Source organism: Mustela lutreola, chromosome 8 (assembly GCF_030435805.1).
Source record: "Mustela lutreola isolate mMusLut2 chromosome 8, mMusLut2.pri, whole genome shotgun sequence".
Taxonomy (NCBI): domain Eukaryota; kingdom Metazoa; phylum Chordata; class Mammalia; order Carnivora; family Mustelidae; genus Mustela; species Mustela lutreola.
This window is the reverse complement of record NC_081297.1, coordinates 60,814,990-60,877,143: the sequence shown is the minus strand read 5'-3', so window position 1 is coordinate 60,877,143 and position 62,154 is coordinate 60,814,990. Positions and strand designations below refer to the sequence as shown.

Sequence of the window (62,154 nt, the reverse complement as noted above, 5' to 3'; positions counted from 1 at the left end):
TGTTCTGGAAACTGTTTTAGGCACTGGGGATACATCAGTAAAAAGAACAGAAACTCCTGCCCCCCTGGTGCTCACATTCTAGTGAAGAAAACAGACAAGCAAATTCTATAGTGTACTAGATGGTGAGAGATGCTACAGGGTGAGGAGGTTCATGAGATCTGCATTGTAACATGATGCCTGTAGTTAGCAATATAGTGTCATGCACTTAAAGTCTTGTTAGGAGGGTAGAGGCCATGCTAAGATGCTAAGTGATCTTAACACACACGTGCACTCACACACACATACACACAGCAAGGAACACAAGAAATCTTTTGGAGGTGATAGTTTATTTTTTAAATTTTTAAAATAAAAAAAATTTTTAAAAAGATTTTATTTATTTATTTGACACACACACAGAGAAAGAGAGAGAGAGAGAGAGAGAGAGAGAGAGAACACAAGTAGGCAGAGCAGCAGGCAGAGGGAGAGAGGGAAGCAGGCTCCTTGCTGGGCAGAGAGCCCAATGCAGGGCTTGATCCCAGGACTCTGAGATCATGACCTGAGCCAAAGGCAGAGGCTTAACCCACTGAGCCACCCAGGCACCCTGATAGTTATGTTTATTACCTTGATTGTGGGGATGGTGTCGTGGGTATATGCATATGTCCAAACTTGCCAAAATGTATACACTGAGTATGTGTCATTTCTTTGAGTATTTCAAATATACCTCAAAAAAAAAAAAAAAAAAAAAAAAGCTTAAAAAAAAAAAAAGAAATGCTAAGGACAAAAATAAAGTAGGGAGTGTATGGGAGGAAAGTGGCAATTTTAGATGGGCTGGTCAGGAAAGGCCTCTCTGAAAAAGTGTTATTTGAATAAAGATCTGAAGTAAGTGAGGTAGTGAGTCATGTGGATTACATGACAGATGTTAATATATATCTTTTGCAACTATTTAAACTTTGAATAGAAAGTTCTAGATGCTGAACTCATTGTATGAGGTCAGCATTACCTTGATTCCAAAACCAGACAAAGGCCCCGCTAAAAAGGAGAATTAAAGACCAGTATCCCTGAAGAACATGGATGCAAAAATCCTCAACAAGATATTAGCTCATTGGATCCAACACTACATTAAAAGGATTATTCACCATGATCAAGTGGGGCTTATTCCTGGGCTGCAGGGGTAGTTCAACATCCACACATCAGTCAATATGATACATCACATTAATAAAAGAAAAGAATCATATGATTCTCTCAATAGATGCAGAAAAAGTATTTGACAACATACAGCATCCTTTCTTGATTAAAAACCTCAGGAAAGTAGGGATAGAAGAAACATACCTCAACATCATAAATGTCACATACAAAAACCCACAGCTATCATCATCTTCAATGGGGAAAACAGAACTTTTCCTTTAAGGTTAGGAACATAGCGGGGAGGTCTGCTCTCACCACTGTTGGTCAACAGAGTACTGGAAGCCTCAGCATCAGACAACAAGCAGAAAAAAGGCATCTAGCTGGGCAAGAAAGAAGTCAAACTTTTACTACTTGCAGATGACATGATACTCTATGTAGAAATCCCCAAATAGTCCACCAAAAAACTCTTAGAACTGATACATGAATTTAGCAAAGTTGCAGTATATAAAATCAATGTACAGAAATCTGTTGTATTCCTATATGCCAATAGTGAAGCAGCAGAAAGAGAAATCAAGAAATCAATCCCACTTACAATTGCACCAAACCTAGGAATAATCCTAACCAAAGAGGTAAAAGGTCTGTACGTTAAAAACTATAGAACACTTGGGGCGCCTGGGTGGCTCAGTGGGTTAGGCCTCTGCCTTCAGCTCAGGTCATGGTCCCAGGGTCCTGGGATCGAGCCCCACCTCGGGCTCTCTGCTCAGCGGGGAGCCTGCTTCCTCCTCTCTCTCTCTCTGCCTGCCTCTCTGCCTGCTTGTGATCTCTGTCTATCAAATAAGTGAATGAAATCTTTAAAACAAAACAAAACAAAACTATAGAACACTTAATGAGGGGTTCCTGGGTGGCTCAGTGGGTTAAGCCTCTGCCTTTGGCTCAGGTCATGATCTCAGAGTTCTGGGATTGAGGCCCGCATCGGGCTCTCTGCTCAGAAGGGAGCCTGCCTGCCTACCCCCTCTCTCTGCCTGCCTCTCTGCCTGCTTATGATCTCTGTCTGTCAAATAAATAAATAAAATCTTTTTAAAAAAACCTATAGAACACTTAATAAAAGAAATTGAAGAAGACACAAAGAAATGGAAAAACCCAAGCTCATGGACTGGGAGAACAAGTATTGTTAAAATGTCTATGCTACCCAAAGCAGTCTACACATTCAATGCAATCCCTATCAAAATAACATGAGCATTTATCACAGAGCTAGCACAAACATTCCTAAAATTTGTATGGGGCCAGAAAAGATCCCGGATAAACAAAGGAATGTTGAAAAAGAAAAGCAAAGCAGAAGGCATCACAATTTTGGATTTCAAGCTTTATTACAAAGCTGTAATTGTCAAGACAGTATGGTACTGTCACAAAAGTACAGTATGGTACTTTTGTGTACAGTACAGTATGGTACTGTCACAAAAACAGACATGTAGATCATTGGAACAGAATAGAGAACCCAGAGATGGACCCCCAACTCTAAGGTCAACTAATCTTCAACAAAGTAGGAAAGAATAGCCAATAGAAAAAAGACAATCTCTTCAGCAAATGGTTTTAGGAAAACTGGGAAAACTGGACAGCCACATGGATAAAGTGGAACTGGGTCATTTTCTTATACCATATACGAAAATAAATTCAAAATGGACGAAAGATCTAAATGTAAGAAAGGAAACCATCAAAACCCTAGAACCTCTCTGACCTCAATCTCAACAGCTTCTTTTTAGACACATTTCTGGAGACAAGGGAAACAAAACCAAAAATGAACTATTGGTACTTCATCAAGAAAAACAAAACAAAACAAAACAAAACAAAACAAAAAAACAAACTTCTACACAGGGAGGGAAAACAGTAATACTGAAAGACAACCTAAGGAATTAGAGAAGATATTTACAAATGACATTGGATAAAGGGCTAGTGTCCAAAATCTACAAAGAACTTATCACACTCAACACCCAAAGAACAAATAATCCAGTTAAGAAATGGACTGAAGACATGAATAGACCCTTTCCCAAAGAACACATCCAGATGGCCAACAGACACATGTAAAGGTGCTCAACCTCTCTCAACGTCAGGGAAATGCAAATCAAAACCACAATGACATACGACTTCACACCAGTCAAAATGGCTAAAATTAACAACTCAGGAAACAACAGGTGTTGGCCAGGACGTGGAGAAAAGGGACCCCTTTTGCACTGTTAGTGGAAATGTAAAATGATGCAACCACTCTGGAAAACAATATGGAGGTTCCTCAACAAGTTAAAAATTGAATTACCCTGTTACCCAGTAGTTACACTACGAGAGGTATTATCAAAAGGATACAAAAATGCGGATTTGAAGGGGCAGATGCACCACAATGTTTATAGCAATACTATCAACAATAGCCAAATTATGGAAAGAGCCCAAATGTCCATCAACTGATGAATGGACAAAGAAGATGTATATATACACAATGGAATATTACTCAGCTATCAAAACGAACGAAATCTTGCCATTAGCAATGATGTGGATGAAACTAGAGTGTATTATGCTAAGTGAAATAAGTCAGTCAGATAAAGACAATGATTTCACTCATGTGTGGGATTTAAGAAACAAAACAGATGAACTAGAGGAAAGGAAGGGAAAATAAAATAAGATAAAGACAGAGATGAGACTCTTAACTATAGGAAACAAACTGAGGGCTGCTGGAGGGAAGGTGGGTGGGGGGGATGGTCTAAATGGGTGATGGGCATCATTTGGAATGAGCACTGGCTATTTTATGTGGGTGATGAATCACTAGATTCTGATCCTGAAACCAGTGTTGCACTCTATGTTAAATAACTTGAAGTTAAATTAAAAAATTCTGTATCTTGGGGTGCCTGGCTGGCTCAGGGGTGGAGCTTGTCACTCTGATATTGTGGTTGTGAGTTTGAGCCCCATATTGGATGTAGAACCTACTTAAAAAATAAAATAAAATAAATTAAAATAAAAAATTCTAGATGCCAACTTTAAAATGTGTGAAGGAGCAATTGGTTTAAAAAAATTTTTTTAGAACTATCAGAAAGAGAAATTATGAAAACAGTTCCATTTACAATAGCATCATGAAGAATAAAGATACATAGGAATACATGTAACCAAGTCAGTAAAAGATATGTACAGTGAAAACTCTTGGACATACATATCAATGTAATGGAACATTATTCAGCCACAAGGAAAAAGGAAATCTTGCCGTTTGCCTCAGTGTGGATAGATCTTGAGGGCAAATAAGTCAAATAGAGAAAGACAAATACTGTATGAATTCATTTATGTAGGGTCTAGGAAAAACCCGAACTTGCAGAAACAGAGAGTAGATTGGAGATTGCCAGAGGCTGGGGAGTGGGGGACATGAGTGATGGGGGTTAAAGGGTGTGTACTTCTGGTTATAAGATGAAGCCTGTAGCCTGATGAGAGGGTGAGTTTGGGGATGGGAGTGTGTATTCATTTCCTAGGGCTTCCCCATAATAAAGTAAAATGGATGATTCTAAATCATGCCGTCTCTGAAACTGGTAGGGGAGAATCCTTACATGCTTCTTCAAGCTTCTGTGTTTGTAGGAATTCCTTAGCATTCCTTGTCTTAGAGGGTCGCTGGGTCCCTGACTCCATTGTCACCTGCCCATCTACCCTTGTGTATGACGCTTCAGGTGCGACTCTGTGTCCAAAGGTCTCTCTTCTTAGAAGAATGATATTCATACTGGATTAGGGGCTCACTGTTCAGTATGACTCACTAATTACATCAGCAATGATCTAATTTCCAAATAAGGTCACCTTCTGAGGTACCAGGGGTTAGGACTTCCACCAATCATTTTGGGGGACACAATTCAACACATGGAAAGGTGGCAGTTTACTTGAGTGTGATTATAATGGACACTTCAAGGGGGCTTGCTGCTGGAGGACCCCCTGTGCCTTTTGGCAGCATTCTCAGATATGGAGGATGTGTGGTCATGGAGAGAGGAGGGAGAAGGAATATGTGTTTCTTCGTTCATTTAGCACAGGGTCTGGGTCCAATGCTCTCACCCCCAGGATAGAGGGAGCAGGTGGCAGGTAAGTTGGAGGAAGGACCATCTAGAATCAAGGAATCAGGGAGTGTTAGAAGGCAGACTGGCCATCTGTCAGGTTCCAGAAGAGGGCTGACAGGAGAGTGATTGCCCTGTCTTACTCCATAGTCATGAGTTTTCTTCCCCTGTTCACCTGTGTGCAGAATGTGAAGTGTGGTCCCAGATTGTGGTGGAGGAAAGCAGGGGATACAGGATGATCACATGGAGCATTGTAATGGGTTCAGTTGGGCTTTTGAGTCAAGTGCCAGCTGTCACGGCAGTGGCTCATTATTTTACCGATCTGATCTAATTAGCCATTACCATTCACTTTGGTCCAGTGTAGAGAGTGAGAATGGAAGGCCAGAGCGATGTATTTTTAATAAGGGCATCAGAAAATGGCTTTCATAGAATGACTCAGGCTTTGACTCTTTTCAGCATGACAAATCTGGGTTCTTTGGAGGTTGATTTAATTTTTGGAAATGCTAAAATGTCACTAGGCACAATACGTGAAGGATTAGACCAGAACGGGAGTGGCATTTGCGGTAGAAGGAGGCCCAGCACGAGGGGTGGTAGCTCAGTGTGAATACAAGCGCTTGTTAGAGGCTGTGTCCTCCAAGCAGGCTGGGACTGGCCACAGGCCTGGGTCAGGACACCCAGGGCCTCTTGGCTTTCTAGCTAGGGCTTTGCTCTCTGTCTCCTCCATGCCTCTCCCCCGCTGTCCCCCCCCATTTCCCCCACAGAGCACAGACACACAGCAAGTTGGATGCTTCAGTTTAATCATGCTGGGCTGCAAGCATGGTTAAGGCTTTGACCCCATTCTTTTCAACTTCTCAGACCCCAACTACATTCAGTTTTGCACTCCAGTTTCTCAGATTTCGTTTCCATTCAGCTCCACCTAGAAGAAAGCAGAGGTGAGAATGAGGCTCATGGGGCCCAGGCACCAGCTCCACTCTGGCCGTCCCAGTCAACTTCTGCTTTCCAACTTCACCCATCCCTTGGAGGGCCTGGCACAGAAGCTGGACGGATGGAGAGAGGTTGGATTCACCAAGGGCCGAGGGACCTGCCCCTTCCCCACCTGGACGGGCTCTGTAGTGGGAAGGCTGGGGCTTAGACGCCAGGGGCAATCTGGTATCAGGCAACCATGTGGTTTCAGCATGGTTATGAGAAATCGGAGACATTTAAAGGCACAAATGGAGACATTTGAAGAAGGGGTGTTTCAAAGGGAGGGGAGGGGCTGGGGTGGTTCCAGGTCTCCCGTGTGGGGTGGAGTTGGGTGTTCCTGCCCACCTCCTGCCTCTGGATGATGGAGAGTGAGTATTCCTGTTCCCACAAGGCTTTGCCTTGGGATGCACTCACCCTCATAAAAAGGTCTTCCAAGCTCAACTCCTTTATGCAGTGCTTTTTTTGCTTCTTCTAAGCCATGTCCTGATACCAAGAGATCTTTGTTTGTTAGGAATTCTAATTTTGGAGCAGAAGAATCACACTAGCAGAAAAGTCACATCATTTTTGAGAAAACTCCCACCTTCCCCTCCCACCCCTCACCAGACATTGTCCCTATACAAATTCCTAAACTAAAGAAGTTTTGCTGAGGGGCCCAGCTTTTTTCTTATAGGAAGGTGGGGAGGCAAGGGAGGGAACCATGCAGGTAGCAAAATCTACCATTGCGGAAGCTCCATGTGTGGGCACGGTGTGTGCACCCCCGTTTGTGCTTTTGCGCTCAGGTGAAGCAATATGTCTGTTTCTCCCCGGGCTCGTCTCCCGGGTGGCTGTGTCATGGGGGCCTGCCACCAGAGACTTCTCTAGCTTGTTATCTGGCATTGAGACCAAGACTTACTCAATGAGTTTAGTTCTTCTTTACTTGGGGCGGCACTTTGTGGTTCCTGGGCGGGCTCTTGGGGTGAAGCAGGTTTTGCTGCAGATGTAGTCCCTTCTGGTTCAGCTACAAACATACCCATTGGTTGATTTGAGCAAAGTCAAAGTGTTTTTTATTTTTGGAATGAGAAGCAGGGCCCCGGGCTTCCTAATATGTGCTGGGGGCTGGGATACGGAAGTGCTAAGACTTCTACTCATAGGGATTGAATGTTCTCCCCCTCCAAATTCATATATTGAAATCCTAACCCTCCATTTGACGGTCCTCAGGGGTGGGGCCTAGGAGGTAAATAGGTTTTGAGGGTGGAGTTCTCATGAATGGGGTTAGTGCCCTTACAAATAGAGATTCCATGGCTCTTTTGGCCATGTGAGGATATAATGGGAACTTAGCAGTCTGTCACCTGGAAGAGGGTTCTTACTAAAAAAACTCAAGTGTAGTGGCACCTTGACCTTGGACTTCCAGCTTCCAGAACTGTGAGAAATAAACTTCTGTTGCTTAAGCCATCCAGTCTGTGGTGATTTGTTGTACATCCCAGATTGACTAAGACTAAGACTAAGCCTCTTGGAAGGTGAGCAGGGTTGGGCAATTCTAATGGGTAGGATTGGGGAGGGATTTGGGGTAAGATATGGGGATGTCAGAGAGAAGCTGGGTCTTGAAGGCAGGATTTTGGCAGGGGGGATATTCTAAAGGGGCTTCCTTGGGGGCAGGAGATCAGTCAGCCAGAACTCAGGGCAAAGAATGTATGGGACAGGTGTGGGAATGCAAACCAGTTCAGTTTAGCTGATGTGGGGGGTACATGAAGGAGAAGCATGGAAAACAGGGTCGGAAATGATGTCTGAGGCTGGATAGTGGGGACCTTGTTAAGGAGTTGGGAGCATCGGGTGAAGGTATTCATACCACATGGGACATTCTCCTTATCATTTAACCTCATCTTTCTCTCCCTTTTATTCCCAACTTCCCCATTCTTCCTACTGATTTTGCCTGCCTGGGTTGTCCCACCTCATCCTTAGGCTTGTCCCACCCCATTTCATGTTCCTCCCATTATCACAAGAGCAGGACACAAACCCCACCTCCCATTCCTCTCCTGGCCTCCACCCACATCCCCAGCTGTTAGCCTCTCCCCTTGAAGGCAGAGACAGGGGGGAGAGAAGGACTTACCGGCTGCAGCAGCCTCTGGGGTGGGATCAGAGGAGGCACCTTCTGCCGCAGAAGAAAGAGGTGACAGTGAGGATTGAACTTGACCCACATGAGCCCTCCCACCCCCCACTCTTTATCCTCAGCTCTCAGGGGCATTAGTAGACCCAGGGAGACACATTTCCCTATTGGTTAAATGTCCCTTCTGCCTCATTGGTAGATCCACTAGGGCGGTCTGTCTGATATGTAACCCCTCCTACAGTTGTCTGAAGTAGGTTCTCCTGGGAGTAGTGTAATATTCTCGGAGAACTGCCCTTGTTTCCTTTGCCTCCAGCCTGTGAGCGTGCTCTGAGATCCCTGCTGGGGACCCAACTGCGGTTGGAGGCACTCAGGCTCCTCTGTGGCAGAAGGGGACAGTGCACGGGCCATGGGCCGTGCCTGAGTGATTTCTGGGATGGGACCCCAGTTTTCATGCTCTTGATTCTTTCAACACGATGTTTAGATCTCTGCCTAGTGGAGGGGGTTCCGTGCTGAGGAAGTGGAAAGACCCCACCCTGAACCAGGTTACGTTCCAGTACATAATTCTCGAATCACCGTGTGATGGTGCCGAAAGGGCAAGTCCAGGGTCTAATTTTTCCTCCATGTTCATGGGAGGCTTTTTTGAGGCGTTGATATCTAAACTGAGATTTGATAGATGGGAAAGCATTGGATGGGTGACATTCAGGGCTGGCTGAGGGAAGGGGCCAGAGAGAGGAAGTGAATCCCAGGCAGAGGGAAGAGCAAGAAAGAAGGTCATGGTGTTTGTGGTGCAGCAGGGGTGTCCTGGCCTGAATCGTGCCTTTTAGCTCTTCTCAGGGAGAGGCATACTGAGACACAAGGCCACTGGCAGGGCACACTGCTTGGCAAGTGGAGTGTGGGCTAGATTTTAACCTCCACTACTCCCTGCCTGGCACCCTTGTGCTAGGGAAAACCTGTCCAGCTATAATCGGTGGCCCAGAAGTCCTGCAAGAGGGTCAATGTGGTCTGAGCATAGTGGGTAAAGGATGGTGTGTGAGGGGATGAGCTGGGAGACCAGGCACAGTTAGGGGGTTCCTGGCTCCCCAGCCAGTGGGGAAACGGGGCTATGTGTGGAGAACTGGGGGCAGGAGTCACTTGCAGAGGCAGGAGGAGCCAGGACAGCACTGGGAGAGGAAGAGAGGAATAAAGATTGGAGATAAGCCCAGGATGGTCTGGGCTCTGGTGGGGTGCAGAGGGAGAGCCATACTCACCGGCATAGACCAGGACTCCAGCTAGAGCTGCCAGGAAGAGGAGAGCTGAGAATCTCATGCTGGGAGATGAGAAGTGACTATAACCGCAGAATCCTCAGGGGGTCTGGGAATACCAGTGCTGATACTGCTGGGCCCTTTTAAGGATACCAAGAGCCAATGGGAATCAAGTTTGGAGGGGTGTGACTTCCGTGTCCTCCTCCTCTTCGTCCCCAAACTGTCACTTGCTAAGTCAACAAGGGCTACCTGGGGCTGGCTGATGCCTGGGAGGTCTTTTTGTGACTGATTCCCAACCATCCCTTTCCTCCTTCCTTCTTCACTCCACTTAACCTGTGGTTTCAATCTCTGCGATCCCAGGGACCACATGCAGAGCAACTTTTGTTTGAGGAGATTCTGGAATGTGTCTGTTGAGGGTATTGGTAGGACTAGCATCTCCCCAGGAGGAGGTTGGGGTTTTGGAAGGTCATGTTGTCTACCCCCTGCCTCTGTCTGCACAGGATTTAGTGCAGAGGCTTGAAGGTTTCCCCACAATAAGTGAATTTCCTTCCCCTGGAGGCCACACTCAGAACATCTGGGGACTGAGTTCATGGCTTTTTTCTTCTCTTGAGGGGATAGTTTTGGAGGCATGAATGACTTCTCTACAGTTGCATCCTGCTCCTGAAATTGTTATCTGTCCCCTAGGAGGAACTCCCCAAACTCCACATGGGCCCCTGTCAACCTCTATCTTCAGGTTCAAGTGATGGGAGTCCACATTTCTGAGAGTATCTTCTGATTACAGGACAATGGTGGTTCACTAAAGTTGGAACTTGGTTCTCCCTTCAAGTGGGGAGCTGATCCATGGCGTGAACAATCTGGAAAAGCCGATAATTCTCTTTGACTTGGGATTTCTTCCTTCCTTGAGCTTGGATTTAAGAGGCCTGGATCTTGAGTTCTGTCTTTCATATACATAGGGCAGGACATTGTTATATACTGAAAGACTTCAGGATTTTCCTTTGTCATCTAGGAGTTACAGCTCCTATATAGAGGACAGTTGATGGAAATTGAGTAAGATAATACCCAGCAAAGCATTTTTTGGACAATAAATTTCTATGCAGACGTGTGGGATACTTGTAGTTTACAGAGGGTTCATTTTCCTGGCTAGGTTTGGCTCAGGCTGGTGCTAAATGCTCAATAGAATGGGATCAAGGAGAAGCAGGAGCCAGTTGAGGGGCTGGTGAGTGAAGAATAGGGTCCTGGATACCAGTTTGTGATTCTTCATTTGCTTGGTGTTAGCTTTCACCAGGCCCCAGGTGGTTCTGCAGGCTTTTCGGCCTCAAGGATTCTCTGGAGATTGGTGTGTGGAAAGGGCATGTCAGGAAGTTTATAACATGAGGGTATGTGGATGCCTGGGTTCAGAGCATTAGTTACCTCATGAGATAAAGGAAGAGAAAACTGATAGGGTGGGACATTACAGGAATGAGGAGTGGGTCCTTTTGGGATATCCTTTTTTTTGGGGGGGGGCTATCCTTAACCCACATTTCACCCATCCTTAACTTCCAGGAAAGATGAAGATCACATTCAGGCAGCCGATCTGCTCCAGATGTAGTGAGTGGGAACTAGGTTAAAGTAACTGCTTGCCCACTACCTCTCTGTGTGATTTGATATTTAAGATTAAAAAAAAAATATTTCATTTATTTATTTGACACAGAAAAAGAGACAGGGAGAGAGGGAACACAAACAGGGGGCGTGGGAAAGGGAGAAGCAGGCCTTCCTCTGAGTGGGGAGCCCAATGCGGGAGTTGATCCCAGGACCCTGGGATCATGACCTGAGCTGAAGGCAGAGGCTTAATGACTGAGCCACCCAGGCGCCCTGATAGTTAAGATTTATGTGGCATCTAATGAGGGCTAGTTGTTGAAGAAGAGGGACACATTGTTTTAATGTAGTGATGGCACTTGGCATTGACTGCCTGCCTAGGGGTCCAGGCCTGGGACACTTGAAGAGGGTGGTGGCCTTAACTTGAGGGTCAGGAGAGAGTTTTGACTACATCAGTGTCCTGGGATATGTGTGCATATGTGTGTGCATGTGTGTGTGTGTCTGTGTATACACTGTAGTAAGAGAGGCTCTGACTCTAGATCCCGAATAATCTCCGTGAGCACATCAAAAAATTCAACAGGAGCGAACCATGATATTTACACAAGTTTTTCTAAGAGGAAATTAGAACTTTGGCATGAACACTAGAGCTGTCACAGAGTGGGGTCTTTCCAAATGTCACTGCTCAGCCCTTTTCCTCTCCTAATCCTCTCCTTGGCCTCACGAATTAAAGAGGCAGGTATTAACATAAATGGGGGTGAGATGGAAGGTAGGAATATTTGTTCTATAGAAAATTTTTGCTATTTTATAACAGGGTCCAGGTGAAATATTACCCCAAGTTATAGGGGCTGAAAAAGAATTGGATATGGGTAATAAAGAAAAGAGATACACGTCCTGTATCTGGGTGAAGAGCTGTCTTCTGTGATGTCCCGTCTTCTAGGGTATCTGACTGCCATGATAATCCTGTCAGTTGTCAATGTGTTTTTTCTCATGTCCTGGTTATTCTCTATTCATTGTTCTTTGCTCCACTCCCTGCCACAGATTTATGCTCTGCACTGGTCTGGAAGGTAACCTTTGTGGGATGCATTATCTGGGCTCCCTTGGCCTCTACTGTCTAGTTGAGTTTGGCTAATGAGAGACACTAGTGGGAAGTCAGAATGGGAAGAGAGAAAGCTTGAGGCCATTTGTTCCTCCTGTTCTCTCCCTGCTTTCACAAGTGTGGCAGGTAGGTACCTTGGTAGGTAGACTTCTAAGATGGTTCCCAAAGATCCCCACGTCTTGGTATTCATGCCCTTGTGTAATACTCTCTTTCCAAGCATGAGCTGGATCTAGCAGTTCGCTTCTGACACATAGAAAATGGCAAAAGTTATAGGATGTTATTTCTGAGATTAGGTTATAAAAGACCATGACTTGTGTCTTGCTTATACACACACACATGCACATACACACACACTATCTCTCTGGGTCTTCTCAGCATGCTCGTCCTGATGAAGTGAGCTGCCATGGCATGAACTGCTCTGTGGCAAGGCCCATGTGGCAAGGAACTGGAGGGCCACCATAGCCTGCACAGGAGAAACAGAAGCCCTCAGTCTAACAGCCTATGAGAAACTAAATCCCACCAACAATCATGTGATTGAGTTTGGAAGTGGATCTCTCTGTAGTCGAGCCTTGAGGTGCCCAGTATCAATGATACCTTCATCATGCCTTGTCAGAGACCCTGAGCAGAGGGCTCAGCTAAGTAAGCTACAGCTGGACTTCTGGTCCACAGTAGTTGGGAGGTAAGAAGTGATGTTATATGAAGTTGCTAGGTTTTCGAATAATATATTAGGAAGCCACAGATAATTAATACAACATGGAATAGCAATGGCTGTTTTCCTCTATGACAATAGCTTCTGACTGGTGACACTGGTTCCACGGCTCCATCTCCTAACTGTGTCAGGGAATGCCATTTTCTTTCCCTGCTGCAATAGTGGCAAGAATAGTAATGGCTTTTTGCTGTCGTGAGTACTTATTTGCATGTCAGTAAATAATTTTTTTTAAATTAAAAAGTCTCTTAAAAATGCTTTTCTGAGTGTATTGTATGTTTTCTGCTGGGACCCTGAGTGATATGTCCCACCCTGTCTGGCCCAGGCTGAATGTCTTTTCCTTGTTCCCCTCTTCCAGTGCGTTAAACCTTGTAGATGGCTCACATATTCAAGGCATAGATGTAAGCTGTATTTATGAGGGGTATATTACCCTGACTGCTGTGGTTCACGTGGCTGGTCTTATCTGCCAAGTTATTACGTGCTTGCCCAAACTGCCATACTCCCCTGATGCCCTTGATTATTTATCTTACCAATGCGGGAGGTAAGAAGACAAAGCAATAAAGTGGAATTTTTAAAAAAAGACTCTTATTCTACTTATTTAACAAACACATAGCTTGTAATGTGTGCCAAGCAAGCATTATTCTCAGAGCTTTGTAAGTTTTAATCTCATTTAATCCTCAGAACAATCCAATGAGATAGGTACTATTGATACTCTCACTTTATAGATAATGAAGCTAAGACAAAGGCAGGGTAAGGTACTGGCCCATGATCACATAGCTGGTATGAGGCATGGGTGATTTCAAACATGGGCTTTCTAGCTACAGAGTCTGTGCTATCAACCACAAGTCCCTGTCTGAATATTAAATTCCATTTCATATTAAACATTAGGCATCTGAAACATTTTCTCTAGTCTTAACTAACCAGTACCTGTATTAATCAGGGTTCTCTAGGGAAAATAGAGCTGATTGTGTATGTATATGCATTTATTTATTATTTTAAGGAATTGGCTCATATGATTATGGAGGATGGCAGGTCCAAAATCTGTAGTTCAAATCTGAAGGTTGTCTGCTGGCAGAATACCCTCTTGCTCAGGGATGGCCAGGCTTTTGTTTTAGTCAGGGTTTCTACTGATTACATGAGGCCCACCTATATTCTGAAGGGCAATCTGCTTCACTCAAAGTCCCCAGATTTTTTTCCCCAGACCAATAGTTTTTATTTTATTTATTTTAATTTTTATTAACATATAATGTATTCTTTGTTTCAGGCATACAGGTCTGTGATTCATCAGTCTTACCCAACTCACAGCATTCACCATGGCATATACCACCCCCCCGCAATGTCCATCACCTAGCCACCCCAATCCTCCCAACCCCCACCCTTCAGTTTGTTTCCTGAAATTTGAGTCTCTCATGGTTTGTCTCCCTCTTTGGTCTCATCTTGTTTCATTTTTCCCTCCCTTTCCCTATGATCCTCTGTCTTGTTTCTCAAATTCCTCTTATCAGTGAGATCATATGACAATTGTCTTTCTCTGATTGTCAAAGTCCTCAGATTTAAATGTTAATCATATCCAAACCCTGCTCACAGAAACATCCGGAATAATATAGGCACTGTGGCCCATTCAAATTGACACATAAAATGAACCTATAATATCCTTCAACATTTTGATTTTGGAAGGTTTAGTGGACACCAGGTAGGATCTAGAGGGAAAAAATACATGTTAAGTGCCATTTTAGGAAGCTTTTTCCAGACCTTAATGTGAAAGACTCTTTTCCCCCCCCCGGTTCCTGGTGAGCTCCAGAGAGCCACAGAATAAGTCCGTGAAGAACAAGGAGCCAGTCCCGCTGCCCATGATCTAAGCAAAAAGAAGTCTCATGGTTCCCATGTGATCCAGTTACTTCACTTGGCAATGACCAGATAGGAACTTGGAGTGAAAGATCAGGGTTAAGGGTCACAAATTTCAATGCCTACAGGTATCAGGTAGGTAACATAAATGAACCAGGCAGGCCAGATGTAAGGCAGACAACAGTGCAATGATAAATCATGTGTTCTTCTACCTCAGGGTTAAGGAGTTAAGACGAAATGGTAGAGCTGGAGCAAGCTGGGGTATGCCTGTGCCTTCTAAAGTGGTCAGCTGCCCTTCCCTCGATCTGATTGTTGACATTCAACCTCTTCAAGGGAAATTGGAGATCTGGATTTTCATGTGAAATCTCCTGATTTTACTTATTTATTTTTCTTCTTCTTCTTTACATTTTATGTAATATTTTTACTTTTTAATTTTGAAATAATTTCAGACTTACAGGGAATTTACAAAAATAGTATAGAGTCTTCACATATTCTTTCTAGGTCCACTGGGGATTGGAGTCCCCAAATGTTAACATTTAATCATGCTTGCTTTATTAATCTCCATGTCTCTTTCTCTGTGGCTTCCTGAACTTTTTGAAAATTGGAGCTGAATTTTTAGTAGACATGAAAGAAGACTCCTTCAGAACTAAGAGTTCAATTCATGACTATTTCCAGGATGGCAGATTCTGGTCCTTGTAGGCTAATTTTATCTTTGGAAATGACAATTGACCAGCCAGGATTTGGTGGAGTTTCTTTTTCTGCAAACAGTGCTTCCAAATATGTCAAATTTCCCTTTCCCATATTTTTAGGGACAAAATGAGCAGATTCCACATTTTTAGTGTCTTTTGGTTATTAAGAGTCCTTTCAGTTTAAAATTTTACCTCCTTTTCTTTCCCAGCAGACACTTAATTGGAGAGACATGAAAGGGGAGGGGATCCAGTTCTGAATCTCAGGGAGGTGGGACAGGGCAGGCAGAGATCTTCTGATGTAACTGGTCACTGTTAATGGAGGATGAAGTCCTCATTTCTGTCTTGGTCTCCATTCATCTGCTCCTCTGGGTACTTCCACTGATACAAGGTATGATGGTTTCCAGGTGAAAGGTGTTCAGCTTCACCTCAGCTCTTTCTATTTTTGTGGAACCCCTCAATAACTGGCAGTTCCCTTGGGCCGTGCTAGTGGCCTCCAACTCAAAGTTCTCACCAGGTGCTGCCTCCTTTCTTCTAGCCTAGAACATTTCAGGCAGACTCTTGGCCTTAATCACTCTTCTAAACGCATTCATGAGAGCAAAAGGAAATTTCGAGTTCTCTTCTTTGCCCTCCAGAGGCTTCAGGAGACTGAGGTAGGGGTGTCTTCTTGCATCTCTTCTATGGCCTACATGGAAAACTTTTTTCCTCTAGAAGTTTCAGATGACAAGCAGGCACATTTTGTTTTTCACTCTGCCCTGTGGCAGTTGCCACAGGAATACCAACATTCATTCTGATTATCTTCCTGCTGACATTTCCCAACCCTTGCTGTTAAGTGTGGCTGTGAGACTGAGTTCTTGCCAACAATGTGTATCACTTGCTAGTACAGCCCAGACAAACCTCCAAGCAATCTGTTGCATGCTCTTTCCACTCTTCTGCAGTTGCAATGGTGATGAAGATAACAGGTATTGAAGATGTCAGATATTGAAGATGGCAGAACAGTTGTCAGCCTGAATCCCTAAATGATTACATGGAGAAGACTGATGACTGCCCCCTTCCCTCAAATCTAATACATGAACAAGATACAAATTTCTACTGTGTTTGAGCCATTATACTTTGGATTGTTGTTTATAGTAGTGTAGCTTTCTGTAATTAATATATTGCTACCTGGGAACAAAGGCTCTCCCTATAGCTGTCCTACTGTGTTCCAGTCTGGACAGTTCCAGGTCAGTCTAGAATGAACATCTGTCCATAAAGGGTGATACCAGTCTTCTCTTAGGCTAGAACCTTCAGTTTATGAGTGAGTCCCACAGCCCCTTACCTGACTTGGAGGATGGCAGCAACATCTCCCTCCCTTCTTTCATGGGGGCATTCAAGAAAAATCTCTTTGATAGGACCACTACATTCCTCACAGAGCCAGTAATCCTGATGATTCCATTTTTCTCCTACTCCACAGGGCAAGAAATGATAGTCCTGGGGCTTATTGGGGTTGGATGGCTTTCCTAACTATTGATATGTCTCAGGGTGGTGTAATGCTCCAGGTGTCAGAAGTTTTCTATGGAATGTAGGGTACTAGTGGGCTGTGGTTCTAGCTGTGGACCCTAGTGCTGACTCCAGAGCTGTGGAAAAAGTCTGGCTGAACATTCTGATGCATAGTAAAATGTTATTGGGCAGGGAAAGCAAGGAATAAGAGGGCAACCAGTTTAAGAATTGAAGTTCAGCTCTTGCAGACATGGGCAAGGGAGTGCATATGAGTCAAAGAATTTTCTGGGGCTTGAGCTCTCTGGGGAGGCTCAGTCTGGAAGCTGTGGTTGAGGGTGAAGGACCAGGGTGCTCAATGATGCCTCATGGGAGGTTTCCTCTATACAGTGGGTGCCTGACTATGCTTTGCACCTCATCTCTCTTTAAGGAAAATGCTCACATACTCTAAGTTTGACGCATGAGAAAAGGAGGTGGAAAGACAGAGGGAGAGAGAGTTGAGAATGGAGTGGGAAGAGTGGGAGGGAAGAGAATATGAATGCTGCCCAGGCACCAGCTCCACCTTGTTCATCCTCCTCAACTCCATCTTCCGCTTTTCAACTTCACCCAACTGGCCTTGCACAGAAGTTGGAGGGATGGAGATCAGACCAGAGGCTGAAGGACCTGTTCCTTTCCCACCTGGGCAGGCTCTGCTGTGGGAAGGCTTAGACCCAAGGGGCAATTTGGTATCAGGCAACCATGGTAGTTTGAATGTGGGTGAGAAATTGGAGACATTTGAAGGCACAGCAGGAGGGAAGTTTCAGTGGGGAGGGGCTGTGGTGGTTCCAGTCTCCTGTGTGGGGTGGAGTTAGGGACGTGGCCTTGCGGAAGGTTGTGGGGATGCTTCTATTGGGGTCCATTTCTCTTCTTTCTTCTACTCACATCTCAGCATTAACCCTCCTAACACAGAGTTGGGGTGGGGAGGAGAGGAAGGACTCATGGTTCACAGATCCCGGGGCCAAGGCAGCCTCTGGGTCATTGGCAAAGGAGGGAAGATGGCTGTGTCAAGTCAGGTGAACCAGATCAAATGGGGGATGCCTGAAGTTCCCAGACCTTTATTCATAGGAGCGTGGGTGTGGACAGATGGGAGAGAAATGGCTGCCACACAGGATCCACCAGAAAAGCTCTGTAATATCTAAACCCAAACCCTCTCTCTGTTATCCTCTCCACAGATTTAGGCAACTTCTATCATCCCTATGAGAGTAAAATCTGTTTCTGACTTTCTTCCATGCCTTGTTAGATGTCTGAGGTTTATAATTAAGATGGAAGGGGCATGACCTGTTTGTTATGATGGGATAGGACGGGTTCTGATTATTGGGTGATGTGAAACCCCCAGTCCTCCATTCTTTCCAGAACATGAATGGGGCACATATCAAACACCAGACATTGTATTAGAAGTTGAGGATATAGCTTTGAGTACGCTAGTCTTTGCTTGGGAAGCTGACAGTTTGTGGGGAGGTTTGGAGGAATTAACGTAATTACGTGAACAATGATTCCATTAAATGGTGACCCATTGCCTGAATGCAAATACCCACCAGTTGATAGGCAGTTCCAGGAGTTAGAGAAACCTACCAAGCAGAGGGTCAGGTGCTCTTACAGGCTCTTTGTACTTTCCCCTCTCCCTGCATCAGTCAGCCTGTACCCAGGTTGTCTGTGAAGGGCAAAGTCTCCTAGCCAGACTTTGAGCTGTGTGGTGTGGAAGCCATGTGTAATTTGTCTATGCACCACCCCCAGCCCGAATCAAGATGGCTAACACAGTAAGAAAGCAGTATTTTTTTTTTTTTTTTGGAAGTAAGAATAAATGTGTGAAGATACATGCCTTCAGAATTTGGGCTGAAGACACATGGAGCTGGTAAATTATGCTTAGATTAATCTTTTGGAAACTAGGAATTTGACTTATCTACCCAGTCACTTGATGCACACTTTGCTAGAGCATTGGTGGAGTCTATTAAGTGAACCTAACCTGATAGCTCCCTCTGTCTTGCAAGGTGGGCTTGTGCCTATAGTGTAGAAATCTGGTGATTTAAGCCATAGAAGCTTTCTTGAGTCTGGAAAGAGATCTGCCATGTTCTCAAAGGTATGAAAGAGTCTCTTTGGGGCTCCATGGTGAAGAGGGCTGGCATTGGGTTCCGAATTCCTAAGCGATGTTTGGTGGGACTCCCCAAGAAGGGCCTGGGGACAGGTTAAGATAGGCGGACTATTTTGCTTGAGAGAGAATGGTGCTACTGTGTTTAACAGGTGGCTTCCAGAAGGGTCTTCAGAAGGAAGGGTGAGGTAGTTCCTGTGCTTCAGGATGGGAATAAAGTTGGGAGTCAGGGAGTGAATCAAGTCTCATATCAAAGGTCGGGGAGAGGGGAGGCCATTGTGGGGAGGAGCAGGGAGAATTCAGAGGAACGTAGAGGTGGGAGGGCTCCAGTCCTGCAGATACGGGGCACTGGCATTAGAGAGGTAACTGTGACAGGGTTTCTACATGTTGGAGCTCACCATCTAGGCTTGGTAATAAAGTTAAACTAAAGAATTTGATATTAATGTGGCCTATAGTGAGGAGTACCAAGAAGAGGAAAGAAAATGAAGATTTAACATAATGTAGGGCTGCTGGTGGGGGGAGAAAAGTAGAAGTGTTAGATGAAATACTCAGAGGCATTATGGTCGAGAGAATGAGGTATCAGCGGTACTATTTTCCTAGAGATCTGAAAGGAGAGGGTCAGGGCATAGGTTGCAGGAGAGCATGGGTGTGTGTGTGCGTGTGTGTGGGGGTGTGTGTGTGTGTGTGGTGTGTATGATGTGTGTATGTGGTGTGTGTATGTAGTTGTGTTTGTGTGGTTTGTGGTGTGTGTATATAGCTGTGTTTGTGTGGTGTGTGTGGTGTATGTGGTGTTGGTGTGTGTGTGGTGTTTGTGTGGTATGTGGTGTGTGTATGTAGTTGTGTTTGTGTGTGTGTGTGGTGTATGTGGTATTGGTGTGTGTGTGGTGTTTGTGTGGTATGTGGTGTGTGTATGTAGTTGTGTTTGTGTGGTGTGTGTTATGTGTGGTGTTTGGTGTGTGTATGTGGTGTGTATAGTGTGTGTGTGTGTGGTATATGTGTGCCTGTGGTGTACAACTGTGCATGTGCATGGGTGTGTATGCATGTGTGCATATGTGTGGTGGTGTCTGTGTGGGCGTTTAGTGTGTGTTTGAGTGGAAGGTATGTGTAAGCAGAGGGGGATACTTCCTAATTCAAAAGTCATTGTGACAGATCATTACACAGCCAACAGGAACAGTTAGTTCTTGGCTATTTTAGTCTTTTCCAGGAGGAAATGAGCCCCGGGGATGCTGGAATCAGTGCCGGCCGGCAGCAGCCTCCCACCACCGCCCTGCCCCCTTGACTCCCTCCACTAACTGGGCTTCAGAAACTAAAGGGGCGGGTACTCCCAGGAGTGGTGGTGAGGGGTCAGAGGTCTGTGTCGTAAAGACTTCTATTTCATTAATTTAAAACAAGATTTTTTCGTGAATTTAAAATAGCTCTGTGATGACCATGGCCATGCTGAGGCTGTTACCCAAATTGGAGAGAGGGGGGAATGGGGAGAGAGCAGGCACAGGGGTCATGCCCTAAAGACTGCCAGTCCTCTCTCCCTGGATGTGGTTCAAGAAAAGTACACCCCAGGCCTCTGGGTTATTTGAGTGGGCGATTATTCCTTAGATGCCTGATTAAACATCCTGGTGATTGTTGGGGTGCTGATCTGACCGTCATCCTGTCCTGCGGGTCCCTTCCCATTCTTCTCTACCTGGGTGCATAGTCTGATCCTCAGCAGTGGGCTGGGGGGACGTGGAATACAGAGTGAGAGGTGACCCTTCTTTTAAGATGTTGGGAATGATGTTCCCTGCATCTAAGACATGGACAGAAGGTGCCTTCACCCAGTCATCGCACACTGACCACTCTGAGTGACTTCATGGTCTTTCTGGCAAGCACCTGTGGCCACTGCCGTCACAAGTTTTCCCCTTAGCTGGTAGAAGCCACCAGTCACCTTGGTCAAGTGCACCAGGTAGGAGTAGGAAACTGGCTGAATTTTACCCAGGCTTGCCAACAAAATGTTCTGAGTCAGTGTCCCAGGCTTTGAATATATCAAAGTGACACATCATGCACTTCTGAAAGGTGAGCTAATATGGATGGTCAACTACCACTTGGACCCAAAGGTGAGAAAGAAGGTGGACAGAGGTTTGGGCTTAAACTTGATTTTGTTGCTTCATCACAAGACTCCCTTGTCTGCCTTCCAGATGCCTTCCGAAAGTCGTTTCAAAAGGGGAGATCATTTTGGAGCAATGGAAGTCCACTGGCATGACTATGGCTTTTTTTTTTTTTTTTTTAAAGATTTTATTTATTTATTTGACAGAGAGAGACACAGGGAGAGAGGGAACACAAGCAGGATGAGTAGGAGAGGGAGAAGCAGGCTTCCTGCCAAGCAGGGAGCCCGATGCAGGGTTGGATCCCAGGACCCTGGGATCATGTCCTGAATTGAAGGCAGACTTAACAACGGAGACACCCAGGTGCCCCATGAGTATGGCTTTTAAATGGAGAGTTTGAAGAATGTGGAGAAGTACTGGTTTATTGGAGACAAATAGATTCTCCCCTCTTTATTACCGTCCAGTCAGCACTTGGCCTTTGCCAGGTCTTTGGAACACTTAGTACATTCTCAATCCCTTTATCCTGCCAGAATGGAGAGTTGAGGACTATCAGAACCTTGCAGGAGAGTTGCAGGAGAGGGACTAATCTGGGGAGACTTTGTGGCCCCAGAGGCCTCAGGAAAGGGGCTGGAATGCAGGTCTTTGGGCCGGGGGCTTGTTCTTGCAAGGTGTGGACGCAGAATTGAGAAGTATGATTGAAAGGAAGTGACATTGGGCACCTGCAGAACAAGGAAATAACAGAGGTAAGGCAGAGCGGGGTAGTTGGTAGAAAGCTGAGGTAAATTGTGACAATGGCATTTGAAACAGGAAGAGATGGAGGTCATCGTGGTTGCCTGCTGTTCTGTGTCTTTGGATCATCAGAGGCAGTTCTAAAGTGTGGCCAGAACCTGAGGCAGGTCTACATCCTCCTCCATTTCCAGTCCTGGCCACACACTTCCTAACCCCCAGAGATGCTGGGCGTCACGCCTGGCTGCATGGAGAGCCAATTTCCTCATGGAGGTTGATTGGACAAATAGGATTTTTATATTCTTGTTAATTCAAGGGGCCTCAGGTGGCTGGAGGTTGAGGAAAGTTGCTGTCTGTGAGGTTTGCAGGAGGCAACTAGTTTTCTTTTCTGCTGAGATTCTAGGAACTCTGGAGGTCACTGCCCTGAAATGCACCCAGTTGGCCACAAATCCTGGCTCCCCACCAGTCCTCTGGCTCTCTCCTGGGTAGAATTCCAACCTCTTCCTCACTTCCTTTTCTGAGCTAATGACAAGGAAGAAGCCAGCCCACTTGCCAAATGGGAGCACTGAACCTGGTCAGAGACTTAGAGACATTTGGCTCAGGAGGGTGTCAGGGAAAAGTCATTGCATCCATAGCCATCAGAATGGCAGAGAGAAGGGAGGCCAGTGGGTTAGGCTGAGGGTTTAAAGACAAGGTGGAAAGAGGAAGCCTTCCTGTCTTATATTCTGTGTTATGCCTTAGCTGTCCACCTTTCTCAATGTAGGTGCAGGGAGGATGGCTCTGCCTTTATCTGATTTCTCTGATACTTGTTTTTAAGACCTAATCCATAGACTTGATCTCACTTCCCACTGGGAGAAATCCAACTTCCTTGTCAGTATCTGCATGGATTCTCAGAAGCTTCTGCTCTTTTGAGCCTTTTCTCTATGGTTTTCTTCCTGCTCAGCTGTCAGTATCATCGGAGTTTTGATTCTTGGGACTATTCTCTGTGCCCTCAGTACTCCCAAATTTGGGACACATCCCCTCTCTCTGAATTTTTCTGAGCAACACCAGCATACGTTTTTTGTCTTTGCTGAAAATTTGGGGCTTAATTCCAGCACGAATCCACTTTAATAGTGAGTATAAATTATCAGTGTTCCAAATTTCATTGGCCCTGACTGCCACAGGAAACCTCACACCATCTCTCAGCTCCCTAGATCTTCACTCTCTCCAGGTTATTATCTTTCCCCGTGCTCTTATTCATTCACCCATTTGTCATTTCCTCACTCCATCAGTGTTTATGGATACCTACCATGTGCACTGTGCTGGTGACACATTAAAGAGTTGAGCTCTCTTTGTCTCCTACCACGCAGGGAACCTTACCTTTCTCCATGGAGAATGCAAAACCTACTCCAGGCATGCCGCCATTTTTACCATTTTTACCCACCACATTCCTTAGTGGGAGAGAAAACTTCATATTCTGAGATACATCACAACAAACTACAACTCTGTGAAGCACTATTCCTCTATTCTGACCCTTTATCCTGTGAGTTGTTAACTCTGTAGTGAATAGAAGCTTAATTCTGACTTTACAGTGCCAATGGCTGCAGAAGATAGAATGACCCTTGCAGATGTGATAAACAGGGGAGGAACTGGTTTCCTTCTCTCAGTGAAATAAGGAACAGACCAACTGTTACTTGGTTGCTTTCCTTTACCTTCTGTGTGTTCTATCCAAGAGCCCAGTTCTTCCAAAGGAATTCCTTGTAAGCACTGCAAATAAAGATACTTTGTTTTAAATGTTCTCCTTTGGCTCTGAGTTCTCTAGTTTTCTTTTGACATGGTTTCTTTTGGCATTACCCAAAGCCTACTGAAATTATTCTCTTCTGCATAAAAAATGTGCAGCTTGATAAATTATGCCATTATATTGCAGGGCGTGAGGTCTATAGCCACTTATTTTTGTTACAAATTATTCTATAATAAGAATAATGTAGGGGGCATCTGGGTGGCTCCGTGGGATAAGCGTCTGACTCTTGATTTGGGCTCAGGTCGTGATCTTGGGATTGTGAGATCGAGCCCCATGTCAGTCCACCCTGGTGGGCATGGAGCTTGCTTGGGATTCTCTCTCTCCCTCTGCCAACCCCCTCCCTCCCCCTCCCCCCCACTGCTCACATGCACACGTGTTCTCTCTCTTTCTCAAAAAAAAGAAAAAAAGAAAAAAAGAAAGAAAAAAGAATGACATAATTAATTTGGTTTGTGTGTATGAGGAGGCCCTGGGGAGAAGGAGGAGGGTCCCACTTGAAGGCTGAGCTGATTCCCTGGGCAACAGCAGACCCTTTGGTCCCTGATGGTGGTGACACACTGAGTCCAAGTGTCAGACATGCATGCACCCCTCTTCCTCCCACCACCCTACCCAAGCTTTCTGGTGAACTGCCACACCGAAACCAGGCCTGGCTAGCTGATCTGCCATCATGAGTTTAAGGGAGGCAGCATTTGGCTATATCATTGATTGATGTTTCTGGTGGTGGAAGGGAGGAGAGTTCTTTAGAATGACCATAGGCCAGAGACGAGGGAGGTTGAAAACCCAGGTGGGGCCCCTGTGGTTTGGGACAGTTGTTTCAGGAGCCCCGGCAGCAGGTTCAGGAGGTAGGAGGTGGCCTGGACAGCCTGTGGGTCATGCCAATGAGCGCTCCCCAGGAGGGTCAGGATTCTGTCAGCTGGCCTGTTCGAATCCTGGGTTTTCGTTTTTTAATTCCTCATTTATTTTCCTTAAATGAAATCATGCTGAACATTCTGGACAACTTCTGCCGGGCTAAATGAACTAAACAAAAAGTATTTTTCCATGCATGAGCCAGGGGGGATTTCATGGGCCCGAATGAGGTGAGACGGTGGTGACAGTCTCTAGAACAATCCATGAGAACAGTTTCTGGTCTGGCTGCTTCCCTTCTCTCTTCCAGCATAAAACTTGTACTTAATGTTTCTGAATTTAGAGTTAAGAAAAGAGGACAATTTTTATATCCAGGGATAATTTACAGGCCGAGTCTCCAAAGAGGGTCAGGAGTGTGGGGAATGGTGAGAAAACTAGCCCTCTTCAGGTAGAGCGTCTGGATGAGAACTAGGAGTGGTAGAAAGGGACCCACAGGGTAGGATGGTTTCTGTCAGAACTGTGGACACATTCTGGGTCTGGATGGGTCTTCGCTAGGGCCCCAACCTTGTTTTCCATATCTATTAAGCAGAGTCACTGGTACTACCTCCTGTCCCTTTGTCTTAGGATGTTTTTCACTCCTGCCATTGCTGATGCTTACAAGCAATGAGTTTCTGGCCCCTGGTTGGATCGCTTCTCTGGACAGCATCTTGTCACATGTCTAGTTCACCTTTGGTCTGTGAGTGTCATTCCTTGTGGTCCTTTTTGCTGAGTGGCTGGGAGAGCCTGGATTCTTCTCGCAGCTTTGCCAGTGGCACTGTGGATCTCCTTAGAAAGCCACCATCCCTCCTTTGGCTTCTGCCCCCTCCTGCATTAAACAAGGTGTTACCATTAGATCTCCTCTAGACCCTACCAGTGCCCAGCATCCCGGTGAGTGGGTTGGCCCCTCCCCAGGTCTCCCAGGTCTCTCTGGCTGATGCTAGACTGCCTGCCACGGGGCTAGAACCCTGCTCGAGTGAAAGTTCCCTTTTCAGGGAGGATTCTGAGTCCATGCTTTGGACCGACAGTGTTCACACCTCTTGTCCCCCTGCCCCTCTTCCGCAGGCCCAGGACAATTTTGCCTGAGAGAAACACTGGGTTAAGGACAGTTTTCTATCAAATTTGTGTGTTTTCTGCTTCTCCCAGGTCCAAGAGTCCATTCTGATGATGGGGAGGCTGCCTTCTGAGAGAATGAGGAATGGGTCGTTTTGAGGGAGGCAGTCCCAGCAGGGTCAGGAGTTGCCGGAGCAGCCATAGCAAATCCTGGACAGCAGGGGGCGCTGTGGGAGCAGTCCCCACCGCCCTCCTTTCCCTCCAGAAGTGTCTCAGCCATCCTTGCCTAATTCAGACCCTTTTTCATCCACCCTGTCCAGCCCCTTGCCTGTTTCATTTTTGTAATTCCCCAGCGCCCTTACATGGAAGGTACTTGGTGTGTGTTTGTCAAATGAATGTGTAATGGTAAGAAACATAAATCTCTCCCGGGTTCTTACCTTCTCTGGGTAAAGAGAGATGCCCTGACCCCAGCGGGTCAGCTGTGCTTCCCTTTCCTTGACAGGGGACCGAGGTCTCACTCTAAGGCCTGCTGCTTCCAAGTGGCCAGAAGCCATGAAGTGAGTGGTGTTGAGTCCTGAGCGGCACTCTTAAATCTCTGCTCTGTGTGCAGGTTTTGTTCTTTATCTGACCAAATCCCAGGGAACTCCACTCAACTCCGGGATATCCTTGAGAGGGAGGCTCACAGACAGGGGTTGGCAAGCCGCAAACCAGGACTAGGCACTGGAAGGAAGGTGGGAATGTCCTCCTATGGCCTCTGATGGGATAACCAAGAAACTGAGGTTCTGGAAGACCTGGTGACCTGGGCCAGCATATCATTCCCTTCTCTAGGTGGTTTTGGGGCTCCATGTTGGGGATGGGGCCTGATGTGAAGGAGAGTGGGGTTAGGGCCTGAGCTCTGTAGCCTGGTTCCTTGGTGAAAGAAGCCAGACTGCTGAAAAGAAAAGGGTATATATTCCTGAGTAAGGAATGTGTGTAGGCAGCATGCATGTCCCTTGCTCAGGGCAGTGAGTTCCATCCCCTCCTATCTATCATCGCTGTCACCTCCCAAGTCCAGAATGCTCAAACTCTCCTTTGTACTATGACAATAACCTCCTGGTTGGTCTCCTGCCTCCATTCTTTCTGCCTATGGTTTTGCCAGAAATAGCTTTTGAAAAAGCATATTAAGTCATGTTAGCTTTTACTTTCAACATCTTTGTCAATCCATTACCTGCAAGATGAAGTTTAATCTTCTTAGCCATAAGCCCACTCTCCTTCAGATTTTCATCAGGCTTTTTGATGGCAATGCTTTGCTCAAGAGAAAAATGGGGGCACCTGGCTGGCTCAGTCCATGGAACATGTGACTCTTAGTCTCAGGGTCGTGGGTTTGAGCCCCACGTTGGATGTAGAGATTACGTAAATAGAATAAAATCTGAAAAAAAAAATGGGAGTAACATATTTAAGACTCCAAGGAAAGAAAATGCAAGCCAAAGATTTTATATCACTATTATCAATGTGCCTGTCCTGAGGAATCTGCTAGAGAGTGAGCTTCAGACAATCAGAATGACTAGAGAGATCTCACCAGAAGGAATGGTGGCAAGCATTAAAAATACAGTTACGTGTAGAATTAAAAGTAAATGAGAGTCTAAAAGGCAAGGACAGCATGAGCTGTTATGTATTCAGTCAACTGGGATATGGGGCTGTGAGAATAAGAAGAGAATGCAGGCAATTTAAAAACACATTCTGAGTATTGGAGGTGGTGGTATTAATAGTTATTTTCAGGCTATTATTATATAATGTCAGATAATGTAAATCATGGACCTGTTCAACCATCCTTTTTTTTAAGAATTAGAAATAATTTTTTCTCCCTCAGGACAGCAACTTGCTGGGATTTTTATTGGGATAACATTGAATCTATAGATCGATTTGGAGATAATAGACAGCTTTTTAATATTGAGTCTCTCCACTCACAAACATGATCCGTCCCTTCATTTATTAATATTTTTGAACTAGTAATAAAATATTAATAATATTTTGGAGCTTCTGTGTAGAGCATTTTCCTGAGGCTCATTCCTACAATCCTAACTTTTTGATGCTATTGTAAATGCTATTTGTAGATTTCATTTTCTAATTGTTCCCTTCTTGTATGTATGTATAGTATATATATATATATATATATATATATACATACATATATATATATACACACACACATATATATATACACACAATAGATTTTTCTTTTATATATATTTATATATATATACATATACACAATTTATATATATAATTGATTTATATATTTATATGTATTATAATTGATATATATATATATATACACACACACAATTGATTTTTCTAAGTTGAATTTATATCCAATGACCTTGCTCAAATTACTTAATGATCTGATGGCAAGTTCTTTGGGATTTTTCTACATCTACAATTGTGTTGTGATCATGTTGTGTGGGGGTGATGACAGTTTCATTCCTTCCTTTCCAATTCTTACGTTTTTTTCTTGCCTTTTTGTAGTGGCTAGGGCATCTAGTGCCATATGGACAGACATGGCAAAATCAGGTATTTTTGATCTCAGGTGGAAAACTTTCATTAATTCACCCCATCAGTGTCATCTTTAAAGTAGGTCTTTTAAAAAAGATACTCTAGATTCACAAAGCCCTTTTCTATTAGTAGTTTGCTGAAGTTTTTATCATGAGTGAATATGAAATTCAATCAGATGCTTTTCTGCATCTATTAAGATAGTCATATAATTTAACTTATTTATTATATTATGTGTTAATTCTGTTAATAGATAATAATTTATTCTGTTAATATAATCAATTATATCCACCAATTGATTTGAAAATTTTTCTAGCTTTACTGGGGTATAACTGACAAATAGAAATTATATATATACTTAAGGTATATAATATGATGTTTTGATACACGTATGCCTTCTCAACTGAGCACCACAATCATGTTAATTATCATTACCTCATGTAGTTACAAATTTGTTTTCATGGTGAGAAACATTTAAGATTTTTCCTCCTAGTACATTTCAAGTATACCATCCAGTATTGGTAACTACAGTCACTAAACTGGATTAGATCTCTGGAACTTACTCAGCTTCATTAATGGAAACTTTAAAAACTTTGACCAGCATCTCCTGGCAACCACCATTCTACTCTGGGCTTCTATGAATTTGGCTATTTTAGATTTCATGTACAAGTAAGATCATGGGTCTGTTGTATTTCTGTGTCATCTGGCTTATGGTTCACGTTTGGAGGATGAAAGGAAATTAATCCATTATCTCTAACTGGTAAATAAAAGGAAATAATTGAGCACTTATTCTGCCTATAGGGCTATTGTATTATGTATTCAGTTAACTGAGGTATGGGGCTGTGAGAATAAGAAGAATAAGAATAAGAAGAGAGTGCAGGCAATTTAAAAACATATTCTGAGTATTGGAGGTGGTAGGTACCACTGGGCAACCACATGGTAGGTGAAGGTAGTGTCTCTCTCTCTCTCTTTTTTTTTTTTTTAAAGAGCTTTATTTTTTTAAAATTTTTTAAAAGATTTTATTTATTTATTTGACAGACAGAAATTACAAGTAGGCAGAGAGGCAGGTAGAGAGAGAGGAAGGGAAGCAGGCTCTCTGCTGAGCAGAGAGCCCAACGAGGGGCTCGATCCCAGGACCCTGGGATCATGACCTGGGCTGAAGGCAGAGGCTTAACCCACTGAGCCACCCAGGTGCCCCAGGGAAGTGTCTCTTAATAAATGCATTCCAACTAATAAATGAAAAAAATGTTAGAATATCACCACTTTGCAAGACTCCTGGGTGGCTCAGTCCATTAAGCTGGACCTTTGGTCATGATCCCAGTGTCCTGGAATTGAGTCCCACATAGGGCTTCTTGCTCAATAGGGAGCCTGCCTCTCCGTCTGCCACTCCCCCTTCTTGTGCTCTCTCTCTGACAAATAAATAAATAGAATCTTTAAAAAAAAAAGAATATCACTCCTTTGCAACTCTCAGTTAATTAATGGATTTAGACATTGGACATCAGTAACTGTTAACATCATGTACTAAAAAGAGAATCAGATATTATCTGCCTTTAAGTGAAAGGATACAACATTGCCTAGACAGTTTTTTAAAAAAAGATTTTATTTATTTATTTGAGAGAGAGAGAGAATAAGAAAGAGAGAGCATGAAAAGGGGGAGGGTCAAAGGGAGAAGCAGACTCCCTGCCAAGCAGGGAGCTGGATACAGGACTCGATCCTGGGACTTCAGAATCATGACCTGAGCCACAGGCAGTCACTTAACCAACTGAACCACCCAGGTACCCCGTCCCTAGTCTTATCAAAAGGATCAAACATCCATCCAACCCAGGCTCTGGATTCAGCTGTCAGTTTGCTGAAAATACAGAATCAACAAAAATCTGGGCTGTCAGAAACTATGTAGGTCAGCTGTCTATCTACAGGTCTTTGACAGGTTATCTTCAACAGATAGACTGAAAGAAAAAGAATGGGATGGAGGGGGGGAAACTTTAGGTTAAAAGGGACTTTTAAGGTTAAAAGACTATTTATTACCACTTCTTTGGTGATAAGCCTTCTGGGCTTGCCTGGTGAGGAGGACTAAGGGTCTTTCATTCATGCTTAATTCTTGGAGGCCCCCATCTTCTTTTAGGGGCCCTGGCTTTGGAACTTAGAACTGTGTCCCTTCTACTGATTTCCTTAGGAGATTATGGTTTTGGGCACTTTCCTCCTTCCTCTAGGCAACCTGGGAAATTCCAATCTTCTTAGTTTTAACTCTAGGCAAGGATACACCATATGCAATTCGGCTTCCTTTTCAGTGTTTTACCCACTCACATTGCCGGTGGGAAGGCTGATGAATCCAAGAGAAGGGGTGTATTTTGCTTTAAGTTCTTGCATTAGCGAGGCAGTCAGTATAGTGAAAGATGAGCCAGCACCAGGCTCAGGTGTAAGGTCATGTTTCCCTCTGTTGACCTCATGCCCTGGCCAGAGTTTTTGTGTTAAAGGGCTCTTTTGGCTCACAGCCACATGTTGGGCTGGTACCAGTGCCCCCAACCTTCCACCCTGGGCCTTGTGTAGTCAATTTACTTTTGGAGACCTCTGGTACCCTTTGTTGTCAATAGACACCACCCACAGAAGTAACTTCAGTCGATGATGGGGAGTGTGTTACAGTTTAATCCCAAGAGGGACAAGGTCAGTGTCTTGATCCCTCTCATTTTGGCAGCCTTGTTGGACTCTGTGAATATTATCCACTTTCACCCCAGGGATCTGCTTTAGCTAGTGGGAATCTTAAATAAACTAGCTTTGTCCAGCCACATAGAAAAGGTCTGATGGTACTGTTTTCCATCTTGCAACTACACAATTAAAATAACTATTTAGTGATTCCTAACATAATAATGAAAATCTGCTTAGAGATGACCCTCTTCCATTTAGCCATAGAAGAGGCTGGTGAAATCTTTTTTTTTTTTTTTTTAAGGGAGGGAGAGAGCACACTCATGCATGGGGAAGCCGTGGGGAGGGACAGCGGGAGAGGGAAAGAGAGAATCTTCAGCAGGCTTCATGCCCAGTGTGGAGCCAAACTTGGGGCTTGATCTCATGACTCCAAGATCATGACCTGAGCTGAAATAAACAGCTGGATGCTTAACTGACTGAAACACCCAGGCGCCCCAAGGGTGGTGAAAAATTTTTTTCCTTTTAATGTATTTATTTTTATTTAAATTCAATTAACATATAATGCCTTATTGGTTCAGAGGTAGAGGTCAGTGACTCGTCAGTCTTATATAATATCCAGTGCTCATTACATCACGTGCCCTCCTTAATGTCCATTACCCAGTTACCTTATCCCTCCACCCTCTCCCCTCCAGCAACACTCAGTTTGTTTCCTATGCTGAAGAGTTTCTTACGGTTTGTCTCCCTCTCTGATTTTGCCTTGTTTTATTTTTTCCTTTCTTCTCCTATGACCCTCTGTTTTGTTTCTTAAATTCTACTCATCAGTGAGATCATTTGATAATTATCTTTCTTTTTATCTCATTTATCCCAATTATCATATGATAATTATCTTTCTTGATTTATTTCGCTTAATATAACACCCTCTAGTTCTGTCCACCTTGCTGCAAATGGCAAGATTTCATTTTTTTCTTGATGGCTGAGTAGTATTCCATTGTATGTATATACCATATCTTCTTTATCCATTCATCTGTCGATGGACATCTGGGCTCTTTCCATAGTTTGGCTATTGTGGACATTGCTGCTATAAACATTGGGGTGCAGGGGCCCTTTTGGATCACCACATTTGTATTTTGGGGGTAAATACCCAGTAGTGGGTCATAGGGTAGCTCTATTTTCAACATTTTGAGGAAACTCCGTACTGTTTCCAGAGTGGTTGCACCAGCTTTCATTTCCACTGGCTGGTAAAGTTTTAAGTTCTATGTTACTAAGCATCCAAGTACATAAGTAATAATCAGTTCCCAATATTTGAATTAAATAAGACACATAACTTGATTGGCATAGACTATTTAGAGTTGCAACATTGATTTTCTATAATTTAAAATCAAAGGAGAGATAATTTTATATTTTGTTTTCTATGTATCCTTATTAGTTATGTGTAATTATTATTAAAGTTGGTAAAAGACTGCAAATAGTTAGAGGCCCTATCTTACCACACTTGTGAACCATTAGGGATCTAGGTCATCCCAGTAGGAAATCTTTTTTTTTTTTTTTTCAAGATTTTATTTATTTGGCACAGAGAGAGAGAGATCACAAGTAGGCAGAGAGGCGGGCAGAGAGTGAGGGGGAAGAAGGCTCCCTGCTGAGCAGAGAGCCCGATGCGGGACTTGATCCCAGGACCCTGAGATCATGACCTGAGCTGAAGGCAGAGGCTTTAACCCACTGAGCCACCCAGGCGCCCCAAGGAATCTTTGTTTTATATGAAAAGACCTAGAATATACTTCATCTTAGGTCTTCATAAAAGGATGGCCCACTGGGCCTGAATGGATGCCTGTCTTGCTCTGCATGGTTCTCAACTCTCATGGGGCTGTGCTGGGGTTTTCGTATTAGATACACGTACTTGTGTGTGTGTGTGTGTGTGTGTGTGTGTGTGTGTAGTATTCTGGCATGAACATCTATGTTTGTGTTGCAGGACGCTCATGGGAAAAATAATAACTGATATTTCTTTTTTTTTTTAAATTTTTATTTTTTATAAACATATATTTTTATCCCCAGGGGTACAGGTCTGTGAATCACCAGGTTTACACACTTCACAGCACTCACCAAAGCACATACCCTCCCCAATGTCCATAATCCCACCCCCTTCTCCCAAACCCCTTCCCCCCAGCAACCCTCAGTTTGTTTTGTGAGATTAAGAGTCACTTATGGTTTGTCTCCCTCCCAATCCCATCTTGTTTCATTTATTCTTCTCCTACCCACTTAAGCCCCCATGTTGCATCACCACTTCCTCATATCAGGGAGATCATATGATAGTTATAACTGATATTTCTAAAGTAATTTTGAATTTCAAAGTCAAATTGCAAACATTGCATTATTAAAAATGGCTTAATCAGGCGCTCCTCACATTACTGGGAGAGACTGATGAGGGCAAAAGTACCACTTACAACCTGCAGTCCACAGCCAGAGCTCAAGGAGCACGCTGCTAACTCACACTGTTTCCCGTTTTCTCATTCTCCTCATTCTCTTCTGGGTCAACTTTCTTTTCCCTGTGTCTCGCCCAGCCTCCCTTTCCTTCAGAGCCTTTACTTTAGAAAACTCTAAAGAAATTGTAAATTCTTTATCTCCCTCTTTGAGATGTAAATCTTTAAAAGAGCTTCTTCCATGGGGCACCTGGGTCGCTCAGTGGGTTTAGCCTCTGCCTTTAGTTTAGGTCATGATATCAGGGTCCCGAGATTGAGCCCCGTAATGGGCTCTCTGCTCAGCAGGGAGCCTGCTTCTCTGCCTACTTGTGTTCTCTTCCATCAAATAAATAAATAAAATCTTAAAAAAAAAAAAAAAAGAGCTTCTTGCAGGCCTTATAATTGAAGGGATATCTTTCTCAGGGCCTGGGACCCATCTCTTTGAAATGTAATCCGTAGGGACCCTAGGGCTTGCTCTCCCAGTCCCCAGGGAGGGTAGGATTCTAACGAAGGTGCCTGGTTCAAGCAGCAAAAACCTCCTCAAGATATAAGAAGTGCATTTTTCCTTTGGATAAAGGCAATTAGGCCATGCACCCGGCCACCCCAATTACTAGGTGAGTTCAGGATGGCCTGTGCGTGACAAATGGAACTGCCGAGTCCTCCTGCTTGGGGACAAGTCATCATTAGCTGGAGAACAGATATGTAATGTGACACATGTACTTGGCTGTAGAAGAGGTGAGCTTTTTTTCTGTCTTCTCAATCTCTTTAGTGATTTGTCTGTGAGGCACGTCACATTCTGGTTGAATGCTGAATAGGAAAACTATTTCTTTGTTTTCTGCTTTTGTGGTAAGATTTTCAGGGTAGGCGGGAGATTTTGTTTTTGGTAGTATTCTCCAGCTGTTCCTTGCACAGTCTTCTCTCGAGTCTCCTCCTTTGCCCCCTCCTGAAACCACATTATGTTACCAAGAAATACCTAATAAACCTTAAAGGATTTATCCTCTTCATCATCTCTCCATTTACTCCTACATTCATTTGTCTGGATTTTGTCCTTTGGAAAAAAAAAGTCCTTTAAGCCTGACTGGATATTTCTTTTATGAATTTAATTTTGCTGAGTAGTTTTCTTTTTACAAATAAAAGTATTCACTACTTTTCATTATATATGTTTATTTTAAATATTTGAAATGTGGATAAACAAAATGAAGAGAACAAATCCACCATTAAGAATATTTAATGCTGGGGCGCCTGGGTGGCTCAGTGGGTTAAAGCCTCTGCCTTCGGCTCAGGTCATGATCCCAGGGTCCTAGGATCGAGCCCCACATCGGGCTCTCTGCTCCGCGGGGAGCCTGCTTCCTCCTCTCTCTCACTCTCTGCCTGCCTCTCTGCCTACTTTAAAAAAAAAAAACAAAAAAAACAAAAAGAATATTCAATGCTCAGTAGACCATTTGGCCTCCCTAGGTTCTTCTGCACCTATGAGTGCAGTAGTCAGTGTGGGAAGGACTCTCTTCAGACCTTTGAGGTTTGGCCAAGAAGGGAAAAGTAGAACCTCGTATTCTTCTGGTGAGGTGATAAAGGGTTTGATAGGAAATTAAGTGAGGACAGAGAGCAAGGACTCTTTCAAGAAGTTTGGCCTGTGTGATGACAGATCTGTGTGTTCAGGAACATGGTGTTGAGGGAAGGTTTTTACCAAGACTACAGAGACTTGACTCTATTTAAATGCTGATACACACCTCCATCTTGCAACCTGCAGGCTCTTAACATTCCAGTTCCTAGCATATCTGCACTGTGCTGAGGATGTTCTCCTAGGACACTGGGCTTGTCTTATTGAAGCCAGAGGTTTCAATATATATTTCTACACAGACACACTTTATGGTAATTTTAAGAACAATTAAAAAATAAAATGTTGAGGGACGCCTGGGTGGCTCAGTTGGTTAAGCAGCTGCCTTCCCATGATCCCAGGGTCCTGGGATCGAGTCCCACATTGGGCTCTTTGCTCGGCAGGAAGCCTGCTTCTCCCTCTGCCTCTGCCTGCCTCTCTGTCTGCCTGTGCTCGCTTGCTCTCTCTCCCTCTATACCTGACAAATAAATAAATAAAATCTTAAAAAAAAAACAAAATGTTAAAAGAAAAAAAAAAAAAGGAGAGTGGAAAAAAGTCACTTGGAACGTTACCATCCAGAGACAGCTGTTGTTAACCCTTTTCAATCTATCTGGTATCTACACCCAGACAGGTGACAGATCTTCATCTCCTCTTGTTCTCTTACCAGTCCTTCAAGGACTCTTTCTGTTTCTTTCTTTCTCCTGGTCTACACTGGAACAAGTTCAAAGATTTAAGTCTCAGTTTAAGTTCAAGACAGAAAGATACAGTTGCATGTTTGCAAGGCTAGGCTATCCTCCCCCAGAGATCTGACAGGAGAGGGATGGAGGTGAGAAGGACCAGAGTGGAGCTGGGGATGAGGAGGGGTTGCGTCCTGGACGTCCTGTTCAGGAGCTGGGAGTAGCCTGTCAGAACCCAGTGCAGAGTCAGTCCTGAATTTGGACCCTCCCACTCCACTGGTCTCTGTCTACAATTGTCCTACAGCAGTCCTAGTCTCTTTTTTTTTTTTTATTTTTTATTTTATTTATTTATTTGACAGAGAGAAATCACAAGTAGATGGAGAGGCAGGCAGAGAGAGAGAGAGGGAAGCAGGCTCCCTGCCGAGCAGAGAGCCCGATGCGGGACTCGATCCCAGGACCTTGAGATCATGACCTGAGCCGAAGGCAGCGGCTTAACCCACTGAGCCACCCAGGCGCCCCATAGTCTCTTAAAAACCTGCCTGAGCAGATGGTATAGTGTACTTACATATCTTTAATGAGGCTGAGCCTGAAAAGAAGTCCTCTGCTCTGGACCAGAGGTAACTATGCAGAACTGTAAGCATTTTCCTATGAGCCAGTATGGCAGTGAAGTCACAACCACTGTTTACATATGTGAAGGGTTTCCTGAATGAGCAGAATTTGGTAGAAGGAAAGAAGAGAAACTTAATATTTTTTCTCACTACCGTCTTTGGACACCCGTTCTGTGGAATCATTCTTCCTGTGCCTGGATGAAATTGTAAACAGTTTTTATATCTTTTCAAACACTGTCAGTCAATAAAAAGTCTAGTGAAGCATAATAACCATGAACTTTCAACCATTTGAAACCTTCCCTTCCCTTAGAGACTATTTTAACTTAAAAGCCCATAGTGGGGGAAGGGAGACATGGGCAGTTTTAATCTCTCCTTTACCACTTGTTCCTTTACTCCTTCCCCATCCATGGTGTTGCATCTGACTTTTCTAGGATTGGGCTAGAGGAAAGGAGAGATATGGGCAACTGGCATGGGTAGTCTGGTGTTGGCACTCATAGATGTAGTGGATCCCATAGGTGATTTCTTCTTGCTGTCTGCTTTTGTGGGTTATCCAGTGCCTCCTCCCGTCACTAAGAATCTCTCATCTGCATGACTTTTGGCTTGGCTGCTGGTGCTCCCCTCTGTGTCTCTGACCTCCCTCTCCTGTGTCAGGTTACAGGGTGCCCTCCTGATGGTGTTGATCCTAAGGTGAACCAGGGGGGGCTTCCTCTCAAGGGACCCTATCTCCACCCCGTGGGAAACCCATGCAACATTTGTCTTCCAGCTTCTGGACATGTGTGACAGGCACAGCTTCTTTTTTGGAATTTTCTGGAGAAAGGGTAATATCAATCCTCATTCCTTCAAATCCAGAGGACACACATCATGCTCTCTAAATACTTCTGTCGACAGCTCTCCATTTAGCTTAATGTGAAGAGGGGAAGCACACTCTTTTTCTCTGGTGCGTTGATGTTCCTCTCCAAAGGAATTCCCAACGATGGGACTTTAAGCTCCAATAATTCTCCAGTTTCTTTCATAGATTCTGGAGATTGGTGATGGGGAACGGCAGAACGCTTTGAACTATCTCTGGCCTGCAAAGGTGGTGTAGCATCTTGCCTTGGAAGTAAGGTTACTTGGTACCCTTCCCCCCTCCCCCTTCTTGCAGTCTTTTGCCAAAAGAAAGACAAAAAGGTCTCATTCAGAAGAATTTGTCATCCCATTTATACTGCTTTTCTCAATGGATGCTCTATGGTAATATTTTTCTTTTTCTTCTTCTTTTTTTAAATTAATTTATTTATTTTCAGAAAAACAGTATTGGTAATATTTTTCAATGCTAACAACTACACATCTGCATGCTTATCTTAACAGATTATGTTTCTTCATTTTGTTTATTTTTTTCTTCATTTTAATTATTAAAAAATTCAAAGGCAATGTATGCTTTTGTAAAAATTTGGTAAATATGGAAAGGTGAACATCCCCCCCCTCTTTTTTTTTAAAGATTTTTATTTATTTATTTGACAGACAGAGATCACAATAGGCAGAGAGGCAGGCAGAGAGAGAGGAGAAAGCAGGCTCCCTGCTGAGCAGAGAGTCCGATCCCAGGACCCTGGGATCATGACCAGAGCCAAAGGCAGAGGCTTTAACCCACTGAGCCACCAGGCACCCCTGAACATTCTCTTTTACTCAATGACTGAAATTCTTTTCTCTTCCCTGTAAGAAGCCATCTCAATTTTCTATGTGTCTTTTCAAATCTTTTATCACCCACTTACAAAGATGTATATGGATTTAGACATTAAGAACAGGACTATATTATGTCTACAGCTTAATGTCTTCATGATTTGACTTCTTTATGAGTACATGGAGCCTTATCTCATTCTTTTAAACTACAGCCAAATATTTCAAAGAATAAATGTACTGTTCTTTTATTTTTTAAGCACTTCCTTACTGATGGATTTTTTTGGGGGGCGTGTTTCTAATTTTTCCCTACTATTAGTAACGCTAAAGTGGAATTCTTTCTGTACATGCGTGAATATTTTTAAAGGACGGACTCTTAGAAGTTCAATTGTTGGTCCATTTCAAATCTTGATAGATATTTTCTTCCTAGAAGTTATTCTGGTTATATCTTCATCAATAGTGTATGAAAGTCCCTGTTTCCCCTGCCCTTACTGGTCATCAGTAGATACTATCAGTAATGAAAATTTTGGCCAATTTGATGGACCAAAAAAATAACATTTTGTTGTTATTTTACTCTGGATGTCCCTGCTTACCAGTAGGTTTGAATATCCTTCGATAGGACTATTAGACTTTTGTGTTTTCTTTCCTGTGAATCATTTGTTTAGGTCCATTGGCTTCTTCTTCTTTTTCTTCTTCTTCTTTTTTAAGTTTTATACCTCTCTGATAGTATCTCCTTAAATACTTTCATTACTAACCTTTTGTTTTGCATATATTTCTAGGCAAGGCTGACCAGTTTTCTTTCATTCAGAATGTTTCTTTCCATGTTGAGAAAACTCCATGCATAACACCCATGGTCTCAATGCACTCCTAAGTAAGAATGACTTAAGGGGTGCCTGAGTGGCTCAGTCAGTTGAACATCCAGCTTTTGATTTTGACTTAGCTCATGATCTCAGGGTCATGAGATCTAGTCCCACCTCGGGTTCTGTGCTGGGTGTGGAACTCACTTAAGATTCTCCCCCTCCCTCTGTTACCCACCCCTGTCATGCATGCACACATTCTCTCTCTCTCAAAAAAAAAAAAAAAAAAATAACTTAAAAAGTTTGGAAAAAGAGCCTGGGGATGGGGTGTGTGGCTGGGTGTCTTGTTGTCCTCCTTCCCTTGGGGCCCAACCTGCTCATAGAGAGCAATGTGTTCTGCTGTTCTTCCCCATGCTGGGAGCTTCCTTCGTGGGATGGCCTGTGGTGGCCCAGCCCTCTCTGTGAATAGATGGACAACTGTGATTCTTTTTCGGATCAAGTAGTAGAAAGTGTCTTTAATAGAGACACGAACTGTATCCTCTGTTACCAGAATTATTAGTAGGAAAGATGATATCTTGATTATTCTCTGCCATATTCTTTAAGAAAAGGTAATTTTTTATTTTGAAATACTTTTAAACTTCAAAAAAACTTACACGAATAAACAAAGAACTTCTGTATACCCTTCTTCCCAATTGCTCATTTGATAATAATTTACCACATTCACTTTATAATTTTCTCACTTTCTATTATTTTCAGCAATATGAGAGATTTTAGGAAATCTCTCATACACATTTGTGTATTTCCTAAAAAAAAAAAAAAAGGGGGTATTCTTCTAAATACCCGTGGGTTTATTCATTAAAATCAGAAGATTAACTGATACAGTATTAGTATTTAATCCATGTTTAAATGATGTCAACTGTCCCAGTCATATTCTTGTAGCAAAACAAATACGTGACAAGACAACAGCAGCAAAACCAATTCTTCCCTATTATGCCTTGACTTTTTTTTTTTTTTTCCAGAACTGAATCTTGGATGATGCATATTTGGTTTTCATATCTCTTTTAGCCTCTTTCAATCTGGGAAATTTCATTGCTGTATCTCCTGGGTCCAGAAAAGGAATTCACAAGTATTTGTTGAATGGATTAATACCAAGTAGCTTTCCAATTAAAAGCTACAAGGAAAAGAAAACATTGAGAACCAGGTGATAGAGAAACACAAGCAGAAATTAAAGTTGGAGGGGGTTACTGCAGAAGTGAGACCTGTTCCTCCCCCAGGAGCTCTTCCCAGGAGAGACTTGAAGCCAGGAATCAATAAGCCCAAGGAGAAACTGACCAAGGGGATGTTCGTAAAGGTAAGTAAGCAAATTGTGATTCTTGGAAGAGCCAGGCTCATCATTCCTTCTGCCCTCCTCCTGTTTCCAGAGTGACTGGCTGAAGGCTTTGCCCTAGAGGGAGCCTACAGACCTGCACTAACTCTAGGCCCTCAGGTGGTCACAGATATGAAAAAGCAAGCAGGACTGTCCCTTAGCAGGAGACGCAGGCTTGTCTGTTGGTTCAACTTCTATACAACCACAGACCTTAATGGGAAACCCTTCGGTCAGCGTCCTCATCCTATGTAGCTCTTTAGGCCTTCCAGGAGAGAGATCTATCATGGAAACTGACATAAAGAAAGTTGTAGAAACCTTTGCTAGATATTTAAAGCATTACTAAGTGCCAGGAGAGGGAGGCCTAAAGGTACCTCACTTAAAACAAAGATTTACCAAATATTTGAGAAAAACAGTCTAAAAAAGAACTAAGACACATGTACAGAATAACTGATTCACAGCAAAACAACCTTTTTTTCATTTCATATACAATAGCAATTACTTAGAAAACAATGACTGGCTATGAAATCCACAAAACTAGGGTAAATTTCCACGAGGAGCCATTAAACAAGAAAGACTTAATATTTTATTTAATTTTTTTACTTAAAAGATTTTAAAAATTTATTTGAGAGAGAGAGATAGAGAGTGAGAGCACACGCATGAGCACCGGGGAGCAGCAGGCAGAGGGAGAGGGAGAAGCAGGCTCCCCACTAAGCAGGGAGCCCCAAGTGGGGCTCGATCCCAGAACCCCAGGAATCATGACCTGAGCCAAAATCAGACATTTAACTGACTGAGCCAGCCAGGCACCCCCCAAAAGTCTTAAGATTTTAAAGATAATGTGAAAAGAAAGTAATTACTAGGAGGGCTGAGTAACTGAAAGTACTTCACTAAAGATTTGGAAATTAATTTTTTTTTAAAGATTTTATTTATTTGACAGAGAGAAACAGTGAGAGAGGGAATGCAAGTAGGGGGAGTGGGAGAAGGAGAAGCAGGCTTCCCACTGAGAAAGGACCTGAGGTGGGATTGGATCCCTGGACCCTGGGATCATGACCTGAGCCGAAGGCAGATGTTTAACCGATTAAGTCATGCAGGCACCCTGTTTTTTTTTTTTTTTTAAATGTAAAACAAAAAGGCAATAGAAATTTTGATTAAAAAGTTAAGAGATATAGATAAGCTCAGAAGAACAAATGTTCATTTAAGAGAAGCTAAGGAGAAGAAAACAGAAGGGAGACAAAAAAAGCCAAAGGAAATAGCAGAAGGAAATTTCTCCGAGGGCACCTTACACTTAAGACTTCAGATCCACATAGGGGCATGAGAGGACAAAATAAAACAAGATGAAACAAGAGAGCGAGACAAACCATAAGAGGCTCTTAATCATAGGAAAGGAATTGAGGGCTGCTGTAAGGGAGGGAGGTGGAGGAATGGGTAATTGGGTGGTGGGCATTAAGGAAGGCATATGATGTAATGAGCACTGGGCATTATAGGAGAGTGATGAATCATGGGTCTATATCTCTGAAACCAATAATATATTATGTGTTAATTAATTGAATTTAAATAAAAAATTTTTAAAAAATAAGTTAAAACTAAAGTATGAACACACACAGACACACAGACACACACACACACAGAGACTTTAGATCCAGAGTGCCCCTTAAGGGTAGGTAGGAATACTGAAAGACCTGCCCATCTAAATTTTTGAATTTTATGGGTAAGGAAAAGTCTTTTAATTTACAGAGAAATAAGCCACTCAAAGAGGAAAGCAAATCAGATTAGCAGTGTATTATCTTCAACACAGGAAGCTAAAAGGACAATGGAGCAGAGTCTGCCAAAGTTTAAAGCTGCATTATCTGTAGCCAGTTACCCATTCTGAGGCCAAATTAAAGAACTATCAGAGCATATCACTCAGCCTCCTTTTTTGGAATAATTGGTCCACAAACAATACAATTGCAAGAAAGGAGAACATGATATAGAAGAAAGGAAGATAAGCAGACAAGTCCATAGAATTTATAACTAAATGTAAAAAGTTCTTGTTATAATCACTGTGTTTAATATAATTAAAAGAAGTGATTCCTAAAATAGAAATACAGTTTCCATTATATTGAATTGTTGATTACTACTTTATGTATTTTAATAAAATACATATAAAATTATATATTACTATCTTATATGTTATGTATTATATGTTCATGAAAACTAACAATATCTGAAATAAAATGTTATTTCATTAAAATCTTGGAAGACTGAGGGGCGCCTGGGTGGCTCAGTGGGTTAAGCCGCTGCCTTCGGCTCAGGTCATGATCTCAGGGTCCTGGGATCGAGTCCCGCATCGGGCTCTCTGCTCAGCAGGGAGCCTGCTTCCTTCTCTCTCTCTCTCTGCCTGCCTCTCAGTGTACTTGTAATTTCTCTCTGTCAAATAAATAAATAAAATCTTTAAAAAAAAAAAAAAAAAACAAAAAAAAAACAAAAAAAAAAACAAAAAAAATCTTGGAAGACTGAATGGAACAGAGGGGTAAGCATACATACTACAGATTTAATTTTGGCGGGAGAAAGTGATGGATATTAATTGTTGGTACTGATACAAAAATAGCTTTAAATAGGTTTGCTAGAATTTACATATATTTACTAATGGAATGAGTCCAGTATGTCCATGTTGGCAGTGTGTTACTTGCTTACTTAGTATCAGTTCTTGCTTTCTTCCTTAGTTACAGAGTTCTGATTTCACTTAGGGAGGTAAAGTGTGTGTTTAAAGGACAGCATTCTGCAGTGATGTGGTGGCTACTAAATGGCAATGGAAGTGTTGTGTGAAATGTCAGGAAAGGCTTCTCAAAAGGAGCTGACCCAGCTGACCTGAGCGCTTCGTGGCCTTTGCCCTTCTTTCTTCCTCCTGCTTGGAAGTTGGACACAGAGGCCAAAGAACTCACAGACAGCTATGATCTTAAGAAATCAGAGTTCTGTTCTAAGGATTGGGGAGCAGGAAGAGAAGAGCTGGATGGATTTCTGAGGCCAGTGGAGCCTCTATACCAGTCCTGGGCTGACTTCCCTCTAGATTTTTATTGCTTGGGAAAGAGAAAAAAAAAGCATGCCTTTAAGTTGTTCATTTTGGAGTTTCTATTCCATGTGGTCAAACTGAATCCTAACTGATTCACAGATCTTCCAAACGGATAGAGGAACAGGAACAACAACAAAGACTTAATCAATCCAGTAAAGGTTAAGAAAGCAGAAGGAAAAAGAAAAAAAGAAATAAAGAACAACAAGAAAAAAATAAATGGCGGGTTAGAAAGTATACTGAAATCATAGATTTCTTTTCTAAAAGACACACCAAAAAATGATTCACAATAGCTGAAAATAAAGGGTTGTTAAAGACATGTGAGATGAAGGGTGCCTGGGTGGCTCAGTTGGTTAGGCGGCTGCCTTTGGCTCAGGTCATGATCCCAGGATCCTAGGATTTAATCCTGCATTGGGCTCCCTGCTCAGTAGAGAGTCTGCTTCTCCCTCTCCCTCTGCTTTCTGCTCTGCCTACTTGTGCTCCCTCTCTATCTCTCTGTCAAATAAATAAATAAAATCTTAAGAAAACAAAAGATGTGTGAGGTGAATGGATGGCAATATTCGTAGCTGGCACAATAGAATTCAAGGCCCAGTGGTATTTCAAATAGCATTGCTAAGAAAAAAGTAAAATATGCCAGGAAGATATAATAGTTACAAATTTTTATGCACTGAGCTTGCATGGAAACAGCAAAAACTGTTAAAAAAATGAGGTGTATCTGACAAAACCAAAATCCCTGTAGGAGATGTCACTCTGTGAGTCTCAAGAAGTGATGATTCACGTGAACCAGATATAATTTTGTGTATAGATGATTTGAATAATGGACAATGGACAAAGTTGTTTTGAATGTTATACCCAGTGAAGAGAGAGTAAGCACTATTTTTAACACTCACAAGGCTTTGCAAAATCAATTATATACTAGGTACCAGAGAAAATCTGAATCAGTGCTCCAAGAAGAAATTATAAAGGCCACGTTCTCTTAACACAGGATACTACCACAGTTTAGAAATTAAGGTGAAAGAGAACTAGTGGTGATTAAAACAACAACAACAACAACAACAACAACAAAGTACCGCTGGGGAGAAAGAATAGTCTTCATAATAATTGTTGGGTCAACAAGAAAACTGAACCTTGAATTCTGTAACCAGTGCAGTTCTTAGCAGACCCCTGGTGTTTAGTGTTTCTTTGAAAAAAACACACACACACACAAAATACAAAAAACCCTAGCAAACATAAATTCAGTGGCTGGCTTAGTGGCTAGAAATGGCCAACCAAAGACCCTGGAAAAAAGGAGAGGAGGAGATTAATTGATATAAAGCCAGATATTGTTAACTAAATTTAAAACAAAGCAATCCCAACAGAAAGAAGCACGGCTCTCCCCCAAAACCTTCTTTTCCCTCTGAGGTGTGACTTGCTCACACTCCTACAGCTGAGCCCTTGGGTTGAGTGCAAACATGTTGGTCACTTTAGACTCTATTGCAGTGGCCAGACATCCCACTAACACCCCCTCCTCCAAGGAGTCTGGGTCCTCTGCCTACCCCTCCTCATTGCCACATCTACTGAGCTCCCCGACAGCCCCCTTTCATCAAGGAAGACTGACTCCTGGACATTGGTCTTCCCTTCTGTTTCAGTATTCTGGACAACTGCGAGGATTCGTGAGTTTGACCCACTCAGCAGTCTGGGTTCCCTGTTCCTTGTCTTCTTCTTGACTTTCATCCCAACTCCCATGGCCAGTCCCTGGACCTGGTCATTACTCAGAGCTACTATGCTTCTTAAAAACACTGACCATAATCTCCGACCCTTCCAACGCTCTCATTCTGATGCTTCCTTTATACCTATTTTTCAAATATCACTTCCTGGACATCTATATTCTCTTTGTACATATTTGCTGATTCCAGTCTTCACTTGCTTCCCTTTCCAGGTTAAGTTACATGGCCCACCACTTAGACAACTCTTGTGCCAATGTACGCTATTATCTGGCATCATTTTTATGAACTCTGACAAAATTCCCACCCTTGAAGAATCCAGTTATCTGCCTACTCCAGTATTATTCCATAAGTTTACTGAGCATTTCTAGTTAAGAAAATACACAAAATTTTAAAGACGATACCTTCACATTTCTGGTTTAAAATCTCAGGCCCTCGACTCTCCAAACAAATCCGCAATGCTTGCCTAGTTAGTGCTGCCTCCCATTCTCCACAGAAGCTATGGCAGACTTTATTCTAGCTCCGTAAATCTCCCACCCCAGAACATCCTGCCTCACCCACAGAGTGAAGCTCATCCGCTTCACAGAGAAAATAGAAGGGCTTGGACATAAATTTGTTTCCTGGCAACATCTATAATGTTAAATGTACTCACATGCACTTTTTCTCTCTTCCATAATTATGATGTTCAGAGTTTTCTTCTCTCTTGTCTAAGACAATCTAGGATCTAAATGCCATCTTCTGCCCTCTTAGAACTCTTGCTCTGTGGATTATTTCCACTCCCTCCTGCACTCTAATTTCTCCTGGCATTTTTAAAACAAAAATGAAACAGGGCTTACAAGGTCCTTTGTGATCTTGCCTCTTCCTGTCGCTCTGCAGCATTATGCTGATACATTTCTCACCTGTTGGTCTATGTCCTGGCCATGCAGGTTTTCTGTCAGTACTTCAGTGTGCCTTATTCTCACTTGTCCAAGGATTTTGCACATATTGATCCTTATTTCTGGAATGCCACCTACCGCTTCATCTTCAATCTCCATATTTGAGTAATGCCTTTTACATGTTTCTTCTTATATTCCCTTCTCTAATGAACCTCACCTACACCGCTTAATAGCTCTAGCATAGCACTTATCATTTTGATATACTGAGAGATTTATTTTTCTGGTCCTCCTCATTCTTGTTTTCTCCAAAAAGACTGAGACTGTTCTGTTCAGTGTTGAACTCCTGACATGTGGAACATGTGAACCATTCAACATTTTTGGTTGGATTGGGTCAATCCTTTGACTGGATCTTTGGCCTTAAAGCATAATGCAGAACTTTAGGAAGCTTAATTGGGTCATATGGGAAGTATATTTTGTGTGGTTGACAGTCCTAAATGGTGCTATTCATCAAGCTAAAATTGAAACCTTGGAATTTTCCAGTTGGGAGAGATGAAGTCTAAAGTCATCAGTGTCTGAAGAAATGAGCCAGAGAGAGGTTTTCGTTGTACATGGTCATATTTATCCTGCTCTGTCCCTGACCCCAACTAGAAAACATGGCCAGTGAGGGTCCCCAGTCTAATCTGGCCTCTTCCTCCAAGCATTTTCTCTCCTGAAAAAGGAGTGAAGGGTAATCTTGGCTTTCTCCTAGAGATGAATACAATGATATATTTCAATGAAGAAGCTTAATCAATGAAACTGAGAAATAATATCTGAGCTCCATTAGTGCAATTCTGCTTGGGCATCTTACTCAATTTAGGTATTCTTGACAAATGCCCCTTATCTGGATAGTTTTTTATTTTTTAATTCAAAGGATTTGATTATTACTTTGGGATTTTATATTTTCTGTGGTGGAAGCAAAGAGTGTCAAATGCTTAAAGTGGGTATTGAGTAGTGTGGCTATCTGCGCTGGTTTGCCTGGTGCAGTCTCAGTTTAGACCTATTTTTTTCCCCAGGGTCTGGTTTGGGTTAACATGTGACCTAGATTTTGCATACATTAGCAAAATTAATATTATTTTTAACTGAGGTTAAATAAGTAAACTGAGGTCATTTGGTAGACCTTCATTTTGCATTTAAGTGGTGGTCTCACTGGGTAGTGTGAGAAACCCACACTCTCATTTTAACACATGGTTAAATCTGAAAGACAGCTCGTGATATGCTTTCTTACTTCTTCTTATCTTTTATAGATGTGATTTGACTAAAACCTCACTTTGAAAGACAGCATGCAGTGCACTCTGATACAAAATAGTGTGCCTACTTGGAATAGTTAGGGACAGTGATTTCCTTCAGGTCTTTGATGGTGGTGGGAGAAGAGTTTGACATGGTTCCCTCTGCTGGCCAATTGAAATGTCAGCTACTTGGGGTTTCACCCTGTGAAGTGGCCTAGGAAGTGCAACAAAAATTAGGGTATAGGTTGACAGAGACAACAGGAAAATTGGGCAGTTATGAGAGATATTTATGGGACCAGAGGCTGATCAGGTTTGTAATAGAGATGAATACAATGATATATTTCAATATATCATATCAATAGACAAATAGTAAATAGCCCAACTTTCTTTGTGATAGTATTTTGGTCAATTGTTTTATAGTTCAAATCTCATTTACTTATTTTATTGTTTGGTATGGTTTTGAGAATTTTGAGCACTTTTGGCAGCAATGAACTAAAACAAAAACAAACAAAAACCAAGTAGCTGATATTCATTTCCTACAGAAAGTTGCTGATGGACATGACACTTGTCAAAATATTTGACATTTATTACCCATTCCCAAAACTGTAGTGTTATGGTTTGAAGGTTTTATCCCCCTAAAATTCTTAAGTTGAAATCCTCATGCCCAGAGTGATGGTATTAGGAGGTGGGGACTCTGGGAGGAGCTGAATTCATTAGGGTGGAGGCCCTATAAATGAGATTAGTGCCCTTATAAAGAGACTTACAAAGAGAGCACCTGTGTCCCTTCTACCAGATGAAGATACAGTGAGACTCGATCTTGGACTTTCCAACTTGCAAAACTGTGTGAAATAAATTTCTGTTGTTCATAAGCTCCTTGGCTTATGGTAGTTTTGTTACAGCAACTCAAAGAAACCAAGACACAAAGTCCTATCCCTGACCACAGAAAGCCAGAAGACACAAGACTGTTGAAGAAGCATTACCATCCAAGGCAAGTCTGTCATAATTTAAGAAGACAGTGCTCAAAGGCAAAGCTCTAACGTCTACAGCTGCAGAAAGTGTATTTTTGTATTACTCTATGAGAGGATGACTTTCATTTAGATCAAATGGCTGTTCTCAACTAATTTTGTTAGCTTTAAATTCCAAGTTTCCTTGAGCGTGTGTGAAAAATGAACTTCTGGCTGTTAAATTATTGGCTCCATTAATGAAAGGATTTGGTAAACATTTAAAAGATGCCCATTTTATATGAATGTCATCAGATATTTTAAGTAGAAAATCATCTAATTCCAATAATGGTTCAGTATTTTTCCCATTCAATTCATGGACTCAGAATAAAGATTTTGGAAGTTCACTTGACATTGGGAAAGTTATTGTAAATTTAGTTAGTTAAACAGTTTAAATTTGAAGATAAAAATTATTTGGGGGAGGCTGGGTGGCTCAGTTGGTCTGCCTTCGGCTCAAGTCATGATCCTGGAGTCCTCACATGGAGCCCTGCATTGAGCCCTGCATCGGGCTCCAGGCTCTGTGGGGAGTCTGCTTCTCCTTCCCTCTGCTACTCCCCCTGCTTGCATACTCTCTCTCTCAAATGAATAAATAAAATCTTAAAAAAAATTATTTGTTTTTATGGTGATAATAGGAATATAAGTTTTGGTGGGTCATAATGTCATGGTAAAAATGTTATAAAATTAAAAAAATAGGAATGTGCCTGTGGTGCACGTATAACTTATATTTGGGGCCAAATAAGTGACAATATTCTACCAATCCAGTTGGTTACAGTTGTCAAAACTTACAAATATACATTAAATTTATAAATACATATATAAAATGACAAGCTCGCATATAATTAATATATGTTTAAGGACACATATATACATAATAAATATGCATATACAAGCATAAATCATAAATTATATGGATACTGCTTATGAGGAAGCTGATACCATCAACTTAATTTAGAAAATAAGCAGAATAATTATTATTGGTTTATATTCATGGATATTAGTCTGTGAATTCTGAGTACATTTTGTTTAAAATTCACTGGAAGTCTTTATTCAAAGTATTCATTAAATGCCAAACACTTCAGTATTTGAAGCTTTTAATAAATTGCCATGTTTGAAAAGAAAGCCTGCAACAGAAGGACACTGAAATTTATTTACATGAAAGCAAGTGAAACACCAAACAAACCAAATGATCAGCACTCAAACATTTTACAAGGTTTAATTTTGAGATTTTAGAATAGCTCAACCTCGTGGGAAGAATGTTTTGTTAGAGGTTCTATATTTAAACAAACAAATTGACATTCTATTCTGGAATTTGCTGCAATTAAGGAGCCCTATGATGTTGCGTCATCTAAATTTGGTGTAACATTCAAAGGATTGTAAGGAAAGATTACTTGTCAGTTCTTTTTGCCTTCTAAAAATATTTGTCAGGTAATGCTATTCTCAACAGGCTAGAAGACAGTATCTATGGAAATTTCTGAAATATTTACACATTTCAATAAGGAAAAATTAGAATACAGTATTTTATTTGGCAGAATTTTCTGAGTTTACCAATTACTTCAGCAATTGCAGAGAGAGTGTTTTTCTCACTTAAAATATTATGATCTACAGAAAAGAGTTAATTAAAGGTGCCAACAATTTCAAATTTATTACCATAAAAAGCAACTTTGGCAAAAAAGGTTGGCAGAAATAAAGATAATAAAGTCATATTGAAAGAATATTCTTGAGAATAAAACCGGTTGACATGGTGTCGGACAGAGAGGGCTGAGACAGAGGTCGAAGTCTGTGAGTATACACCCTGATAATTATTCTGCTTACGTTATTTTTTAGTGCATTGTTTGAGGCATGATGTGTCTATTATAGTCTATGAATTCCAACAACTGTATTATAACTTGCTAAAAAATATTAGTGCTTGCCATTCTGTAATTTTCTGTGTTGGAACTGTTAGGAATAAATGATCTTCCAGAAACAATCCACCTTGAACTCCCTGGGTGAGTGATGTTTAATCATATCACCTGCCAATTTCTGCGAACCTCTGGGAAACTATCAGGTCATGAGAATCAATAGAGGAGAGTATTGATTACCTTGAAGTGATTTCTTTGTCAAACATAGGGCACTGAGGTCTCTTGAAAATACAGCACTGGGAGCTGACTCGGGTCACCCTTCCTATCTGACTTATTGTTTAGGCAAAGAGGAGAACATCAGTGAAACTTCCAGGGACAAAATCGACCCTTATTTGTCTCTGACCCCTGTGGAGAGGAAAAAGCCAAGGCAGGATTTTAGGAAAATGTTATTGTCAGAATCTATGTCTTAGAGAAATCAAAACAAACGGGGAACTCAGGAGTACAGCTCCAAGGCTACATTTTGCAAAGTGGTAAGCAATAATGTCAATGATCGTAATCTCTTACGATTTGGGTCACCTGCACAATGTGTGTTTCTCTACTAGTTTTCCACTACATATTAGTCTTCTTTTAGGGGATTCAAATATTGAAAACATTTGATTCATGTTAAAGTGCCATGTAAAGACACCCCCCCTCCCCCCAGCCCTAAGCAAAACCAAAACACCGCCTAGAAAATGAGTCTACAATAATCTGGGAAGGAGATAAAAGATTGTTCATAGACACTTAAACCATGTCAGATAATCTGGGGTTGTTTATCCAGGGCATTTAAATAATAATTTAAATAATAATGCAGTTTGTATAAAATTGTTCATACTTTAGTTTAAATGAAAAGAAATCTGGCATAGTCCTTATGCACAATAATGACTAAGGATCCCAAGCTGGCCTACTTGGCGCCTGTCCTTCCTCACTGAACATTGTTGGAGAAAATCACAAGCCGGCTGGTCTTGGTTTAAATGTATCCCTACAAACCTATACTGGGCGCTTATCACTGCCTGTCAGCCTGACTACATTTCTCTAGTAAATATGCTCCCCACTCACTCCTTGCCTTCCCTCCTCAAACCTTCTGTGAACACTGAGCTACTTTTTGTGCTCAGGGCCTTTTCATGACTTTAACCATCTTTTCTACTCATCAGTCCTGTCTCTTTCTATCCCAGGTCGCTCTTTGACTTCTAGACTTTTCTGTACAACTTGCTGGTGGACTTCCACGGAAGGTCTCACAGCTGTCTCAAACTCAGTATCATCTCTGTTATCCTCACTGCCCACAACTGCTCTTCCTTTGGTGTCTCTCATCCCACTTACTGGCATGAACACATTCTTATATGACCAGGTGAGATACCTTGGGATTGCCCTAGCTTTGTCAGCATTCTCACTCATCCCCACATCTAATCAGTTATGTGACCCGGTAGAGTCCTTTGGATTCTTCCCCTTTATGTTCAGTGCCAAGCCCTCACTGTCTCTCATATCAGCGAGTTTACCTGCCCACGGTCTGATCCATCCTCTGGTTGTTGCCAGAATGGTTTTTAAAATTTAAATATGATCTTGTCATTTCCTGCTTAAGATCTTCTAACTCTTCTCTGCTGCTCCTCAGAATAAACCTCTGATATTTAACAGAGTAAACATGGCCTTTTGTGATCTGGCCCTGCCACATTGTTAGTTTTTTTCTCTCCTCAATCCTTTATTTGACGTTATGTATTTGACACAGGTTTTTTTTTTTTTTTCCCCCTATTAACTTAAAACTTTCCCTCTGCTGTTCCCTAAACCCAGGAGTCCTTGCCTTATTTCAAGCTTGTCTAAATCTACTCATTCTTTCAGACTCAGACGAAAAATCTCTATTAAAAGCTTTTCCTAGAGTTCTCAGAATCGTTCCTATTCTTTTAAGTGAGGATCAGGGATTTTGCCTTTGGGCTTCCATGGCACCCTGTGGAGTATGGGCCCAGCGAGTTTCCCTAGGACAGGCCCTATGAGAAGTGTTGGAAGGAGGTTAAGGCATGTCTGGTTGGTGGAGAATGTCCTGTCAGCCCCCACACGCCCCTCTGCCCACCCATCTGACTGGCTGCTTTTTGTAGGGGCTGGAGGGTCAGGTATGCCTGCAGGAGGCAGAGGGCTCATTGTGAAATAAATGAAAATAAAGCCATCAGGAATTGGAGGGTCTAGGGGCCAGTTGGTTCTCTGATCAAGAGTATTCAGAAGAGATTCCTGACAGTGAGGGGTAGAGTTAGGGGGATAGTGGGAGATGGGACAGGACAGGCATGCGTAGGCCCTCACTTCCCTATGAGATAAACTTTCTGTCGGGCAATAGTTATAGAGAGTTGACAATGGCAGATTTCCATCATCAAAGGTTTCACAATTGGGTTTGGGATTGAATTTGAGATAGAGAATATTTAATTTGCCTTGCTCCTACTGGGGGATATCACAGAAGAGATAAAATGAAGTGGTGATGTGCTTCAGGGTCAGTGGGTGGAGAAAAGGGGATTTCTGGATAAATATTTAAAGGCGGTATGGACTCGGAAGTTGGTTAGATAAAGGGATTGAGGGAATCAATAAGCACCGCATGCCTGAGGGGTTGAGTCTGGGAGTGCATTGGTGAGTGTGTGTGTGTGGTATATGGATGGGTGGTGGGCAAAGGGAAGAACTGACTCCAGGACCCAAATAGTCTCCAGCAGCAGAGCCTTAGAGTTGAGCACTTAGCCAACCATTGTAACTTTGCAATTTTTACAAGTCTTTCTGAAGAGTGGAGTGGGTCTCTGACACCAACAGCAAAACGGGCACCAAGCAGGGGCTTTATAAACATCATTGCTTACTATTGACCCATTTCTCTAGTTGCCTCACTTCTGACCCCAGGAGTTAATTAGGAAATTATTACAGAATTGGGGGCTTGAGAAATAGGAACATATGTTCTGAGTATCTCTCCCCTCTATTTTATAATAAATCCCAGGTTCAAGGTTATTAAATGTAAAGAAAGGGAAGGAATTGAACATGTGAGTTGGGGAGGTACCTGTTTTGAAGAAGATTCCTCCCTTGGCATGTGTCCTGTTGAAGGGCTTTTCTCCATGAAGTCTTCTTAGAGCTGAGGGACATCCCTGTATTTGCAAAGTTGGGTATCCTCCACCTACAGACTTTTCTGAACTTTTCTCATTCTTTCTGCTTGTGCAGATCTTGCCTGGAAGTTGGATCGCAAATAGAGACCCACCCCAAAGGGAGAAGATGACTTTAACTCACTGGAATTGAGATGTAGACAGAGGCTGCGCTATGAGAGTCATTGTACCCTGATTCCTGCAACCCATGTGACTCATCTTCTCTGCCAAAAACCTCTGGTGTTGCCCCTTTGCTCCTCTGATGCCTTTGACCCTTCACCTTGGCCTGGGTGGAGGGCAGAGGAGACATATGACTGGAACACAGTGGAGCTGAATTTTTATTGGATGCCTCAGAAGAGCCTTGATTCAGTCCTTGAGAGTCAACATCTGGCCAGTCCTGGTCCTTTGTGGATAAATTTGATTTTTTCCAACAGTTACATCAATGCTATTTTCTGACTACCATTGCTTCCACTTTGGCTTACTTTCCTTTAATGACACACTGGGCAGATACCATGACTTTCTGGTCAGTTGATAATTGAGGGTCCATTCTTGAATATTTACTTTCAAGCTTTGTGTAAACGTTATCTCACTTTTTCCTGTCTGCCCAGGCTAAGCACATGGACCGAGGGAGCGCCAGGGACATGTGTGCACTGATTCTGAGATGCCTTGTGTTCATTGGACTAATGAGGCCCTAGCTTATATTTTCCATCCCCTGCTTCTTAGGACAGGGTTCTGCACACTGGTATGAGAACTAGAGAGAGAACATGCTGGACATGAGGACAGTCAGACATAGAATCACTAGGATCTTCTTAGGCTATTCCCCCTGGGTTTCCCTCTAGCTCCTGGGCACTGAGGTCAGAGAAATTAATTTGTTAAGATTCCTCCCTACAAGGAGTTTAAAGTCTGGGACTGATATTGAACTTAAAACAAAAGGTGTGAGATTAATCGTACTTGTAATAAGAAGCCACTAGAAAAGAAAGGTCATAATTCAGGGATAGTGGGAGTGAAAGGAAGAACCTGTGTTGGATAAAAACTGTAGTGTCTGTGAGGACAGGACTTGACCAGCAGAGCAGCTCCAGAGAGTGAGAGGGGTGGGGAGGAAGGTGGTGTGGCCTCGATGGGCACGAGATGGGGAGTCTGAGCTAGAAGACGAGAGTCCAAGTGGGATATGTATGTGCACATGTGAGTGCATGTATGTGCTTGGGGTTGTAGAGAGAAGTGGATACTCCCCATCTCCTTTAAAGATCCTCAAGGATGGGTCCTGGTATTTGCACCCATTTTTTTTTTTTTTTCAGATGTAAATGAGTCCTCAGTGTTAGTGACTCCAAAACCTGTGCCAGGAAATAACCTCTCTCCCTCCAGGCCTCCTAGCCTGGCTCCTCATCCAAGGCCTAGGAATTTGAGGGGATATACCCACAGGTGGAAGGCAGGGATTTAAGTGGTAAAGATCTTTTCATTAATTTAAAATAAGTGTCCCAAGTTTAATGTCAGTCCTAAATAGGGTCAGAGTGGGAAGGCATAGTACTGGAGAGGTAGGGGCTACTCCAGAAAGGGTTCTTCTTTTTTCCTCCTGAAATGGTTAAAAAACACACCCCTTTGTACCTGGGTCATTCGAGAGGCTGTCTTCTTGGACCTCCTGTGGAAGGTCCTAGTGATTCTATGTCTGACTGTCCTCATGTCCAGCATGTTCTCTCTCTAGTTCTCTTACCAGTGTGCAGAACCCTGTCCTAAGGAGCAGGGGATGGAAAATAATAGAATTCAGTGGGAAGGAATGACCCAATCCCTCTGGGAGCTCCTAGCCTGATGGAGGAGACACCTAGACATCTAAGACGCAAGCATAAATTGTCTTTATAGGAATCATCTCCCACTCATCGACTACACCCGTCTTTTTGTCAGGCATCTGTTGGCACTGCCATAACAGGTTGTTGCACTGAGCAGATGCAAGCTGACTGGTCACCTTGGGTGAGAGCACCAGGTATGGGCAGAAGGCAAAGAGGTTTGCTTTCCCAGGAAAACACCTTGGAATAAACGCCCCAGGCTTTGAATATTCTCATGTGATACATCACAGACCAATGAAGGCTGAGTGGATATTTGGAAACAGTCAAGGGACATTCAGTTCAGTGAGGAATATGAGGAGAGAGGCTGAAGTTAAAAAATGGGACTTGGACACCCTGATATGAGGCTTTCAGTTTGCACTGTTTGCTAAACAGGTTCTAAAGTTCGTTTGAAAAGAGGAGTTTTCACAAATATTTTTGGAGCAAAAGATGCACTATTTCCTTTTCCTTTTCTTTCTTTCTTTCTTTCTTTCTTTCTTTCTTTCTTTCTTTCTTTTTCTTTATAGCTTTATGGAGACATAATTTGGACATCCCACCATGTTAAGTTTCAAGTGTGCAGTGGTGTTGATGTTATATTTGTATATTGCAAAATGATCACCACCATAAACTTAGCTACCATGTCTATCCCAACACATAGTTCTTATTTCTTTTTTGTGGTGAGAGCATTTAAGATCTACTTTGTTAGCCATAGTCAAGTATATGATATAGTATTATTAGCTATCATCACCATTATATGCATTAGATCCCTAAACCTGTTAATCTTAGAACGGAAAGTTCATGCCCTTTGCTGAGTCTCACCCTATTTCCTGCATCCCCCGATCCCTGGTCACCAGAACTCTACTCTCTGTTCCTCTGAGATTGACTTTCTTAGGTTCCATATATAAGTGATAATTGGTCCTCTTTTGGGACAAGGGCTTTTTCTCTCAGAATGACTAGTTTGAAGAGGATAATGGCCACTTAGAGGTAAAAGCTCTGATTTATTTGTGACAAAGTTGTTCTCACCTTGCCATCACATACTTGGACTTGGCTTTAGCAGGGCCATTGACATACTGAGCCAAGTTCTTTTGTCCCAAAGCAATAGAAGGCTGAGGCATCCTTCAATTCTGGGAAAGTGTAGGGGAAGCAATACCATTTTGGGGGCCTTCCTGAAAGAAGAAGCCTGTGAGATGATTAGAAAGGAGGGGAGGTAGAAGTCAGGCTGCCAAGCTAGAGACTGCTTATTGCCAGTCTTGGATGTGGAAGGGGAGAGGCAAAACCAGGACAAATCAGCTTAGTGAGATTGATTTAGGGGACCCCTGTCAATGAGGGTGACATAAGTGTGAGGTGAGGGGAGTTGTTTGAAGACTGGGATGGCCTTTATGGGAAGCTGTGATAAGATGGGACCCTAAGTAGGAGGAAAGAGGCTCCCAGTTAAACTCTGGGCCTTTTTGGCAATTAGAGCTGGTTCTAAAGTACTGATGGGACCTGGACTGAGTCCCCATTGGTCTGACCCATTCTTTAATCCCTGGAGGCACTGGAGTGGCAAGCCGAGATACATGTATTGCCAATTCAATCATGAAAATGACTTGGACAAATAGGATTTTTATTTTCCTGTAAGTTCACATGTGAGCAGGCCTTGGGGAAAAAGAAGCCGACCAGTGGAGTATGAAGGACACTAGGGTTTCTGTTCCTTGCTGAGATTCCAGGAAGCTTAGGAGGATATTTGTATCCTGAAACGTCCCAAATGGCCATAATCCTTGGTCCCCTCCGGTTCTCTCTGGGGTAGAATTCCATTCCCTCCCTCTCTTCCTGTTCTGAGTTGGCAACCAAGAAGAGCCAGCCGGATATGTGGAGGAATTTAGCTTCCATAATGGATCAGAGACACTTAGAGGGGAAGGGGCTTAGGCAGATGTCAATCCATCCTTAACTGCTAGCCTGGCAGGAAGGAGGGAAGCAAATACACCATGTTTGTACACAGTGGAGCTGGCGTGGGGGGATGACTTTTTATTCTGAGTCTACCTTCTGCTGTCAGTAGGCAGTTTTGCTCTATAGATACACAGTATGGTTGTATGTTTACAAAAACATCTTTCTCAAGGCTGGGAGTCTCCTTGTTCCCCAATCTTCTTTAATATCTCCTTTTTATACATGAAAAATACTGTGTATGGGGAGTCCAGTTCATTCACCAAATATCAGTAATCCCCAGGGGGTTCTATCCTCATGATCAATTCTCCCTATGATTTCCTCTTCTGGCAGAACTACCAATCTGTCTTGTTCCTTGTTCTATTGGCTTTGAATCTCCCCAAACACAAGACTTGGTCCCCTTTGTCTGAATTCCACTGAGCACCATCAACATGAAGCTGTTGTGTGAGAGGCTCTTGCTGAAGGTTTGTGTTGACTGCCCAGGATGACCCTTTTATCTTGACCATTGATCACCAACAGTGAATGTTCGTCAGTTGTAGCTGACACTAGCCAGCCCCTGTCTGGGGCCTCTCATTCTACCACAATGCTTCTCTTCCTCAACTTCCACCATCTCCTGGCTGTTGTTTCCTCTTCAGCTCCCTCCCCTAATTTTCTCACTTTCTCTCCTCACTCCTTCACAAAACAAGTGTTTATTGAGTGCTTACCACTTGTAGGGACTCTTCAGCAGGTTGGTTTGTTTCACTGTCCTTCTTTCTTATTGTCCACATAAACCTCACCTTTCCAACCAAAGTCATTCAGGGTTCCTCAGGATATATATATATATATACACACACACACACACACACATACATACATACATATTTCTACATATATATTTCAGTGTAACAGAATTCATTGTTTATGCACCACACCCAGTGCTCCATGCAATGCGTGCCCTCCATAATACCCACCACCTGGCTCCCCCAACCTCCCACCCTCCGCCCCTTCAAAACCCTCAGGTTGTTTTTCAGAGTCCATAGTCTCTCATGGTTCATCTCCCCCTCTAATTTCCCTCAACTCCCTTCTCCTCTCCATTCCCCATGTCCTCTGTGTTATTCGTTATGCTCCGCAAGTAAGTGAATATTTTTAAGCAAAAGAAAAAAACAGAACAAAACAAGCAAAACAACCATCTCTTCCTGGATGAAAGTTGTCACTCTTCTTTGAGACAGGAGATATAATCAGTTATTTTTGTCATAGTTTTCTTACTCTCTTTGGGTGTGTAGGTGTGTGTTTCAGGGCTGGGGAGAACAAGGAAGCTCTCGCTGCTGGCCAGTGGTAGACAGTATAATTTCATAACAAGTTTCTGAAACGGAGCCCCAGGGTCTGGTTCTCCCTCTCTCCTAGGCTCCCTGGGAGTTCCCTGTCCTCTGGTCAACTGCTTCAATGGGACAAGAGCTTCACAGCTGATCTGTGGGGAAGCAAGGGGCTCTTGACAGTCAGAGGGGAGTGGCCCGTGTCATTGACAAATGCTAGGGGGAGCGGTGGAGGAGAGTTCCTGGGCAAGGAGTAGAGTGGTATCAGGGAGATTTTCCCTGTCCTTTCAGGGCAGCTTGGGAGCAGTGGGCAGGGAGGCAGGAGCCAGCATGGGACAGTAGAGCTGTGCTGTGAGCACCCCACGGGAAGGCCAGGACCCTGGTTATGAGGCAGTGGAGCACAGGTGTGTGTGTGGTATGGGGTCGCTGAGTGAGGTAGGGGGGATACTGAGTATCTGCTTTGTCTGTGAATTTGTGCACAAGTTATACATTTAATTTAATTTAATTTAATTTAATTTAATTTAATTTAATTTTAACTTTTCTGGGCTGGTCTTAGGGGAAGAAGTGCCTCAAGGCTCAGGGCAGGTGATGCGGACTGGATGGAGGAATGTAACAGCTCCATAACCCAGGGAGAGCCTTCAGAGAGGGTCAGGGCTGAAGCCGAAGGAGGCTGACTCATGCGATTTTCCAGCACACTGCTGTCTTCTCAAGCATTACAAGTGACATTCCAAGCTTAGAGCTTGGAACTGTGTGGGCTGCTTCTTGGGGGGTTAGGAGCCCCAGGTAACCTGGAAAAAATCTTCTCTTACAGCGTCCATGTCCCTGCCACTGCCCACTACCCCACCCCAGCCTGTTTTCACTATGACCTTTGGAGAGTGTACTGCAGGGCAACAGTACTGCCAAAGTAAATAGCAAACCAGAGCTGGCATGGAACCCTGGGAAACACCTCTCTTTGCTAAGGAGCAAAGTAAATGCCCTCAGGCAGCAAGAGGTGGCTTAGTGGATTTGGGGTCAGGTGAGAAGGGGAAGGAGAAAGGCCGCTGAAGGAGGACCCTTTTGGCAAAGGGGTCTGAGCCCTCTCTGGGCTCCTGGGAACTGAGGGTACATGCTCAGAGGAGGGCATGTTTGAATGAGTCAAGAGAGGGAGAAGAGCAGGGCCTGGCATGGGTGGGTGGGCAGAGACACACGAAGAGATGGAGACACATGCAGAGAAAGACAGAAAAGGACCAGGAGGAAGAGGGAGAGATTTGGCTGACAGAAAGTTAAGAGAGATCTGTCTAGAGTGAGAGACTCTGAAAGAGAGGGAAAAGAGACAATACAAAGACTGTCCTGAAAAACTCCCTCCTTTTCATGTTTGAGTTCATGGAGAGAAGACTGTTTCACCCTGGTGGCCACAGCTCAGAAAGGCTTCTCAAGATGTGGGGGAATAAGGATGAAACTGGGTATGGGGAGATAACCTACAAAAGGTAGGGGACTTTACCTGGCTGGAGGCGAGAAGTTAGGGTTAGGATGGGGTGCGGCCCTGTTTCTCTGTCCCCAGGAAAGAATGGTCCAAGGTTTCAGGGCAATGCCTTCCTACTCAGATGACAAGGAAGTGTGGGCTGGGTGGGTGAGGAAGGCCAGAGGTCATTAGCCCTGTCTGGGGTGGGGGTTGAATTGGAGTCCTCTTCTCTTCTGGTTGGTCAAGGCTGGCCGAGCACTGAGAAATGAGCACCTGTACCTGTGAGGTGTGTCGTGTTTGTGTGACCTGGAGCTGAGGCTGTGAGTGTGCCCCCTTCAGCAGGCCTTCTCCAGACTGGGGAGAGAACCTCGTTGCAAAGAAGCTAAACAATTCTACTGACGTTCCAGGTGGAAACTGAGGGTGGGTGGCTCATCCAAGGGCTTTCTGTACAGCTCCCTCACCGGGCTCCCTCCCAAGGCTCCAGGGCTGTGGCCTTAGCTGCAAGCTCCTCTTCGTCCTCCCTTGTGTACCTTGCTTCTTCTTCCCCTATCATAGTTCTCAGTATGGTTTCTCAAACTCATTCACACCTGTGTAACTATTCCAGACTTTAAATTCCTCTGTGTTAAATGATCAGATGTATTTGTTTTCCAATCTGGGCCCCAAATGAGAAAGACTAGTGATCAAACAGAAAACGGTCCTTGAGCTTATATCTTCCTTGAGGGGGAGGGGGGATACAGACTATAAATGAATACACATAAGATTCCAAAAGGTGACCGTTTCTATGATGGAGATAGGTAATAGAGACCCCCATGCTGGGGGTGAGGTGGTCAGAGGAGATCTCTTTGACAAGGGACATTTGAGCTGCTGCTGGAAGTGAGGGTGACTGATATCCATGAGAAGATCATGGCCAGCAGAGACCCTGAGGCTGGACCATCCTGGTGGCACAGGGACTGACAAGAAAACCACATGGCAGGACTGGAGGGAGCGAGATGGGGTACTAGTGGGAAATGGATTCCGAGTGTGGGGGCACAGATCATTTGGGGTCTTACAGACTCTTGCAAAAACTTCTGTGTTTATTCTGAGTGGCTAGGAAAACCACAAAGAAAGGAAAAATTTAAGTGGAGAAATGGAATTGTCTAACTTGCATTTTATAAAGGATCTTTTTGGCTGTGTGGAGAATAGATTGGGAAAGCAGAGACTACTTTATCAGCTGGGCTTACTGCATGTTATAGAAAACCCAAGATAGATTTATATCTTCATAGTAAAGAAATACAGAGATACACAGCTTAGAGCTGGCAAGGTAGTTCCACGTGGTCATCAATGACTCACACTTCCCTATTTTTGCCTTCTCCACTCTTCTCCCTGCCTTCCAGCCTCCTGGGTGCATCCTGTTCTACCATGAATGCTGAAGCAGCAGCTCTTGGGCACTTGGATGCAGCAGCCCTTGGGCACTTGGATGCAGTGTGTGGGAGCAAGGGAAAGGAAGGGCTAGTTCTAGATCTCTTCTCATAAGTCTCCACGCAGCACATAGCAAGGAGTTTGATGCAGCAGATCTGATTTTTCTTTCTTGCTTTCTTTCTTTCTTTTTTAAAGACTTTCTGTCAGTGTTTCTGTGTATTTGTTTTTGTTCTGGTATTAAATAAATCTTATTCTTGAGGTTCATTTTGGCTGTTTTTCTTGTCATTTACTTTAAAAAATTTTTTTTATAAATTAATTTATTTTCAGAAAACCAGTATTCATTATTTTTTCACCACACCCAGTGCTCCATGCAATCCATGCCCTCCAAAATACCCACCACCCGGTACCCCGACCTCCCACCCCCCCGCCACTTCAAACCCCTCAGGTTGTTTTTTGGAGTCCATAGTCTCTCATGGTACACCTCCCCTTCCAATTTCTCCCAACTCCATTCTCCTCTCTAACACCCCCTGTCCTCCATGCTATTTGTTATGCTCCACAAATAAGTGAGACCATATGATAATTGACTCTCTCTGCTTGACTTATTTCACTCAGCATCATCTCTTCCAGTCCCGTCCATGTTGCTACAAAAGTTGGGTATGCGTCCTTTCTGATGGAGGCATAATATTCCATAGTGTATATGGGCCACATCTTCCTTATCCATTCATCCGTTGAAGGGCATCTTGGTTCTTTCCATAGTTTGGCGACCATGGCCATTGCTGCTATAAACATTGGGGTACAGATGGCCCTTCTTTTCACAACATTTGTATCTTTGGGGTAAATACCCAGGAGTGCAATTGCAGGGTTATAGGGAAGTTCTATTTTTAATTTCTTGAGGAATCTCCACCCTGTTCTCCAAAGAGCCTGCACCAACTTGCATTCCCACCAACAGTGTAAGAGGGTTCCCCTTTCTCCACATCTAAGGAAATGTTGAAAAACAAAAATAAAGCTGGGGGCATCACATTACCTGATTTCAAGCTTTATTACAAAGCTGTGATCACCAAGACAGCATGGTACTGGCATAAAAATAGACACATAGACCAGTGGAACAGAGTAGAGAGCCCAGATATGGACCCTCAACTCTATGGTCAATTAATCTTCGACAAAACAGGAAAAAATATACAGTGGAAAAAAGTCTCTTCAATAAATGGTGCTGGGAAAACTGGACAGCTATAAGCAGAAGAATGAAACTCGACCATTCTCTTACACCGTACACAAAGATAAACTCAAAATGGATAAAAGACCTCAACGTGAGACAGGAATCCATCAGAATCCTAGAGAACATAGGCAGTAATCTCTTCGATATCAGCCACAGCAACTTCTTTCAAGATATGTCTCCAAAGGCAAAGGAAACAAAAGCGAAAGTAAACTTTTGGGACTTCATCAAAATCTAAAGCTTCTGCACAGCAAAGGAAACAGTTAAAACAAAAACAAAAAAACAAAGAGGCAACCCACGGAATGGGAGAAGATATTTGCAAATGACAGTTCAGACAAAAGGTTGATATCCAGGATCTATAATGAACTCCTCAAACTCAACACACATGAAACAGGCAAACATATCAAAAAATGGGCAGAAGATATGAACAGACAC

General features: G+C 43.1%; 1 long non-coding RNA gene across 1 annotated transcript; it reads right to left on the bottom strand.

The window, feature by feature from the left end:
- Positions 1 to 21,203: 21,203 nt before the first annotated feature.
- Positions 21,204 to 52,811, bottom strand: LOC131838650 (uncharacterized). Its single transcript, XR_009356660.1, has 5 exons — positions 52,563 to 52,811; positions 26,679 to 26,879; positions 25,110 to 25,247; positions 23,454 to 23,508; positions 21,204 to 21,755 (listed from the first exon to the last, which is right to left on the bottom strand). It is a non-coding gene; the product is annotated as an uncharacterized LOC131838650 (long non-coding RNA).
- Between the last annotated feature and the right edge of the window lie 9,343 nt (positions 52,812 to 62,154).